Source organism: Apteryx mantelli, chromosome 12, assembly GCF_036417845.1.
Source record: "Apteryx mantelli isolate bAptMan1 chromosome 12, bAptMan1.hap1, whole genome shotgun sequence".
In the NCBI taxonomy this organism is placed as follows: domain Eukaryota; kingdom Metazoa; phylum Chordata; class Aves; order Apterygiformes; family Apterygidae; genus Apteryx; species Apteryx mantelli.
Window position 1 is genome coordinate 7,207,330 of NC_089989.1, and position 70,748 is coordinate 7,278,077.

General features: G+C 43.6%; 2 protein-coding genes and 3 long non-coding RNA genes across 10 annotated transcripts in view; 2 read left to right on the top strand and 3 right to left on the bottom strand.

Annotated features, from left to right (window-relative positions):
* Positions 1 to 3,060: 3,060 nt before the first annotated feature.
* On the bottom strand, positions 3,061 to 25,102 carry BARX1 (BARX homeobox 1). 3 transcript variants are annotated; one of them, XM_067303811.1, is made up of 5 exons: positions 24,974 to 25,102; positions 17,594 to 17,744; positions 4,480 to 4,768; positions 4,225 to 4,309; positions 3,061 to 3,731 (listed from the first exon to the last, which is right to left on the bottom strand). In XM_067303811.1, exons 1-5 carry the CDS (start codon positions 25,073 to 25,075, stop codon positions 3,567 to 3,569), a joined length of 792 nt encoding a protein of 263 aa, XP_067159912.1. In that variant the 5' UTR covers positions 25,076 to 25,102; the 3' UTR covers positions 3,061 to 3,566. The 3 variants fall into 3 exon arrangements, with proteins under 3 accessions (XP_067159912.1, XP_067159914.1, XP_067159913.1); XM_067303813.1 differs by lacking the exon at positions 24,974 to 25,102 and adding an exon at positions 24,614 to 24,733; XM_067303812.1 differs by lacking the exons at positions 17,594 to 17,744; positions 24,974 to 25,102 and adding an exon at positions 6,854 to 7,058.
* Positions 25,007 to 50,038, top strand: PTPDC1 (protein tyrosine phosphatase domain containing 1). 3 transcript variants are annotated; one of them, XM_067303809.1, is made up of 9 exons: positions 25,007 to 25,066; positions 41,571 to 41,742; positions 42,544 to 42,624; positions 42,847 to 42,965; positions 43,736 to 43,873; positions 44,602 to 45,809; positions 46,592 to 46,777; positions 48,382 to 48,492; positions 49,338 to 50,038. In XM_067303809.1, the coding sequence occupies exons 2-9, from the start codon at positions 41,642 to 41,644 to the stop codon at positions 49,452 to 49,454; spliced, it is 2,061 nt and encodes a 686-aa protein (XP_067159910.1). In that variant the 5' UTR covers positions 25,007 to 25,066; positions 41,571 to 41,641; the 3' UTR covers positions 49,455 to 50,038. The 3 variants fall into 3 exon arrangements, with proteins under 3 accessions (XP_067159910.1, XP_067159911.1, XP_013803176.2); XM_013947722.2 differs by lacking the exon at positions 25,007 to 25,066 and adding an exon at positions 40,485 to 41,003; XM_067303810.1 differs by lacking the exon at positions 48,382 to 48,492.
* LOC106488737 (uncharacterized) lies at positions 27,065 to 49,217 on the bottom strand. 2 transcript variants are annotated; one of them, XR_001293277.2, is made up of 7 exons: positions 48,954 to 49,217; positions 42,938 to 43,054; positions 40,937 to 40,991; positions 39,128 to 39,243; positions 38,626 to 38,713; positions 38,063 to 38,183; positions 27,065 to 27,653 (listed from the first exon to the last, which is right to left on the bottom strand). It is a non-coding gene; the product is annotated as an uncharacterized lncRNA (long non-coding RNA). The 2 variants fall into 2 exon arrangements; XR_001293276.1 differs by lacking the exon at positions 27,065 to 27,653 and having other exon boundaries at positions 37,909 to 38,183.
* A 12,293-nt stretch (positions 50,039 to 62,331) lies between the features above and the next one.
* LOC106488728 (uncharacterized) lies at positions 62,332 to 69,716 on the bottom strand. The gene is made up of 4 exons (XR_001293274.2): positions 69,550 to 69,716; positions 68,713 to 68,874; positions 67,860 to 68,000; positions 62,332 to 63,864 (listed from the first exon to the last, which is right to left on the bottom strand). It is a non-coding gene; the product is annotated as an uncharacterized lncRNA (long non-coding RNA).
* Positions 69,717 to 70,110: 394 nt separating this feature from the next.
* Positions 70,111 to 70,748, top strand: part of LOC136993198 (uncharacterized) — a 7,614-nt gene continuing 6,976 nt past the window's right edge. The window contains exons 1-2 of the long non-coding RNA XR_010885431.1: positions 70,111 to 70,155; positions 70,608 to 70,708. This is a non-coding gene — a long non-coding RNA (uncharacterized lncRNA). The remainder of the gene's footprint in view (positions 70,156 to 70,607; positions 70,709 to 70,748) is intronic.

Genomic DNA, 70,748 nt, shown 5'->3' on the forward strand with positions numbered 1-70,748 from the left:
GGTACCTATTTGCTCGTTCGGGTGACTTGGAGCCACCTCAGAGCCCAGCCGCCCGGCTCTGCTGACAGACGGTGATCTTGGACCTCGTTGTTCCCTACGGTAGAAAACCCAGGGTGGCAGATGGCGGGAGTATTGCTGGAAAGCCCGGAGAGATTCACCTGCCGAGCCTCGGCTCTGGTCGCGCCAGCTGCGACGCTGGCGGAACGGGTGACATCTCCGACACCTTCGCGGGCAGCAGCCGTCCCCCGGGCGTCTGCTAGCGAGGCCAGGAGGCCGCCGCTGAAGGCTGCGCGCGCTCGGGGAAGCGCTGTCTGCCGGGCGTGCGGGCGAGCGGAGGGCGGCAGGTGCGGGCTCCCCGGCGGGCTCCCCCCCGCCCAGGTCCCGGGCCCTGCGCGGGCGGCGGGAGCTGCCGCGCCAGCCTGAGGCAGCGGCTGCGAGAGCTAAGCGGGCAAACGCGCCGACGCGCCCCGCTTGGGAGCTCTGCGGCGAGCCCGGCAGCCCCCTGCCCCGGGCAGCGGGCCGCGGAGCGCCGGGCGGGCGGAGCCGCCGCCGCCGCCGCCCCGCCCGGGCGGAGGGGGAACGTACGCCCGAAGCAGGGACGCGAACTGGATAAAACGCTCCTGCTTTTCCCTCTCGCTGTGTAGAGGAACTGTCCTTATAATGCTTTTATGGTGCGTGAAAAATAATAGCTTCTCCAACACTTACTCATATGGTGAAAAGAAAATATAAACATTATATCGTAAGTGCGATAGTAATAACTGAAGTCTAACTATTTCCAAATCTCTGTTTAACATCTTGATGGACCCGGCTTGCCATACTATTGTTAATTTAGGTCAATGCACCACTGAATCCACGTTTTAATTATAAAGGGCTGCAGTTTTAAAGTGCACCGAGATAGATTAGTCCTTAGCCTATAACCTAGCAAGAAACAATGACTATAAGCTGAAACAAAGAAGTGACAAAATCTAAACACCCACGGAGCTCCCTGATGCGCAGAAGAGGGTGGCCGCGAAGAGCGGCGCAGGGCCGCGCCGCGGGACCCGCAGCCGCGAAAGAGCAAACCTCGCACCCTGCCGGGGCTCTGCCCGACCCCTCCACCCCACAGCCCTCTGTGAAACCTCCGCCGTCGTCATCCTGCCAAACCTTAATCCTTATCCGCAGGTTAAACGAAACATTTCAATCTAGCTGTTGTTTGTTTAAATATATATTAGTCGTTTTAGTGTAAGAATACGAGCTTGCTTCCTGTTTACTCAGCAACGGCCATATCCTGTGCTTACAAACACTTCATCGCTCATCCTTGGAGTTTATTTAACCTGGGATACAGCTACGGCTTCATAAACAGGAAGCAACCTCCAGTTATCACCCGAGCGCGTACACGCAGCGGAGCGAGGCGCGCAGGGTGCGCCTTCCCGATAACGTCCTCGGAAGCCACCGCCACCCCGAGCCCAGGCGCCTTGCAGCAACAAATCCGGATTCTTTTAAGTTCTGCGAAACGAGCAGACCGTGCGCAAGTGCGAAAAAATGGGAACAGACGTGCCAGAAATTGAGTGGCATCAATACAAATCCACGTCGGCATCCGCCGACCAGCGGGCCCGGCAACGGGCTCGCAGGGGGGCAGGCCCGGGCTTATGCTTAATTAAAGCCCGTAAATGTTGTCAGCATGACTCCTTTCCCGTCAAAACCTCGCCTTCGTGCCGTTAACAAGCGGCGAGAGCGTTTACCGACAGGCGGCTTCCAGCGCGGGGCCGTTTCTGGTTAGAGCCGCGCCGCGCCGGGACGGGACGGGACGGGTCCGGCCGCCAGCGGCCTTCAGCGCGGCCCTGCCCGGCGCCCTCCTGCAGAGGCCGGGCCCGAGCGGGTGCAGGGCTCCGCCTGGCCCACCTGGCCCGGGCGGACAGCGGCCTCCGCTCCTGCCGGGATGGGACGCACCAGCCCGCCCCTTAGCCCGCAGCGGGACCTCCCTTTAGCGGTGCTAATTACTCCCTTTAATTGGAAGGCCAGTTAGCACCAGGTGCTCAGCCCAGGTCTCCTCCCCTGCCTGCCCCCTTCCCCCCCCCCGGGGGGGGGGTCATCCCGCCGCGCAAGCGAAGCGCTGCGCCGGCCCGTGAGGGGGGTTGCTCGGGCCGGGTCCCCCTACGGCTCCGCGGAGGGGCGCGGGGCAGCGCCGGGCCCCGGCACCGTTGCCACAAATAGCCAGGCTCCCTCCGGTCTTCTTCCTCCCTTCCCTCGCTCTCCGCCTCTCGCCGCTTCCTGCGGTGTTTTTGTTTTTTTGCAGGATGATGATAATTGCATGTCTCTGCAGATGCTCTATAATTTGGTATTTCAATGGAAAAAGTACAGCATGGACTGAAAAAGAGAGAGAGAGAGAAAAAAAAAAGCTACGATTTCTTGCTACGTTGCAGCAATTAACAAAGAGCCGCGGGGAAGCACCGGTCGCGGCGGTGTCCCTGACCCGCCGTCGCGGGCAGGCCGGGCCGGGCCGGGCCAGGCCGCCGGGGCTCTCCCCGGGACGGCGGGGCGCTGCCCCCACGGGCCTTGGTGCCACGCAGGCGGCGACTGACTCCGCGTTACTCCCCGCGACTTCGGCATACGCCCTTTTGCGCACGTCGCGGGCTTGAGGAGGCCGCGTATTGTAAATTATTTGCTTGCCTTTAGGAGTAAAGCCCGCTAGCCGAGCCGCTCGCTTTCCTGTAGTATCGGGGACACGTAGGTAAGCGCTGCCCCAACCGCGATTAAAAAAAAGCACGTTTTAGGATGTGCAGTGCCGAATCTAATTAATTTGTCAGGAATTATGTATTTAAAAAACGCGAAGCTATTTGCTGGGGTAAATTTGGAAAGGAGCAAGCCGAGACTGCGGGCCCTGGTCACGGGCCGGGCTAAGCCTTCAGCAGATAGTGATGGCAACGGCTGCTGTGTCACACACGGAAGAAGTAACCCCGGGAACGTGCCTGGGACAGGGCTGTGCATTATTCTGTTCCCGTAGATCTGCCTACGAACTTGCATTTGAATCCCTAATAGATTAACCTACTTCCGTAAAGAAAAACATTAAAAAGCATTACATTACCTAGAGTAATAGTTCATAAAATACTTTATTGAAATAAAGTAAATATCTTCGCATTAATAAAACTGATCATAAAATGCAGTTTTCGAATAACTAGGGGCACCACAGGGTTTTAGAGAGCGAGCAGGTGTGAAAGTTGGGATCCAGTGTCCTCCTGGCCCGTCCGGGCCGTCGCACAACACCGGCGTCCGTGGCGGAGCGCTCCGCCGGCGCGGAGAGGAGCGGCCGGGCGCGGGGGACGGGGCCGACCGAGCCGTTCAGTTCGGCGGAAACCAAACACAGGGACAGTCCACAACCCGTCCAGTCACCGTCCGCTTGCCCTCGGGCGCTCCTCACGGGGCAGGACGGGGCCGGGCCCGGCGGCCGCCTCCCGCCCGCATCGCGGCGGCGGTGACCCACGCCGGGGAGACCGCGCGGGCGGCCCGGCGGGACCGGCTACCGCGGCGTGGGGGCGGCCGCTCCTCGGCGGCGCCGCTGGCGGGGCGGCCGGGCGGACCGGGGCCGGTCACTCCTCCTGGCTGACCTCACAGGGCGAGCCGAGGCTCTCGGGCGGCTTCTCGGCGTCCCGGGCTCGCTCCTGCTCCGACAGCTGCTCGCTGCTGGGGATGGAGTTCTTCTTGGGGCGGCCCTTGGGCTTGGTGGGGGACTCCAGGCCGCCCCCTTGCAACACCTGCGGGGCCAGGAGGAGGGCAGAGGGAAGCAAACCCGGGTAAAACCGCGCTCCCCGGCCGGGAGCCCGCCGCGCCTTGCGCCCCGCAGCCGGAGAAACCTCTATCTCTGCGTTCCCCACTATTTCAGCAGCGAGCCTGGGACGCAGCCAAGGAAAACGGCTCACAGCTGGCTTGCATCAGGACCTGGCTCGCATTTGCTGCTTTGGCCGGCTCCTCTCTACCTGTGCGGATCGCCCCTGCGCACCTGCGGGGCGCGGGATGCAGCGGAGCAGGGCGGCCGCGCCGCGGGAGGGCATTGCCGTGTCTCCCCATCGCTGCTGCATCTGCAGGCCTGGGGCCTTCGCTTTGTTAAAAAACCAACCAAGGGCAACATGCAGAAGCGGAGAGCCTGCGAGAGAGGGACCGGCATTTCGGCGGAGACGCGGCTGACCCCCCGGCACGGGCCGCGCCCGCGGGACCCGGCGCGGCGAGGGGCGGCCACACGCAACTTACTATTTTCTTCCATTTCATCCGCCTGTTCTGGTACCAGGTTTTCACCTGGAGCTGGCTGAGCCCCAGCGATTCGGCCAGGTCTATTCTGCGGGCGAGAGAGAGGCGGTGAGGCCGCTGCCTGCCCGCCCGCCCGCCGCGGAGCTGAGCCCCTCCGCTCCCGGGCCGCAGCTTTGGGCCTTTCGCAGCACAAATGTGCCTCCCCGGCCCCCTGCCCCAGCGCGCCCCGGCCCCGCGGGGGCAGCGCCCCTCGCCTACCTGTCGGGCGTGGAGAGGTACTTCTGCTTCTCGAAGCGCTTCTCCAGCCCCATGAGCTGCAGCTCGGTGAAGACGGTGCGGCTGCGGCGCCCCTTCTTGGCCTTGCCGCCCGGCTCGGCGGCGCCCGGCTCCAGCTTGCCGCGGAGGTGCAGCTCCAGCGGGAGGTGCGGCGGGGCCGCGCCGCCCGGCAGCGCCGAGCCGGCGGCCAGCAGCGCCGAGCCCAGCCCCGAGCAGCCCAGGGGCGCCAGCGGGAACTTGAACACGGCCGCCGGCTCCGCCTTCAGCACGGCTGTGGGAGAGAGGCGCCGTCAGAGCCCGCCGGCGCCCGGTGCCGCGGTGAGGGGCGGCCCCGCGCGGGGCGCAGCGCTCGGGGCCCGGGGCGAGGCCAGCCGGGCGGGGGGGGGGGGTTTCACCCGAATTCGGCTCTGAAAGGAGCCCCGGGGGCCTTCGCCCTCCTGGCCCGACGGCGGAGCGGCGGGGCGAAGCCCGGCGGGGGTCGGGGCGCCCCGGTACCGCCGGCTGCACCGCGCAGCTCCGCCGGCCCAAGCGCCACGTTTCAAGGGTCACGTTTTGCGCCAAAACCAGCGGTTGGTAATTACGGAATGATTTGGGATTTACAAGTGGAAATCTTTTAAAATATTTAAAAAACGGTCTCCTGTAATGTCACCTAATAAACGTCGGGACTCTTGGCCGCAGAAGCAGTAAGCGATATACCGGAGCGATACTCCGCGTGCGGGTGGAGGCCGCGGCGCTGCCGCGCAGGCAGCCGGGGCCCGAGTCCGCCGCGGGTTTCTCCCCGCCGGGCACCGCTACATTTGCAACGGTTTCGATTCCCGTCCGTGAAGCGCAGCCCCACGAATTTTCTCTTAAAACGTCTCGGGGAACAAGACGGGCAGCGTCCCTAAATGCCGTTCAGGAACAGGGCCATCCCTAACAATATTATTTAGGCTTCCCGAGACCGCTCTGGAGCCGCGGCCCGCTCCCCAGGCGCCCCACGGCCACGCGTGTGCGGCCCGCGCAGCCTCCGGCTCTGCTCGGAAATACAGAAAAATTCACCCAGCGCACGGCGGCTCGGGCCGGCCAGCGGCGAGGGGACAGGAGCGCTTGCTGGTGCGATGTCAGTTTAAACGGAATTAGTTACGTCCGAGCCTGCCTCTTACCGCTAGGAAAACAGGGGAACAACCCGGATTTTGTAAGGATTTTTTAAGAAGTGTCTGCGGGTTCCTTCTTCTCGGCCTAAGCAGAAATTGCGTTGTTGAAGCAAATACACATATCGCTCCCTTACAGGAACCTAATCCTCCTTCCACTGAACTCGGCGGGAGCTGTGCCATAAAGCGCTATAAACATCATTTTATTTGGTCCAATATTTTAAATAGTTCTGTCAGTCTTTAAAATTACTCTTTCCATATTCATTTCCAGATATTCTAATATATGTTGCTGCCATGCTATGGGGCTTGATCCTTTTTTATTTCTCTTTTAAATGAGAAATAAAAAATTGGGATCTCTCTATTTCGTTAATTTCTACGGATAAAGAACGACGATTCTGCAGATTAAAATGGCTTTGGAAACGAAAACTTTTACAATCACACATTAAATACTTGCGTTTAAATAACTGTTTCTGTAATATACTGCAGTTGTTCTAGATGCTGTATCAGACTGGAAATAGCGTGCTCTCTTTTTAAATAAATACATCTTTAGATATGTAATGTATGTGCGTCGGGCCCCCAGCTAAATCCATGTATGCGAAGTATACTGTTGTTTATTGCAGTCATATTTATGACTGCATAGGATGCAGTAATTTATACCCTACCCGAAAAAAACCACAAAACCTACCAACAAAAGCCTTCCCATGAAATTCACTGGGAGTTTCTGCAAACGGCACCGGAGCCCTAAAGCGGCTCTCTTAACTGTAAGCCCACTGAACTGAAAACGGTTTAAGTTTAAAGCCTCCGGTGCCACGGCGAAGAGGCTGCGGAGACGCTTCGTGCTAGCGAACCGCCGCAAGCTCTTTCAGGGCAAAATCCACGAGAGCCGCCGCGGCGGGACCCGGCGCTCGAGGAAACGCGGGGGAAAAGCCGGGGCCGAGCAGCTCCGCGAGGAAGCGCCGCGGCTCCCGCGCCCGCTGCGGGCCGGCTCCCTCCTGCGCGCCCGCGGGGAAGCCCCGGCGCGGCACGGCGCTGCGCGGCCTCCCGCGGCGGCGGCGGCGGCGGAGCCCCTCGGGCCTCGCGCTGCGGCGGGGACGAAGTCGGGGGGACGGCGGCGCCGGGCGCAGCCCCGGCGGGGGCCAGGGGGAGAGGCCTCGGCGGCCCCCGGCAGGGTCCCCGGCAGGGTCCCCGGCAGGGTCCCGTCGGTGCCCGCGGGCGGCGGGACGTACCTAGGTGGCTGTGGTAGGGCCGGGCCGAGAGCAGCGCCTGCACCCCGAACTTGAGGAGCTCCCCGGCCGGCGCGGCGCCCTTGGCGTCCGGGTGGTCCGTGAGGATCTCCTCGATCATGAAGCTGCGGTAGCGGTGCGAGCGGTGGTCGGGGAAGGCTTCGGCCGGGAAGTAGTGCGCGGCGCCCAGGTCCAGCGGGTGCTGCATCCTCGCCGCCGGGCCGGGCCGGGCCGGGCCGGGCCGGACCGGGGGCAGCGCGGCCGCGGGGGCAGCGCGGCCGCGGGGGCTCGGCGCCGCCGCGCCGCCCTAGCGCAGCCCCCCGGCCGGCGCCCCCGGCAGCCGGGCAGCGGGGCGCCCCGCCGCGGCTCTGCCCATCGCCCCGCCGCCCCCCCCCCACACGCCGCCCCCGCGGGCCGGGCTCGGCGCGGCCCCCCCGGCGCGGCCCCCGCGGGCTCAGCACCGCCGCGGGGACGCAGCCCGGCCGGGCCGGTCACCACTGCAGCACGCGAGGCGCCTCAGCGGGAGGCTTCTCCGCCCCGGCACGGCGGGCAGCAGCCTATTATAGCGCCGACCCCGCCGGGCTGTCAGCGCCGGGGGGAGGGCGCGGGAGGGGCCGGGCCGGGCCGAGGAAGGAAGGGGCCGGCGCGGGCCGGTACCTGGAAGCGAAGGGTTACGGCGGAGCATTTGATCCCGAGCCCCACAGAGCCGCTCAGCCCTTCCGCGAGCCGCCGGGAAGGAGGCACCCGAAGAAGCGCGCCCGGCCCGGCCCGGCCCGGCCCGGCCCGGCCCGGCGAGGCCGCGGGCTGCTCCTGCCCGGCGGCACCTGCCGCCCGCGCCCTCGGGGCAGCCCCGACCCCGGCCCCGCGCCACCGCCCCGGGGGCGCGTCCTGCCCGGCCCCGGCCCCGGCCCCGGCCCCGGCCTCGGCCCCGGCCCCGGCCCCGGCTCCGGCTCCGGCAGCGCGGGCGGGGGCGGCCGCGGCGCTCCGGGCCGCCCCAGCGAGGCCTCACGTCGGGGCCGCTGCGCTGCGCTCCGGGCCGGGCCGGCGCCCGCAGCCCCCGCGCCTTGGCCACATCTCTGCGAACGACCCAAAGGAGGTGGCGGGGAAAGGGCACAGAGCACAGGGCAGGCCGTTTTCCCTCGCTTTCGTAGTCTGCTTGCGAACGTCTTGCCCCGCACAACGAGATTCGTTTAATTCCCATTTAGCCTCTGTCACGCAAGGCGGCAGATCACTACCGAGCGATTTATACGTGTCACTAGTACTTCGTGCAGGACCAGTGTGCGACAGAGCCCCAACACCCACGAAGTCCCGGGGGAAAATTCAGCCTATAAGGGAAGAGAGGGGGGCTAACGCCAACGCCGCCGGGGGTGCCCGGGGTGCCCCGGCCCCGAGGGGCCGCGCCGGGAGCGTGCCCAGAAACGCGGGCCGGCGTTTTCCCGGAGCGGGACCCACGTTTCGTTGTCTGAGGAAACGTGTGTTTCGGGGCGATGCTATTTCCAGGGAAAAATAATAATCCAGACGAAGCAAACGCGGCTGAGCGGCCGCGGCCGCCGGCGCGGGGGGGATCCCGCCGGCGGCGGGTCGGGGTCGGGCTCGTCCCCCGGAGCGGGGGAAGCCGAGCTCCTTGTTTTGGTTTTCGCCGAAAACAAGCGGTTTCAGCGCGATTTCAGCGCGCCTTCGCGGCCGCTGCAGCGGCGGCTGCCGCGGGCGCCCGCACCGCCCCGCACCGCCCCGCGCCCGCGGAGCCGCCGGCGCCGCCCGGCCAAGCTGCCCGCTCTCTTCGGGTTTGGTTTACACCCTTCCGCCCTGTCGTCCCACCATACCACCGAACCGCTTCACTCCACCAGAACCAGGTGTTTCTTGCGTTAACTTGCGCCCTCCACTTCCACCGCCCGTCTGGGCTCGCCCGTCCGCGGGCTCGCAGGGAGCGGGGCTGCCCGGTCCCCGGCTCCTCCGCGGCTCCTCCGCGGCTCCTCCGCTCAACCCCGAGGCCCCCGGCGCCGAAGCACCCGCGGGGCCGCAAAGCCCCTCCGCGGCCGGGGCAGGTGGCGCGGCCCGGCCCCGCCGGTTCCCCCCATTTTGCCCATCTTCTCTATTCACGTCACAAGCCGTTTTCAGGCCAAGGCGCTGATTTCTAAGAGCCATGGCAAAAAGAGGCCTTTGGTGCTACGGTAATAAATAACAAGACGAATAATTATGAGTAAACTGAGAAGAATTTGGCCCGCGTTCAGGCTCGCAGACAAAGCCACATAAGATTGTTTAAGCGACCTCACCTCCAAGAATAGCATGCTCATAAACAAGTAGTACACATAAAATAAATTGCCAGCTTCCCCCCTCCACACACACCTCGATTTCTTTTATTTAAAATAAAACAAAACTCATGAACACTGTAAATACTTCTCACCACTGCTCTTATCTCCGAGCAGGTTTGGTTCAGTACAGTATAGATCTGGTATCATTTTCCAGGATACAGAATTACCTTTGAAGATGTAGAGCTTTATATACCTTTAGAAATATCTCCCGAGGCCGTTTACGTGAGGGGGATTGAAAAAGACCGCTCCGGCAGCGAGCCACACGCCGAGGAGCACCAGCGAGGGGGCTCGGGGAGCCCAAGGATCACGCCACGAGCCTCCTCCCTGGGTCAGGCCTGCAGCCTGGCAGCTCCGAAAAACACGAACGCTTGGGAAAGATGCTCCTACGGTATGCTGCTGCTGCTGCTGCTGCTGCTGCTGCACGGGACGAGCGCGACGCACTCAAAGTCAATAGTTCAAAATAGTTGTGAAGCAAATTCTGCAGCTAAAAGCACAGCAGCCAAGATTTTGTGAATTGTCTCTTACAATGACTGAATCTGTCTAAATTCCAGTGCTCTTGCAGAGCACCTAAATCCATGCTCTTATTTTGCGTCGTCCTCCTGGCCCTAAGACTGGCAAATACAACCCTGTGCAACTCACACAAGTGCTCCTTCCTGATCAACATCATTGCAGAGTGGAAACGTGGCAAAAAATATGTGGGTTTAGGGAGGAACAGGATGAGGAAAGTGCAGGCCCAAAATTTTATATATTTTTTTTTTCTGGAATCTAATAGAAGGGAATCACCTTTTTCTGCAAAATTCTCTGCATTTAAGAAATACTTATTTTGCTTAAACTAGGCAAAGAGTTTATATAACTTTTAGAAATATAGACTATTTCTAAATAGGTATCTAATTTTTAATAATTTTATACAAATATATATAATTAGCTTCAGAAAATATCAATACCTCTATCGCATTCAGGGGCCCTTCTAATCTTTACTTTCTATAAAAGTGGAAAACATTTTTAAAGGCTTCCTTTGCTTACTTTTACACTTCAAATGTCTTGATATATGTCTCTCTTTTGGCTGGGGAACTCAGAAAAGGATGAGAGCTAAAACAGCGAAACTATTGCTATTAAGAAGGAAACAAGTTCATCCAGCAATTTAAAATTCTTCAGTGTGGTAGGAGTGCTTTTACTTCACTGATTAATTAGCATTTTGGTGGAAGAAGATGTTTTTCTGAATTTTCCACATACCAGCCCCTTCAATTAAGTTCTCGTAGTAGCCTTGTTCCTTTAACAACAGTGAGAAGGAAAATAATAAAATCAAAACTCTTTGCACTTCCTCAAAAAGGAGTGACCGAAGACCCCCACGTCTGCAAGCCTGGCTGAGACGGTCAGAAATCAAAGCCGTAAAGGCTGCCGCACAGTTAAGCAGGGTTCGGGTCACCTTGCAGACTCGGAAGCCCTCGTAATGCTATTTGCGAGCGCCGACACAGCCACGAGCAGTGCAGCCCAAGTCCCAGCTGTGCCGGGAGCGAGCAGATCCTCAGCGGCAGCGCGGCAGCCGGTGGCTGAAACCTCCGCCGCTGCCTTGCGGAGGCCCCGCAGCCGCGCGCGGTGCCGCGGGACGCCCGGGACATCCCACGGCGCTCCAGCGAGGCGCCCGGGTCACCAGCCACTTCTTCCAGCGCAGCGCACGCCACCGCGGAGCTACGTGTAGGTGCATTAGTGAGAGGCGGTTTTCCTGCGTCAGTGCGCTTGGTGCATGCGCAAGCCCAAACGCTCGTCCCCTCTCCAGCGTTATTTTCCAGGCTCACAAAAGGAAGTGCTCTCCCTGGGGCCGTTCCCGTGTGTCTCTCGCAAAGGCCAAGTCGCGGTGTCGCCCGCGGGCAGCCCCGCAGCTGTGGCCCGCCGCGCTGGGGTGGCCGGCTGGCCGGCCGCCGGGGTCCCCGCTGCCCCGTGGCCAGCTGCAGGTAATTGGGGGTGATGTGCACCATCCCCACGGCCCGTGCCCTTCCCACGGCCGCAGGCTAGCTGCAGGGAGAAATTAGTCACGATAATCTCCAACTTGCTCACTTCTCATGGCACTTAATATTCAGGAAATCCACAAAGTGGTATGAACGGAGTGGAAAATGTGACATCACACGCTAATTGTAAAGGAGCATTAGGGCTGAGGGAATAGCTCAGGCCTGAGTAATACATTATGTTTAACAGCCGAGTAAAGTTTCATCAGCATTTAAACAAGTATCCCCCTAAAAATGATTTTCTGCAAACACCTGGCCTCATCAGACAGCTTGACTATTTAATTATCTTAGAAAGTCACGCTTCGGCCATGAAATCAGGTTTGTGCGAGGGCTGCACGAAGCGGCGCTCGGGCCCCTTCCCCTCCCTGCCCGGCGGTACCTCAGCAGCCCCCTGCGCTGAGCGGACGCCAACAGCTCGCACAGCCTACGCGTCCCCCGTTTCTTCCAGAATGTTACGAGCCTAAAGGAACTGGCCTGAAAACAGCAAGTGTCTGAGTGTCCTTGAGCTTATACTCAAGAGAACAGCCCACAAAGCCAAAGCTCCCGGCACGTGCCCCAGCACGGGGTACAACACACGTCCGAGCGGCACGGTTCACCTTTGCAACGTGCAGCAAGGCGCAGGTGCTCATCACGCCTCCATCTGACCGGAATAGCTGTGTGCTTGCTAAGAACAACGGCTTTGGTTGCCTCTTCCTTGGCATCCCTTTATTTTGCAGAACACCAAAAGCGATGAACGATGATGAAGCAGCACACTGCAAAAGACGGTCTCTGTTCTTTTTTTTTTGGTTTCTAGTTCCTCGACAAGGGAAACAGTGCTCGGAAACACAAATTAGTGGCTAAACACAAATGCAATTAGCATTTCAGGCTGGACAGTTTTTCCTGCTGTAGCCTCTTCTCTACGAGGTAACTTCTAGCACAAGCTTGTAAGGAGATAGGAGGTTCAGAGGCCTTTGCCAACGCTCAGCACATCGACAAAAGCACCACGGCTGCAGCCACTGGAAACGGTGTTGGAGCCCACAGATGAACGCAACCACACGGTCCCTAGTTTTTGGCGTATACAACCATCTTTGGTCTCTCTCCAGAGCTGCTACCAAAAACCCCAGTGGAGCAACCTACACTGCTTTTCGGGAGTCTCCTGCAAGACCCTTCCTGGCGGTGGCCTCGTGCTGGAGTGATGCTGCGGGCTGCGCAGGCGCAGGCGTCGGGGGCGACGCGGCTCGGGGTGGGTCTGGCGTGTGCAGCTCTCCGTCTCGCACACAAGCACACCTAGCTTTTAACTGGTAGGGGTACGCACCAAATTGGTGTTGGATGCATGGGTTCAACACGGGAAGGTTACAGGCGAAGTCCTCGAATCCTCATCGGCCGGGTCAACCAACAGGCCCTGCCTGCACCAGCGGTCTGCATCAGTTCTTCAGTGCAGGCTCAGAGAGGCGGCGATGTGCTTTTACCCATACCAAAACAGCCCGGCAGGACTGCCGCAGCCAGAGTTACGGATGCAGAGCTGAGCACACGCAGCTGCAACCTACACACGGGGTTTGCAAACCACAATTGGGATACACATAAAATGGTATGTTAAAAAAATGGGTGCATTAGTTCAGTAAATAAATATACTAAACCTTAAACTGCAGCCATGACTGTACTAACCATTTCTAGCCGCTAAAGTAGTTTCATACAGAAAACAATGAATTTGTCCTTACCGCTCTTGAATTAGATTAAATCAAGAAACAAGTACATCTGTTGCAAAATTAAAGATGCCTTTAATGATATCACATTAGCCCCTGTGCTGTAAACACTTAAATGTGTGCTTAGGTTTTCACTGTGTACACAGTTGACTGACTGGAATAGAACTGTTTATAGTTCATAAAATTAAGTTAATGACTACATCTGTGCCGGGCTGGGGCCTTCAGTTTTAAAAAGTGAGTGAAGAAACAGAATAAACCCCTACATTCCTCAATTTTACAGTTAGCCTCCAGTCAGGTTTGGTTTCTAGTTCTCAAGTACTACATCAGATCTGGATGGTTTGGGTTTATAGATCAGCAGGGAGACGTTTAAGTCATTTAACACAATAATGGCTAATTGAAACATTTTATTTTAAAAATAACAAGATGTTTTATACATATTAAAATTATATTAAAGCTGACTTCCCAGTCTCTCATAAGCACCGCTGCAGCTAGTTAAAAAACCCTAAGTTAGAGAGCCAGTTGCACAAAACAGCTTTCTTTAAATGCCAAACAGTATAAAACAATTAAATGATATAAGGCTCCTTTCTATTAGCTTATTTGTTAAACAAGCTTTGATACGTGTGTGTATCTTATTTGAAATATGGCTACAAATACCTTAAGATGCCCCTGTAATGGAGATTAAGGACAGAGTCTCTCCCCATTCCCAGGGAAATTAATGGCACTGGCCTAAGAGCAGGGTTTGCAGCACGGGGTTCACCAAGTGTTAAAGAAAATCACACCAATCAAAAATACTTAAGAAAAAGGTGCCAAAAACGAACAACCAGGTGTCTGAGCTCTCCTAAATGGCTTCTATTTTTAGACGTTTCCCTTTCCCGTGCAGACGGCCGCAGATATCCCACCTGACAGGCCAACTGATCTGCTGGGCTTGAAAACTGCCATAACGGAAACATTAACCTGCCGCGTGCTGCCTCGAAAGCAGGCGGATGCTACCCACAGTGAGCAGCTTTCCTGACAGAAGGTAACTAATATATATACGGGATATATATGTGTGTGTGTGTGTGTATTAACATATGGGTTCCCAGAGAAGGGACGCAGAAGCAGAGTGTGATTCACCACCTCAGTCCAGAACAGTTTTTTGGAACAAAATCGTGCCACGCGGATTGGGATTTCTGTACGCTGTTTACATTCCTAAGGGTCTTTATCCGTTTTAATCTCTATAGCTTGGCTGAGATCCAACAGATCCTGAAAAACGTAACTTTTGTTTTAGGAGTCTTGGCCATAAATCAGTAGATGTGGTTAAAATATTTATACGTACGCAGCACGGCGTGACCTCTACCCGTGCGCACACGGGTACCTGCACGGGCCACACGCAGGAGGCGCAGGCCGAGGGAAGGGGCTTCCCCCCCCGCCACACACCCACGGGCGAAACTAAACCTCGGCCGTGCCACCGCTTCCAGAGGAGCGGGACTCGGGTTTAAGGGGACCTGCTGGTTTTCAGGAGACGCGGCAGGAAGGCGGCAGGGGTGTTCCTTCACAAACGGGGACGGTGGCGTGTTTTCACCCCTTTTCCTACCGCAGGGGCCCCCAGTGTCCGCCAGCGCACGCGGCCCAGCCAAAAGGAGCGCGGATGCTGCAGCCAAGCGCGTGAGGAGCCCGCGCGTCCTGTGCGACCAGGCCGAACCGCGCACCCTGCCTCGGCGCCGGCTGCCGCGGCGCGGACGGGGCGGGATTCTCCCCGGGCCGCCGGCGCCTCGCGCGGCCGCAGCCTGGGCCACGGCTAACGGCAAACCCGGCTCGTGCCAAAGTCGCTGGCAGGAGCTTCGCTGTCAAATCCAGGGGAAACGAGAACTGGTTTTTGCGTTGCCTGCGCTGCGTTCTCGTATTAAATAGGGCAAATCTCTGTTTACTATCGCCAGGACAGAATTTTAAAGCCATATATGGATGCGACTGTTTAAAACATTTGAACAGTTTTGCTTCCTGTATGTATATTATGGCACTTCCAAATGTCCGGACTGTGATGCGGAGTTTAAGGAGGAACCTGAGTGCCGTCCATCGGTCCTGCCACGGTGACTGAGCAACATCCATTGGTCCTGCTGCGGTGACTGAGCGCCGTCCGTTGGTCCCACCATGGTACCTGAGTGCTGTCCGTTGGTCCCACCATGGTGACTGAGCACCGTCCATCGGTCCCACCATGGTACTCAAGAGCCACCCACCGGTCCCGCTGCGGTGACTGAGCGTCGTCTGTCAGCCCTGCTGTGATACCCGGCTCCGTCCGTGGTGGTCCCGCTGTGGTGCCCAGGCTCTGTCCGTCGGTCCCACCATGCTGCCCGGCTCCGTCCGTCGGTCCCGCTGTGATGCCAGGCTCCGTCTGTCAGTACTACCACGGTACCCGGCTCCGTCCGTCTGTCCTGCCACAGTGCCCGGCTCCGTCCATCGGTCCCGCCGTTGTACCTGGCCCCGTCTGTCGGTCCCGCTGTGGTGCCCAGGCTCTGTCCGTCGGTCCCGCCGTTGTACCGGGCTCCGTCCGCCGGTCCCGCCGCTGCCGCCCCGCCGCGGGGCCTCGCCGGCCGCTTTGCGTAAGGGCCGCGCAGCGCCGCGGCGCCCCGTGACGCCACCGGGGGGGCGGCGCCCTCTGGCGGCCGCGGCGCGGGCCAGCCGGCGGCACGTCACACCGCGCACATGACGTCACGGCGCGGCGGCGCGCGGGAGGGGCAGGGCGGCGCGGCGCGGGCAGCGCGAGGCGGCGGGGGCGCTTAGCCCTTCGGCCCCGCCGTTCGGCACCGGGGCACGGCCGCATCTCCCCCGCGCCACCTTACACCCTGCCTCTGCCGCCTCTTCCTTGCCGGCCCCGCGCTCCGCTCACGGGCCAGGCCTCGGGGAAGCTCACACTAGTAGCGTCACGTCGTGCCCTTTCCAGAGGGTTTATTTTCTGTTTCACCTGCCAAGACAAGCAGGTTAGGTCCTCCCGACTCCTGCTGAAGTCTCCTGCCCCAGAAGACTCTGAATTCTCTGAACAACAGGCATTCCCAGCGACACCGTATACTTAACTGAGGCCGCCCTTGCTTTGGAGCTCCTATGCGAACCTCGTTTTTCCTAAATCCACACCCTACATCCCCGCTATGCTGTTTGCCGGCGGTTTCTTTGATGAGAAGGGAGGAAGGCAGTCAGCCACTGCTGGGGTTGCACCCAGCAAGTTTAAAAGCCCTCCCGTGCCGTCCTGCGAGCGAGCGCTGCCTCTCGCACAGACCCGCCACAACGTTCGCTCCCTGCACGGATCGCTCGTCTGCCCGCAGCCGGCATGCCCGCGGCAGGGCACAGCTCGGCCATGGCATCTCCCACCCGCCTGTCGCGGACCTGCTGCTCTGAGCAGGTTTCCCTTCCCGCACACGCTAAGCTGCTGAGCGAAAGCCCGAGCAAATGGACTACGTGCTGTAGAGCCGAATGATCCTACAGCCACTTCCCGATCAGTTTAACTGAGCCCAAACGTCTTCGGTCGTCTTTCAGCATGCTTCCTGTTGACGCTCTTCTGAAGAGTCAGGCTCGCAGCTCAAGAGGCAAACTGTGGATTAGCTTTTCTCTCTGGAGGACTTCTTGGATGACCGGCTTTTGAGTTTTAAATGATAGCAATCCTCTAACAACTTATGGAAGAACCTTTGAATTTGAGGTTTTTATAAACACCAACCTTTTTATCCTCAGTGTTTGTTGTTTAAGGAAATCCCTTCTAGTTCTTATGCATGTATAACATCTAAAACAATTGAATTGATACCATATGAGGATAGAGGGGTGAAAAATCATATCCATAGCCAAAATAGTTCAGAAAAACTGTAAAGCCCGGGTTTAAGATTGCCTATCGTGACTTTGTATTTTGTTTAGACATTGGTGTTAATGCTTCACATGGATTATGTGTATTACAGATTACAAGAGTATGTGCTGTGTGTTGTATAATTTATGAACTATTAAACTTAATTCTTATGTTTTGGAGTTGTGAGTTATGACTGAACAGAACCTAAACTACCAGCAAATAGAGGATTTTTTGGTTTTTTTCCTGGATTAAAGTAAAACTGCTGTGTGTGTAGGGAAAACCCCAAGCCAAAAGCTTGCATACTGACCCTCAGCAAATTGATAGGTCAAGCTGTATAAATTTAGAGATCTTTAATGTTCAACACATGTTTAATCTATGTTGGTGGAGTTGTGAAACAGGGATCATCTGACTGGTCTCATACTGTCCTCGAGAGGAAGACCATGGGAAAGGAGGAAGGCAGTGGGGAAACACCTCTCTTTCCCCTGACCTAGAGGGATGCCAGAGGAATCACTAATATTTGTATGGCACCGAGCAATGCGGGCACGTAATTTCATAAATTCCACAGGCATCCTAGCGGCACTGGCTGTAAGTCTGCACTGCTGTCGAAAACGGAGCTGCAGCTTCTTGGGTTCGTTTTGTACTACCTAGCTCAATTAGACAGCAATATATTTGTGGTGGCACGAAGCTCAGCACAGGCCTGTGTTTAACACTGACCCTGCTTCCCTGCTGGACTTACAGCGCACACTGACCTCCATGCGGCCACAGTTAATGACGGGTACTGCTGCTGCACCTGAGCTGGCAAGTCCAAGGCTAGCTTTGCTGTGTCTACGTAAGCTGCAGCCAGTGTGTGAGCAAACCCGGCCAAGGCAGCTGGGAGGAGGATAACGAAATAGCTATGAAAGTCATGAGGTGAGGAAAGAAAAGCTCTATTAACAAAGACTAACCTGCTAAAGCTAATTTCCCTTGGCTCCCTCTGCAGTGAATGGAGACAGAGATTCCTGTGCCGTGCAGCCTGTAACTCGGATAAGCTGTCCTCTGTGAATACTGTGCCATCTTTCTCCCTTCATGGTGGCTCCCTTTTGTGATAAGCAGGTCCTAGTCAGAGATGCAATGGTACAATTATGTTTAGAAACTCAGAATTTTACTTGCAGGTAGTACTTAGCTGAAGATTAATATTAATCAAGTAAATAAGGCTGGTCCCTTCATCTCAGTTCTCGTGCGTAAATACTGTGTGATGAGACACTGTAGCAGACAAACTCTTTGAGAAGGAAACATCATAAACTATTTTAGTTTATGGTTAGTATAATCAGACCCTTTCTGTCAGCCCCTGCTTTGCAACAGAAAGTGTCAGCTATAGCTGAGTGAGGGTCCCCACCGAAGATGCTCAAATGAACTGGCAAACAACATCGTTTTACTTGGGCGCTCAAGAATGAGTGATATTTCTCACTCCCACGCCTTGAGTTTACACAGCAGAATTTAAACAAACAGAACTTTACAGGGAAGGAAGAAGGAACCAAAATAAAGAATAAAACTGAAGAGCCTGAACAGCTAACAGAAGGTGAGACTACTGCCCTCGGGGTGTGCTGGCGATGCCTGTGAACACAGTCCTCTCCTCCAGCTGCAAGCAGCTGCTGAGGTAGCCAGCCACTACCTTCCCTTCCCTTTGCTTGTATCTCACTCAGTTTCTTGTCAGGGCTCAGAAAAAATCCAAGCATTGGCCAGATCAGTCTCTTATTCCTAATGGATATTCAGCATCTGGGGCTCTATCCAGCTGCTGAATCACCATAACGCCTTTTGCAAATTACACTTTTCAATAAATTATATTTTACTTTGACACATTTTATTGTTTACAAGGTTTACTTGGGACATGAAACAAAAGTTAATTACATCAACTGATACGTCAAGAAAATGGATTGATTTGATATCCCCTCCAGATGGGCTTCCTTTGCGTGGCAGTATGCATACCACATCTTAAAGAAGGGAGACAGAATACGTTAGGAAGGCACATTTGAGCCATCAGACTGACACTTCTTTATGACAGTGTATTTATTTTTTATCATGTGCTTTGACACAAGTCTCATAAAGTGTTATGCTCCTTCTGTAGGGTCAAAGTCTTGTGACCTTACGTGATTTTAGAGAGAAGGAACATAATTTTAGAGGGCATGTTTATTATTTCTGTAAACAGTCTGTTTTCTAAGCCAAGAGAACAGTTTTTCTGTACGTACTTAGATGACAGCTCAACTTCACTGGCTCACTTTCCTGAGTAAGTCTTGCCTGCCAAATGTTTTTGATCACAGTCTGGCAAACAAAACAATATTAATAGTATAGCTGAGCAAATAATCTCCAGAAAACTGCTGATTTTTTAAACCTCTTTCTACTGCTTGCATAATATCTCTGATCAAATGAAATTTCCTTGAATTTAATTATAATTCTAAAGCATTTTATTTTTTATTACTGAAGACAAAACAATTAAACTCCACGGAATACTCAAAATAAGTTGCCAGCAATCTGGTTAGCTGTGACAACCCAGGTACATCACATTATGCTGGTTAAGTCCCCCAAGAAATGAGTGTCCATACCCTTCCAGCATGAATGCACATGCTTGTGAATTTAAACTCTGAACATGCAGCTTCCGAATCTGTTTTTACTGGCACAGGTTTTCATGGAAGGGAGACAAGACCATGGCCAAAGCAAACTTATTTTAAAATCTAACTGAATAGCTCGCTTCTGCAATATATACAGATTTCTGACAAATGCACTGAAGTGACTTGTTTTCCCTTCAAATGGTGCAGATGTATCTGGAATATGCCTCTCTGAATCTGCTGCAACCATGCATGCTCTGCTGCGTGGTCATGGCACAAGGTCTGTGCCAAGGCTTCCTTCTATGAAGGCCCATAAAAACTGTTGCAGCACCCTGCAGAAACTGTGAGCTTGAAGCAAACCGATTCCTTCTGTAAAGGGTTTTGGTCTTTTTGAGTGGCACAGCTGGTAAAATCCCTCAGTGTTATCCCAGTATTATGTCAAGGAAGGCAGAATGATGGCATGCACATTTGACCGTTTTTGTTGGAGTCCTCCGGAAGCCACGGCAGCTGAACATAGGATAAACCCTAAGACAGAATGAGGGGACTGAAGGCACTAAGCTAGTTAGTGCCATTTTTTACTCTTGTTCTTGCACGGAGAACACTTTAAGAGGGATGAAGAATCTGGCTCACTACCGTCATTCGGGAACATTCAATTTCCTCCAGTAGGGATGGGTTTGTTCAGGGACTTGCATGGCACTTGATAAAAACCCCTAACTAAACTCCTTAATCAAAACACCTGGCAGCTGTAGCTGGAATAACCTGCTTCTAAGACAATTTGGAATACATCTGCCTAGCAATATTTACCTATCTACTCGAGAGCTGTCTCCTTCCCTCTGGACATACAGCTTGAGGCATAATAATAAATTCCTAAGAATACCTGAAATTCTCTTTGTCAAAGTCTAATTAATCTTGAGATCTGTTTGGGTTTTGTTCAGTGCCTTAAAGTTCATAAAACACAAGACTCTATTTCCCCAGCTCAGTCTTCCTGATTTACAATTTTTTTCTCCTTCCTACAGCAATCATCCTTCAGGTTGCTCAGTTTTGGCAATGAAAGATTCATGCTGACTCACAGCCTGACTCTGCTCCTTGGTCATTCCAGATGTTTTGTTGTTAAAACGCAGTTCTTAGTTCTTGTTCCTTCTTTCCTAACAAAGATTTTTTCACTGTTTCAGTCCCTCCTCTTTCAGCATTTCCCTTCAGAAGCAGACAATCTACTGTGCCAAGATGTTCTTGCTTTACTGGAAGATTTTAGTTAATCATTATTTCTAATCTGACAGATAGCTAATACCCATTCCGGTAGCAAATGACTGCTCTAATGCACACGGGGATCTTTAGCAGCAGTTGATTTTAAGGAACTGATATAATTTCATAAAGCCATGATTGTGAAATTTCACCAAGAATCACAGGGGGTAGATCAGAAGCACCAATCCAGCTGAATGCAGAAGTCACTGAAAATCCCCTCCAGCTGAAGGCATATGATGCAAATAAAAACTGTAGACTCATAAGCTTTGACATCAGAAAAATTACCACTAGAATTACCACCAGAATGAACTACATTTCACTTAAGATGTTTCTTTCTGACTAATGCTCAAGGCAGACGGGTAAGAATGTATGGTTTAAATTAGCTTCTGCAAACTTACAGCTGCTATGTTATCCTACTAAAATTTTTTTCCTCCATTGTGGTTCATATTAATTTGCTGCCTTAGGGTTGCATGTGAATTCAAGCACTACAGGCTTTTTAAAATGAAAAATACATATGCATTTTTTTTTAGAAAGTAAAAGGGTTACATATAAGATGAATATAGCAAGCAGATGACTGAAATAAATGCAGTAGCTTACACTTTTACCTACTGCAACATCATTTCTTTAACATCTTTCTGAGAGGAGAACACACACTGTACATAGAAGGGAGATGAGGGTCTCAAAGTTCCTATATTCTGTATCCTGACCTAGCAAAGATTTTACTATAGTCAAAGCTGTAGACTTTGGCTATCAAACTTCTTAATCATTATTTTAAAGTAAAGTCACACAAAATCCAAGACACTCAGACCTTTCCCCGTTAGTTTTCCTGTCCTGTTGTAAAATGGTGGTATTATTAGTTACCTGCTGTAGTACAGTTATTATTTAAAAAATTCCCTTAATGAAAAGTTTTGGTAAGTGAAACTACAGAAATATCTACACCTTTGTGACAACAAATTTACTTTGAACAATTTCTCACTTGACTTATTAATCATGATTGTAAAGGCCAAAGTACAGTTTTAAGGTGTTGAAGCTAAGAAGTGTAAAGCATATAAAAAAGTAATAAATGAGAAGAAGGAAATTCAATACACAGTTCCATAAAAAAGTAAATTAAAAAAAAAAAAGCTGTGAGGATGATAAACCTCTACAGAATAGGAAAGGGACTGGTAACATGACAGAGAAACAGCTGCATCTTTTTAAAAGGAACTGTAAGAAAATTCACATGAAAACAAGTGCAAGGACACAAAATTGGCCTGATAGAAAATAGAATTATATCTATAGTATTCGTCCTGCCTTCAAACGAGACCCCAGTTGAGGGAGGGAGCTTCCATCCACATAGTGTTGAATGTCAAAGGAAGAGAGGGATGAGGCAAAATGTCTTGGAAAACCTTTGACAGCAGGCATCACTTGTCTTTTCCAGGAAAAGGTGGAAAGCTAAAGATGAATGAGTTCTAGCAAGATACTCAGACACTACATAGAAGCTCAAACGGCTCCACTGAATCTGCATACAGACTTGCCCATACTTGGGATCCACGCTCCAAACTAATGACAGCTACAATATCACGTTCCACTGAGGACATTTCTAACCTCAAAAGCAGCAGCTCGAGTTATTTTTTCTTGCTATTGGCATTGTTTCATTACATCTGCTGATTATCCCTCCTATTCCTTTGTTCCCTTCCCATTACGCTGATGTTCGTTTCAAACAAGGCAGATATTGTACAATGTGTGATGTGCCTGCATAAACAGTGCAAATGAAAGGCTTGCAGTGAAAAATTAAGTCATCTTTGTAAGGGCTGTGTTTATGCTGGGAAAGAACACTGCTATCCCCAGTGAGCAAATGGAAAGTAAGAAAATGAAAACAGGAATAAAGAATTTAAATCCAGTACTCGTGCAAGAAAGATAAGGAGTGTTAACAATTCAGATGTAGAAATGAACACAAAAGGTTAAAGGTGAACGTTCAATATTCTTTATAATGCTTTACTCACTCCACAGATTAACCAAATGCAGTTATTCATCAGCTAGCTACTAGCTTTGAGTTGCAAAGCGCTCAGAATGCCTTGCTGAAAAGCATGCTCGATGTTGAAAAAACATGTGACCCAAATGCAAAAAAATCACAAAATTGAGTAAGTGGGATTTCTAAGCTATGTACAAACTACTGAGATGAAGTGCAGGAACCCTAAAATACAAGCTCTCTTGCCCCCACAACAATCTGAAGGATAAAAGGAATATAACAGAAGACAGAATTTTGATAAAGAAAGAGGTGTTTTATATAGCTGGAAAAAAACAGATGCACCATGTTAATTTGCCACAAGGTGGCATGTGCTGATCTAAAATGAGTTCCAATCAGGTAAGGTTTTTAAGATCTAAATAGCAAAACTCAGACCTGGAGTAAGTAGGTTCAGCTTCAGCAGAGTTATGCCATTTGCATCACGTTAGAACTTGGCCCTACAGTAGTGGAGGATCTCAGTATGCATCCAGGAATATCACCAAACTTGAATTCACACTTTTTCCTGGAAAAGTTTCCTTTCTTCTGTTGTCCCTTATTGTCTATAGATTGCTCTGACTAAATAAAAATAACCTTTTCCTGGCTGTATCTGAAGGCCTGTTTCTCATTCTCACTTTGGTTCATTTCCTGCTCAATAACATAGCTTTCAAAATCTGACATTTCTGAGTAGTCCTGCAACATGGTTTTCCTCGTGGCACAGTCCTGCGGGGGCACCTCATGGGTCTGCATGCTGAAAAGAGCGGTGAAGGCAGCAGGCCTGCCCTCTGCCACTGCCCTTTGCTGGGCACCCTGCTCGGGCCCACTGTGCGGGCACAAGGGTTCGTGCAGCTGCACAGTGAGCTGGATCGAGGACATGATATGGTTTTCCCTTATTTCAGACACAAAGAAGCAAAGCCAGAACGTTTATTTTAAAAAAACGTGGCATGCGTCTGTGGTTATATCTTTACAACAAAACAAAGTAAGCTTTATGCTTTCTTTTATGAATTTTATGAACTTTATGAATTCTTTTCTGAAGCATTCAGGAGGTTTGTTTATTGAAGTAATTATGTAATGATAAACACAAATTTTAGGAACAGATATCACATGGCACACTCATAGCCGTACTCCGCATTCCAGCCCTGAGCCAGCAAAACTCTAAACACATGAATATTATAATTGACGGCAAAGGCACAAATCACACTCAGCAGCACTGAACGCTAAATATATGTCCTGTAGTTAAATTAATAAATGAAACTTGTAAATGTCACCAGCTGTTTCTGTCAAGCAGACCTTAGAAAAACAGCCCTCAGGTTTTTTACTTAGAAAAAGATAGAGGTAAGAGCTACATAGCCATTTTTTTTGCTTGTTTAGAGATGACAGTTATTTTAGGAAAGGCTGTATGCTAATGGTGTGAAAAAACAAGGTAAGTTTACAACGCTGTAGTACTAACGTGACATATGTGCTCTAAGGAGCAAGCCCTGCGGTTGTTATACACACACTTCCTTCACTTAGTAGAAGGAAAATGAACAACAGAGATTTCTTCAGTACTTCCACTAAGTCCTTACATCTGTTGCTTTATCTTTAAAGGGCCTAATTTACAAAAACATAAACACTGCTGTTGTTTATGTAACTTACATGATGTAACATAGACACTAATTCTATTAGCTAACACTACAATTATTTTAATACTGGCTAATGAGATACACAATACTATCAAAAATTTATCTTAAAAATATCTTGAAAAGCACAGCTTAACTTTGCAAATGGCTTATAAGGACAGTCCATCCTAAAATATCCTCATTATATACAGATGTTTCAGCCTAACACACTCATGTGCTGTAAGGGTTAACTGCTCTTATTATTCCTTTAACCAGGAATCACATATCAGTTCTAGTATTAAAATAAACCATTATATACATAATCTACTCCTATATCCAAGATCCAAATACCTTCGTGCCTGTTACGGATGCTAAAAAGACTTGTAACTAAGCCTTGCAAAGCCCTAATTGATGTCTCTTTGGCATCCCTTCACCACTAATTCCAGGAGCCTTAATATGAATAAAGTACATCACAATATAATCAACAGAACAGCTGGTTGAAATAGAGGTCTTTCAGCATGTTAATGTGGAAAACATTCATCAGCTGCAGGTCTAATTTACCTGAATGGAAAGAAACCATCTGTGAGAAATTTCCAGTGAAGCCCCTAATGTGCAAGCGCTAGTAAAAGTCAGTGGTTCCCGATGATGGTGAAGATGCTAAGTGAAGTGACGTCAGCAGCACCTGTTCACTATGGCCTCTCTCAGCGTTTCTAAGCGCACGGCAGCTACAAAACGCCAATGCCGCCGCTGGCGCCCCTCACCCGCGGGCGGGGGGCTGGGGCCAGCAGGAGCTCCGCACCGCACCGCGCCTCGCCTCCCCTCCCCGCAGCGCGCTTTCCCATCGCCCCTGCTGCGGCCCCGCTACGAGCAGCGCCCCGCGGCCACGGCACGCACCACCGCTCACGAGCCCGGTAACGCCACCTTGCTCGGTGGACGACGCACACCCTGCATTTCCCATCTGATCTGGTTTAAAGGCAGCATTTGACATGTTTCTCCTCCCGAAACGCATCTGAGGTAAGACATGAAGCGTCTCCGCGCTGGCAGGAGACCACCGGGGCAGCAGCCTCACGGCGCGGCTGCCCGCGGCCCAACGGCCCCCGCCGGCGGCGCATGCGCGCGCGCACCCCTCCCCTCCCCCCCTTCGCGCGCGCGCGGAGCGCAGGCGGCGGCGCAGGCGGCGGGAGCCAGGTGGGTGCGGCGCCCCCCGGGCCCTGCCCGCGGCCGCGGCGGGGCGCGCAGCGGGGCCGCCCCTCCCCCCCGGGCCCGCCCCCGTCGCCATGGCAGCGCGCCACGCCCGGGCCCCTGCGGCCTCCGCGCGGGAGGCCGCTGCGCCGCGTTTCCCGAAGGGGGGACGGGGGGGGGGGGTGCAGCGGGTAACGGCCGCCGCGCGGGGCCGCGGCTGCCGGCGGAGGAGGGGAGCCCGGCTTCGTGGTTACCCGGCAGGCCGCAGCCGTGCTGGGAGCGGGCTGCCCTCTGGGCGACAACACCGCCCCCTCCTACGGGACCTCTCTGCTACCTCTGGCCCTCCCTCGCGGGATCAAACTCCTAGAAAAAGCAGCTCCGATTGCCCCCTTTAGAGTTGAAAAGGCACCTAAGCACGTTTCACCTTTATCAGGACGGTAATTTTTAGATGCAGCTATTCCTGGTTTGCCAGCAGGCTGTAACTACACTCTTCAGTAACCTAAAATATTACCTAACATATTAGTAATCTAGCATTAAGTATTTTCCCTTTGCACGGCTCCCTTGATTCTCTGTTCTTAGAAAGAATTGTGCTTTCAGGAGGCCTGTGCCTCAGCTAGTAAAACTGAGCACCACATCTGTGCAGTAATTAATCCCAAAAGGATATGCACAAAATAAACCTAAGTCTTTGCAATTACGTATTGCTTGAAAGCATTTTTTCCAGTCCCTTTTTTTTCATCACTAGTTTATGTAAAGCATACATAGAGCCCCATGTGTCAGACAACAAAGAAAAAAGTAAGGAGACAGTCTGCAGGGCCAGATACTGCAAGTGTGTCACCTCCCAGCTATAATTAGCAGTGTAATCTCCCGTTATGTGGTTGTTGGGGTGGCGGTATCCATCGGAAGTGTTTATTCCATGTGCTTGAGTAAATATTTTACTTTATTGTGAAACCAGTGACCATTTTGAGTATTTTTTTTAATAGTAAAATTACAAGTGAGAGGAGTCATGAGTAGGAATTGTGAAATTTGACATGGCTGAAACTTTACTTATTGGGAAGCAATGCTTATACAAATACTATGACAAAATTAAATGGATTAGATGTGCTCAGGTGAGGTACAAGATTGCTTTATAGATGGCAACATATTTCCACTTTTCTGAATGAAGAGTATAGTTTGCGGTTTTAATTTAATTTTTAATGCTAAAAGTTTTTAATGCCAGTATATACCATTCAGAGTTTAAGATTTTTTTTAAAGATACACTCAATTCAGATCCAATTTTTATCTAATTTTTTTTAAAACACCTACAGCTGATAACAGTTGCTACAACAGGGAGTTCTTTTTTTCTAGTCAGTGTGCTCACCAACACAGGTGAACTTCGAGGTAATTTAAGCAATGTATATGGAAAGCATTAAATTAAAACATTGGTAAGGGACTTTAGGAATAACGTGTAGAGCATAAAGCCATTTAATTATTTTAAAATAAATGATTAAATGGAATCATGGGGTTACTTTAATATTATCATGAGAGTTTTTACAGTAGCAGCCAGACAGAATCTTGCCATAGCTCAAGAGATGCTTGCTGTACACAGGTATTAGCTCTGGAAACTACAGCTGACCCTGAGGCTAGGGAAGGTAATGTTCTCAGTCGCTTCTCGGTTGGCCCAGCAGCAGTTCACAGAGCCCCGGGACGGGGCTGCTTTGCTGGGCCGGGCCGCGCCGCGCTGCAGAGAGGAGGCCGAGCTGACTGCCGGCCTCAAGGCGCTCAGCCCCTTCACCTGTACGCGGCAAAAGCTGTCAGTCCTTAAAGCAGCTACATTTCCAAACAAAACCACTCTCTTTCCTGTTGTCCGCATGTGCTTTTAAAGAGCGACTGCCTTGTTAGAAGCATTAAATCGAAGGCATGGGGCGTCCTGCCCTCCGAGGCACAGGTGCTGCCTGCCGCAGCCTCAGCCTCGGCCACCAGGCCTGCGCACCCCTAATCTTCCTCATTTCTCACAAAGCAACAGTGATTCCCTGCCCTTCTCCAACAGTTTCCTAGCCATACCTTATTTCTTTGTGAAAACAACTTTCAGGCTTAAGTACACTTGCAACAAAAAGCAAATGATTTCCAACCCTGTATTCTGTGGTTATCTTTGCAACAACATGGAGAAGCTTCTTGACCTGTTTACTCTTGATTTTAAGTAGCTTGTTATTGTCATAAATTAGAAAAATACTTTAAAAACATACCTATTTCCTCAGTTTTCTCTCCACTCTGGAGCATTTCCTGGGCTTAATCCTATCTTGGGAGCAAGAGGGAGATACTCAACCTGAAGGAGCAGCTACCTGCAGCTCTTGATTTCTGGCCACCTTATTAACTTCCTTTGACCTCTTTGGTTCTTCACTCAAACAGTCCCCTGTGTTACGGAGCTCAGCCATTTTGTTCCCTGGCAAAAGGCAAATAATAAAATACATAAAAGGACTGGGTTACCTTAGATCCACTTTCCTTTCCTAGCATTTCCTCTTTACCTAGTCTGCCACTTTTTGAAGAACTAAGTTTTATTGTGCATAAACTACACATTTGTTCTACATATGCCTAGGAGGTCCGATGCTTCCTAGAAATTATACATGTATTAAACAGTTAATTTGCAAAGTTCATCACAAATTGGATTAATATATGGTAGCTCTTCAGAAGCTACAATATTTATGAAAGAAGGATTTCTTCTTAATTTCTTCATTTTCAAAAACCTGACATTTGCCGGATACTTCAAAGGCAGTGCTTCTAGCACAAACCAGACCATTACTGGATAAGGGGTTTGCAGCACATGGACACCACTGTGTCATATAGTCAGAAAATGAGGTATCTGACAAAGTAGAGCTAACTGGGGTTGCTACAGCCTTACAACACCTCTCCTTTTCTTTTTAAATCTAAATTTAGTTGTGAATTTTCTTTCATTTCTAGGTCTGTGGCTAAAAAGTGATGTTCTAGGCTATTTTTCTGGGCTTGCAGCCACTTGCAGTGCAAGTCTAAGTCCATTGAACAGCTTGTAATACTTGATACAATTCTTCAGTTTTAGAACTGTCTTTTGAATTGAAATCTTTGTAATTATGCTCCCTCTTCCTACAATTTTACTACATTTCTATTTTATCCTTTACTGACAGTTTTAACTAGCAGTGGAACAAACACAAAAAGAGGGAATATAGGAAGTACAGATGACAAAAGAGCAGGGGGATCATAGGTAGGCTGTTGCTCTGGGATCTTATTAGGCATCTAAAACCAGCACACATTTATCTCACAATTGTAACAGTTACATATAACATAACTAGTTAGGTAGTTAACTATGTATATATTATGTTATATGCATAACTATAATATAGTTAAATAACTGTCAGCATAGTCTAGGACTGGGAACCAAAGATGGTCTTTAACCCTGCTTTTATGATTGATTTGCTGTGTGATACTGCATTATACTTAAGGGACAGGAATGTCAAAAATTTAATCCAAAAGCAAAATTTGTAAAAAGTCTTTAATAAAACTTCATACAGTTTTAAAATTACACAAAACTACAACATTGCCTGCAGTGTTTTAATGTAAGCATTAGAGACCCGAATATAGAGCAACATTAATAGATTTTTTATTATCCAAGCTATCAGAAGTGCAGAAAGCAAAAGGTGAAGATGGAAATGTTCAAAGCTAGCTAGGAATCTAAATATATAGTTTGTACTAAATTAGCATTATCCTTAAAGTAAATTAGGTTTTAGTAAAGTTTAAGTTGTAGTATAATTTCATGTTCCAATTCTGTCTATGCAGCAATGGAAACAGTGCAGTCTTATCAATGGTCAAACATTTTAATTGCATCCAGCTCATTATGAGACATAGTTTTCTACCTGCCTAATTTGATAATTAGTACCTAAGGCAATGGGACAGGTGGATTTGCTAAGTCCAGTGTAAGGTAGCCATGAGATAGCCCATACAGTTCTAGGGAGATAAGCTGCCAGAAGCCTAGTGATCCTGTTCTACTTGCCTAAAAAACTTGTTAACATCTTTGAATGGCAATGATAGTTCAAAAGAATTTTCCAGAGGACTTGTGATTCTTCATTTTGTTTCAGTAGGAAAATGCCAAGCCTAAAGATATAAAGATTATTAGTTTAGTCACTGGCATCCCGCCTACTCTGTGTATTCTTTCTTTGAAAATGGCAGATTATTTTAACCTAATGGTTAACTCCCCCAAAAAGTCATACTCAGTTAGCACAAAACCTTGTCTTGATGAAAGTACGATGACATACCCTGTTTGAACAAACACGGTTGGCACAGCTTCCTGGAACTAGCTAAACTTGGCAGATCACTAGAAAAAATAAGTTCTGTAGCTGACTAAACTGCCATTAATACTGAAGAGTACCAATCTAGAAACAGATAATAAGGGGCAACCCACCAAATATCTAATATCTACAAATAGATATAGCAAAACAGGAGGCTCTTGCACCACGTTTTGAAACCATCAAAAAATTAAACACCCTCTGGAATCAAATAGGTTCCTAGTGTTATATTATCCATATGAAAGTAATCACTAAGTATGTCACTGACTGCCTTTCAAATGTACCCATTTAGAAATTACCAAAATATACGAAGAATTAAGATTCTTAAGACTTCAATTAAGATGTGTGTGTATGCACAATTCTGCTTACAGCCTAGCGTTTAACGGGACTCCTTGAGGGAGTGAAGCTGTTCACCAGTTCTTGTCACATACAGACCCTTAAGGGCCGGTTTTTCAGAGGTTCTGAGCACTGCTGATCCACCAGCAGTCAGGGGAAACTGGGGGTGATTGGCACGTTTAGAGCTGAAGCTTATACCAACATATTAAAGAAAGAAGTGCAACATAATATTTCAAGCTGCACAATCTGTTCAGGTTTTAAATAACAAAAGGGAAAAAAAATATTCAGAATTTTGAAAACTTAAATCATTTTGTAGTTGGAATAATATATATTCTTAATATTAGTTGTTGTTTAAATGGCAGAACTTAATTTTGCAGTATTGCAAGTCCTAAGCTTCTAACCTTAAAGTTCAAAATAATGAACCTGATTTCAGTCATATTTTTAACAATATATATTTGCATTACAGGTTACAGAACCAGGAATATGTAGCTACTTACATACACCTTAGTTAAAACGTTTGTTCCTCAACAAGTTATTCTGCAGCTTATATTTGCAGCTACAGAACTCCTTCAGTCCTAAAGGTGAATTTTAATATGCATGTTCTATAAGAAACACTGCAGCAGAGAAAAATGAAATTACATGCCCTCTATTACCTGCCTGTTGTAAATAACAGGGTTACAAGTATAACACAGCTGAGAGGGCAATTATTAAGGCATCTCACAAAGTTTTTTCAGTCTATTCAAACCCTCCTTTATCAGCAAAGACTCACTATCCAAAGCAATAGCCATAGTTTGTCATACAATTAAAAATATTTACAGGCTTTTTTTTAACTTTTCCATTGTATGCTTCTATTAATACATTTTCAACTATAAGATAATCACTTGGAAAAATAAATATAAAAATGTTATAGCTCTGGCACACAGTTCACCTTGGGTGCACACAGTACTCATGTAGGGTGGTGAACGTGTTTGAAAATTAAACATGTATTGAACATAGAAATTCCTGGTTTCTTCATGAGACACAGTCTCTCAGGGAAGGAAACTATTTATTTTCTCTCTTTGTAATTAAAGCACAAAACTGTGTGAGTAGACTTTTTAAAAAAAATAATAGAGCTCACTTGAAAACAGCTTATTTTTCCCAGAAAGACTTTTTGTGTGTGGATTTTATCTCACTTTACATTCACCCATGACCAACTACTAGCTTTGTAAGAAGATATATTTACCATGGCACGTGGCAAACAATGGATGTAAACTAAAACAGCTACTTGTAGAAGAGTGAATTTGAGAATAACCATGATTCGAAGGTACCTTAATATGTTTTTCAGAATTGTGCACAAATCTTTTGAAGCCCAGTTTTTATATAATATTTTTTTTGCCCAAATGTCCATACACGCATGTATATGATGTATACTGTTTACTAAAATGACTGGCATGCAGTTTAGTTCATGCACAGGATTTTTTTGTCCCTGCAAGATTATTAAGAAGCTAGACATGTAATTTTAAGGACTACTTTTGTAAATTTGTCTCTGTTCTCAGTAAATTAATTTTTGTATAAAGGAGTACTTGGATTCGTCTTCAATCTGAATTTTATTAGCAGTACACAGCACAAACAGTGCAATCTGACTATAAAATTGTTTCTGAAAACTAACCAAACAATTTAGTCCTGCTACATGCTCCATCTCTCTGCTGGCCAAATTAAGGCAGGTGTTTAGCTGAGACAGTGTTTTTGGAATTAATGAGGTTGTTGGCATCAGCCTTGAGAGAGTTGTCTCCTGTAGCTCCTTGCTTGTTTAAATAAGACACCTATCCCATCCATAGAAGCTTATACAAATATTTGTTATTTTGTTTCTAAATAATTGGGAGGAATTTTTAATGGTGAGCTTTTACTTGATTACATCCACTACATTTAGAGATATTTATTTTTGGTATTTTGAGATATTACTTTTAATCCAGTTAATTTATACTACATGTAAATACTTTAGTGATATTCTATGCTATATTGGGTGAGAAATGAAATGTTTTGTTCAGGATGTAACCACAGATATGAACAACAAAATATTTATCCATGATTTTCTTTTCATGGTGTTTCAAAATTAATTTATTAGCATAACCCTGTTTAATATAACTTCACAAAATTATTTCTGTAATTATGTGCTTAGTTGTCTGACACAACTAGACATGCATATATATTTACCTGTGGTTGATAATAGGAAAATGAGGTGAACAGAAAGAAGAGATGGAGGATTCAGCTATTAAAACATTAGATTGGTTTGGCCTGTTTGCCTCAATCCCTTTAAAATCTAGACAGCTATAGAAAGCAGTTTATGGGATGATTATCTGCATAGTCTATATGGCATTCCACATACAGTCTCAGGTTAAAGAAAAGATAGTTACTGGCTCCTCCCAGATTACCATCATGAATCCAATTAACTTCAGGAAATACTGTGGCAACATCCTTCAGCTTCTCTTCTGTAAATGTGAATTTTCCTTGAACGTACTTCTTGTGGTTGATACTGCAATAATGAAGGGGTCAGCAATCACTCATTCTTTTTGCTGGGCAACAGCTAAGGGGTTAAATTGAAATTATTGAAAATCTCTATTAAAATGCATGTAAATTTACTCACTATGGTTTTGACTATTTGATATTTTAAAATAATTCCTCTGAATTGCAGAAGTTCCATTTTAAAACTTTTCCACTTCTGAATGCTATTAAAATTCATTACTGACAATATCTCACTCTTCTGCATGTAGTCAGTCTCACAAATCAGATAGACTATCTTAGTAAACATGATATCCATGATCAAGAATATCTGAGTCATCAGTTTTGTTTGTAGAACAGTTAATATATTCATTTTTACACCATCATCTCCTTTATAATTCTCAATAGTAATTACTGGTTGCCAGCCTGTTCAAGGTAGTTTAAAATAACTTCTGTTAACTCTTGTGCTAACACTACCACAGAAAGCTGATGTGACTTAAACAGTATGAATCAAGACAACTGGTAGACCTGTCCATCAGTTTAGGTTGCAATTTCTTACTATTTATGTCAAAAATCTATTAATAGCAAATACTGCATCACGAGGCCAACACCTACATAATCTTCTAATGAATTATATTCTTTTGTCTCTTTGGAATGTGTAAGCAGCTACAGTCCTACGTAAATATCACGCTTAATGATAAAATGACATTCACCTTTTACTAAAACAGATGGTGAATATTTTTTCCTGAAGAGGAAAAAACACGTATAGAAATAACAAATTAGTTCTGGTTGTGTTCCCAGTGAAATCACTGGAGTTTTACAACAGCTGTAGGATTGCCCCTCTGTGTAAATTACATATAACTAAACTATCTGTATTTAAATTATAACCTTATCCTCCCTCTGTTCTAAATCTGTGTTATTTTCTTTTTCCAATTGTTTGGTGTTAGCTCATAGGTAGTAAACATTTCAAGTTTCAAATGAGCCTAGAGAATTGAGCTGTGTGCCTATTGAAATATGTTTGCTCAATGCTAAATACTGCCTTAGAGTCTTTTGCTAATTGTACCTTAAATATTTGTGAAATACCTTATATCAGTGAGTCTTTTTCCTGTAATATACATTAAAACACTGTTCTGTTTCATTATTCATATTAATCAAGTTTAAGGAAAAATAGTTAGCTACCATTTTTAGAAAACTTTAGAAATAAGTGTTTTTTTTATTTTTGGCAATGTTAAAATTAGATAGTCTATTGTAGTTTGAAATATGATTTCACCTACCAGTGCTTCCTGTAGAAGTGACAAACTACCTCTTAGCATATTTTTTTGTCAAAAACTTTCATTATCTGCCTATCTTAAGAGATTTAAAACCTGAATTTAGAGAGCAAGTTATAATTTAATAACCATTTTTGCATATTGTATATTTTTATATTTTAATAACCTTTTTAAAATAACCATGGCCTTTTACCATTTCATTAAATACAAACAATCCTCCTTACGCTACCATATTTTTGCTTAGTTTTAGTTATCTAACTAAACAAATTTAAATTTAACAGCAACAATTTAAAAGAATTAAACAAAACATCTTAATTACTGCAGTTGCCAGAAGTTTGCCTTTTGGCAATGAAACATTGTCCCATATGATTTTCTGTTTAGATAAATATCCTGTTGACTTCTGTGGGACTACCCACAAAAGCAAAGTTTCTCATAAAGATAAGTACCTGCAGAATCAGGCCATGGACTAAATTTTAATGTACTGATACTTGGAGCTAGCTGAGTGGTTGGTTCTAAGCTAACTTGGCCCCTACCTACATCTGCAGTCAACTATGTTCCTTTAAAAATTTGGCCACTGGGCAGTTACTTATATGTGAATGCAACAGGGAAGAGAACAAATGACTTTAAAAAGCAAGAAAATAGTAAAACAAACCCCATATTTTACGTGACAGGTGTAAAGCAGTCATTAGCATTTGCCTATATTGTATGAATATACATGAGCTTTAATATAGCTTTTCTTATACATTGATATTTTAAAATGGACTGCTTATCAAAGTTTTTTCATATTAATACATGAAATTAATCTTTTCAAATGTGTAATCTGTCTCGTATTCTAAATTACCCAAATGCACACAGATCTGGAGAAATGGGACCTCACTATGAGTAAGCAGTTCCTCAGAAATGCGGTGAGAAGCTTTCCGAGGGGATTCCTGCTCGTGCTGGCAGCTGAACTGGCACAACTGGAATCATCCCAGTCTAGAACACAAGCTCTACTGTCTGTTTTGAAAATGTGTTCTGAAGTAAAAGATAATAGTTACATATATTAAATAACCATATTAATTGCTACAGTCACGTGGGACCAACATCTTGTTATTGCATCACTTTTTGGCTGTATAATTCTTTTTCTGGCTGCTAAAATCTATGATTTTATTCCTTGCTCTCATTTCATTCTGGAGCAAAGATCCTGCCCAGTGACTGGAAGCCAGGAAGACTTTCCAGATCCTGAGATACTGAAAAGGCATCTTCCTTTTTGCAAGGCAGGGTGATGCCTAAGCCAGTTCTGGGGTGTGGAGTAGTTTCTCCTGTGGCCCTTCCTTCTACCAGACTGTAGAGGAAAGGCACTACCAGCACCTAATCCTACCCCACTGCTAGTCCGCTCGGTCCATGCTGCAGCCTGACCATGTGAACCAGTAGCAGAGTCCTCCTCTATGCTCCTTCTGGGTAAACCTGCACCGCAGTTAGTTGCAGAACCTGTTTCACTGTGGACCACTGATACCCCAGTTGGCCTACTTGCTACATGGCATTTTACTACTCGACCTGTATCTCTGCAAAGAGAAGCGCTTTTATTCCAGAGGAAATCATGACATGGACAAGAGGCTACTTTGCTCCTGAAAAGCAAGTGGATGCACAAACTGAATCTGACCCATGACAGCACAGTGTGACTACTGCAAAAAAGCCACCTCTCTGCATGGATGAAGCAGTGAGTAGGATCTGACAACTACTCATCTGTTATCAAACGCAACATGTGAATCAGTGGTGCAACTAATGGGCAACAAAACTAGCATATCCTTTCTGCCAGGAATTGGTTTGCTCAAACGGGAAAAAAAGCCTCAAAAATACATACAGAGGGACAATAAAATGAATCCAAAAAACACACTGTGTGTGTGTGCGGGGAAATAAACGTCTTGAAATATCCCCTTTGTGCTTGATACCACGATTTCAAGAGACCCTTTTTTCCTTGGGCAATGTGATACTGCTATTTACTTCAATCAGCCAATAACACAGATGCTATTTTTACTGTGTTAGTTACACTACCTGTGTTGTTTATGCAGGCTTACTGACATTGCTTCCTGTGAAAAAAATACAGAGATGGAACATCACCTAAGACACTGTTCCATTTTTTTTTTAATGGTGAAACCAAGATTAAAAGACCAGCTTCTTTGCTGTCATGGCAATAGAAATGCATGTCACACAGATAACATAGTGGATCTGATGAAGGTGATATGACTGCCGCAAGGTATGTGACTCAGTCCCCTCGGAGAGCTAATACAGAACATGACCTAGAATAATATTCCAGGATTCTTGATTTTTTGGTAGCATCTGAGAGTATCAAGTGTTACTGTGATGAACAAAATGCAGAGGAGGATCTTTTAATAACTAAAAATATATGGTACATGGAAGAAATAGGAGAGAGTTGTTTCTTTTACTCAAGCACTAGTTTTAATTTTAATACTATTTTGATCTGTATAGAAATGTAATACTCCTCTCCAATAAAATCAATGCTGAAAGTACTTCCTGTCCCAAATTAGAGTATCTTACTTCTGGGTGAGGGAGTGCAATATTAGTGCTTGGTCACAATCTTTTTTTTTTTTTTTTTTTTTCAGAAGTAAATACAAGGAAACATTGCTTATGTTGTGGAATTCAAAATACCTGTCAGGCAGGAAATTTAAAGAACTGAAAGGCACGCAGACAAAATATTTAAGTCAGTTTGAACTGTACTGGTTGTATAGAAAAGGAAGTGTGGATTTGGTGTATCTTCTGAAATAAATTTGAGGAGAGCCTAATTAATTAAAAAGCAAATAAATACATTGCTTGCCTCTGCCATTTAGAACAATCTTGCTTGTATTTTATAATACTACAGGTACATTATCTTCTGCATTAATCTGCATCTCTTCCCTTTTTGGTTAAGAGATCTTGTCAACCTGAATTCTGGTTAATAAAAAACAAAAAAAGGGAAAATAGTTTTGGATAACAGAAACACTCTGACATTTTGTCTCATTTTTTTATACCACTTTTATATGGGCAGTTCAAATAAATAGGCATACAGAATATCTGTTAAATAAATAAACAAAATGACAAAACATGTTTGATTTACTCACTTTCAGTTATCCTAGTTTTATCAGTAAGTTATAACAACAGCAGGCAATACTGTTGCAGGAGTCAACATTTTTGAATGAAGACTTTCTAGAATACAGTATTCATTCTTACAATGTGTCCTCTAATGTACATCTGGAGAAATTTGCATTTCCCACTACTTCCCACTATTTTAGATGTAGAAGAGACTGGAATTTTAAGTTATCCAAACCAAATTTATATTCTTTATTCAGTATTCCAAGAAGTGCATCATACTTCATACTCTTAAACTTTGTTAAAAAAAAATTTGATAGTTTGTAAAGTCAAATACTGCTATGTTAGAAATGCCAGATTTATAACTTGACTTGAAGCTTTAATTCTGGCACATTGTAGGGAAATATCCTGGACAGAGACTTTTCAGGGTATAGCTGTTTTGCCCATGCGTGTGCGTGTGCGTGTGTGTGTGTGTTGCTGCCTATTTGTTAAGCAATTGACTTTAAAAGTGCAGAGCTGGGTGGTCAAATAGCTGAGCAGAAAACATTCCAGATACTCTTTAATCTTCATTAAGATTAATCTTAATTAGTATTCTTAATAATATACCTATTTACATTAGAAATGCATTTCTTGGCATCACTGAAGTTTCAAAAGGCCCCTTGCTTTCACCAACAATAACACTGGCTGCTATTCTCATTGCTTTGAGGCCACTCTATACTGATACAGCAGTGTTAAAGGGTCATTTATGTGTATGTGTGTTCTGTTCCTACCATAAAGCATCTTGGAAAGGACAGAGCTAAGGGTTTTTGATGTAAAGGGGAATGAAGTCCACTCGCACTCTTGGAAGAATAATCTCAATTTATTCAAGTATGTGGTCAGATAATGTAATATCTGAATACATGAAATTCTATTTGAATCTATTTAAAAATTATTTTAAAAAACAAGCAGAATTATAGATAAAAAGTGGATATTGAACAACAAGCAGTTAAAACCTCTTTTTAACACAGTTTAGGATTGTTATACCACCTCATCCCCATAAACATTATTTAAGCAAATCTCCTGTCCTTTAAAACACTGTTTATGCTGCTGAATCCTAATATTATTTTCACAGAATTTGGGAGCTGATTTTTTTCTATGTAGAAAAGTTTTACTAGTTATGGATATAGTGTAGACATTTTGGTTTGGTATGAAAATGCTTTTTTTTATATATATATAATTGCAACTATTTTTCTGTTAAGGTAAGATAAACCAAATATTGGGTAAGAATTTCCACACAAGATCCATATAAATGGTTTATTTAAACATCACTGTGACTGATTAATATGTTCACCCTTACTGCTTTCGTTTAGCTTTTTTTTTGTCAGATATAAGCTCTTCAGGGCAGGGCTTACCTTGTGTTAGAAATCATATTAAAACATGAGAAGAACTGTTCTCTGTTTAGACAAGGTCTTGTGTTCAGATTTCTCATTACAGGAGGATCTTCATATATGTGCTTTCAAACTTGTCAACATACTAAAAACAAGGAGTGAAGGAAGAAGAACAGAGAAGGCATATAACTTGGCCATGGTCTGCTTGGAAATCATAAACTAAAACTATAAATGGTCTGATCTAGAAACAGTGCTGCCTTAATGATATTGTTAGTGTCATCAAAACTGCCCTTTGCAGGATTTCAGTTCAAGATTTCTCGTCATATGTTTACCTTGAAGAATTTGAGAAAATCAAGGTGACCTTACCTTAAATACTTTGAGTGACTCCTGTTCATATAAAGCACAAATTATAAAGTCCATGCTCAGCTAAGCTCTAGAGCTAGAAATAGACAATCTGCTAAACTTCTATTGTGCTGGACAGACTGCCAACCTGTTTTATGATGACTGTACAGCAAAAAAAAAATACAGTCCATGTCTGACTGCCCAAAGAGCTTTGGACAGTTCTACAGTCAGTGACAGGCACTCACCTTATTTTGCATTTTTGAACTTCTGCTGTAGATTTACAGTAAACATATTACTGTTTCAACAGGTACTGCAATGGCTGCAGGAGTTTTGCTGCAAAATGAACAACCATATTCTTCATTGCTAGAAGGCAGTGTATATGTTGCAAATATGAATTCAGGTATCATTTTCTCTAATATGATATTCATAGAAAGTGCTTAGAAAAATTGTGAAAAAAATTTTCTATAGATAATTAAAAATAGATATATTATTCCCAAATTATAAGCACAAAATGTCTATAACATAAAAATGAATTGCATTACTTATTCATCACCACAATGTGTTATCACATTGAGCTTTTCTGTAGCTTTCATATTCTCAGATATAACCTCTTAAGCAAAAGAACTATGCCATTTTCACGTTCAGAAACTGCCTAGCTCTCTGAAGCTACAAACAAACCTTCAACAACAACAACAACAAAAATCAAAGAAAATATTTAAACTCTTATGGGACATAATTATGACTTACTATTTTGGGTGAGTACTTGCAAATCCTGCTAGATTCAATGGGAAAATAATGGTGTGCAGCATTTTATCTTGCTCATTTCTGTCTCCACCAGCATTTGGTATATACTGAAGAAAATTCTGGGAAGAGAAAGAGAAAGAAATAAATCTAAGAAAGCAATATAATTAATTAAAAACATTTTTCATGGTCACAGGATATAGGAAGCTCTTGAAACAGCCTTTTTCATCTTCCTTTCTCTTCCACCCAACCCCTAAAATAAAAGCCCATTTAAATATTCCCTCAGCTCTTGATATCATCATTAGTGTAGAATTAGAATAGTCAGAATTTTGAGACAACAGCTAACAGAATCTGCTTTAATATTTCCTTGATGTTTCAGGCCTAGTATCTACAGAAGACCTTACTATGTCTTCTTAATAGCAGGGATGCAGTATTCAAAATTCAGTCACTTAATTCCTGTTCAGTACCTAGAATAAACAGTAGATTTTTGCCTGATGATTTTTTTATCAGAAGAGAGCTTTCTATTACAATGCAAATTCCTCTTAAGAGGACTGCTTTCGTAGTCCAAAAAGAAATGTCAAACGCAGACTCAGAATAGTATAAATGTTTAAGAAAATGCAACAGGATTAATTTGCTTATTGAACAAAGTTATAGTTTTTTTCTTTTCCCCCATCTCAGAATCTTTAACACACAGTCTAATGTACAAACAAGGGATGTTTTAACATAGATGTTCTAGATGTTCATAGGTGTTTCTAGATGTTTAATTTTTTTAACATTGCTATAGTCTGTTCTCCATATAATTGCCAGCATGAGAATTTTGTGCTTTTGAGAACATTGCAATCTTTCCGGACAGCTCATTCTCCTTCTTAGCACACTGGAAGCAAAGTGGGAGGAAAATTGCCACCTAATATCTACCTTCAAAAGCTTAAAGCACTCAACTGATACATCTTCTCCTCCCCATAATCTGCTTTATCTCAGTCTGTAGGGCTAATGGCTTTGGCTAATAAAAAAGCTGCACCCTGAAAAAAATAAGCCTTTTGTTTTGAATAACAAATTGTGTTTTGTTAGAAGATATGAATGGTCCAGAGTGAACAGTCTACAATTCATCATGTACTGAACCATTTCAGTAGGAACACACTAATCCCAATCATTACAGAGCTAATGATGCATTTTGGAACAACTAAGTGGAGGGAGAGAGGTGGTTGTGGAATGTTAAACCAAAAGGTGGGGGAGTATAATGTTCCCACTTACGGATTTCTCAGAAAGCAGTGTCCAACTACATTTTGATTGTTCTTTTGAATATAGTATTTTGTGTCTTAGCAAATTCTGAATGTGTGTTATTTACATACTCACATTGTTTATAGAAAATGTTTTGGTTGTTCCCAGTCCATTTTCAAAATTATCTACTTGAAATGCAACTATTTTCATCAGCAGTGGAACAGTTTGTCCCAAACAGAATCAATTCATATAGCATTTAGCTGCCACCAGGATAGCTGGCATCAGTGGTTCATTGTGTGTTTCTATGGAGACAGCGCAGCCTATCCTGAAGAGCTGCCAGATCATACGGAAGGATGCACAGCTCTGTGCAACTTCAGCACTGAGCAACTTGGATTTTGTATCAGAGCATCTTCGGCAGCCCTGCTGAACTGTAGCTGCCGTTGGGGAGTCATGCAGGGCTCACCCCGGAGGCGGTCAGCAGCCAGTATTTTTAGCAACTTTTTCCAGGGTCGGAGGCATTCCTCCTCTGATCCCCTTCTTCGCGTAATCCAGAGGCGCCGGAGCTCAGCTGTAGAGGTACTGTCATCATCAACTCACCGGGTTATGGTGGCCATATCATCTCTGAGCCCTGAGGAGCTGAATGCAACTTTTCCTGAAAAAAAAAGTAAAGTACTTTTCATTAAGACTGTAGGCAGTTCTGTTTTTCCTGTGTGTGTTAAATTCTTATACTTTTGTTCTGTCAATTCTATTTTACATATATGCATAAAATATGGATTTTTAAAATGCTTTTTGCTGTATTTTATATTAAATTGTGTTCACTGATTTTTTTATTCAGGGTTTAATATATGCTTTTCACACTAACAGCTCAGTTATAGAGAACAGATAAAATAAAAGCCAGTGGTGTATGTATGAAGGTGTGCTAAGTATTTTTGTTTTCAGATAGATGATCATGACATTTGTTTTATTGCAAAGGATATCACACACCTGTACATTCATCAGAAGAAAGCAAAGTTACTGTGAGAAAAAACAACTTCTGCAGTAATTCAAACAAATATTTTTTTCCCTAAGAGTCCTTACTTTAAGTCTGTATTGAAAAATGAATCTTAAATATATATTCCATATATATTTATGCTGTTTGTAACTTCTTCAATGTAGGATTAAACTGGTAACTTTTAAGGTGGAGATGAATTTGTAAGCTTCCATACTAAATCTGTTTTTGCCTGTGTTCTAGGAAGTTCAAGGCGGCCAACAGCAAAATACACTAAAGTAGGTGAGCGCCTTCGCCATGTCATTCCTGGTCATATGCAGTGTTCAATGGCATGCGGCGGGCGTGCTTGCAAGTATGAAAATCCAGCTCGATGGAGTGACCAAGAGCAAGCCATCAAAGGGCTCTACTCTTCTTGGTAATATGCAGCATTTACTTTCACTACATGTAACTGCATCCATTATATTTATTAAAAGAGAGAATTCAATTAAAATAAGCTTCTACTTACTGCTTTTTAACTCAAATATTGCTAAGTTAAGTATAAAACAGAATGACAGGTTGATTCAGAATTACCACTTAGCAGTAAACTATAATGGCCATTGTACATAGTCCTGTAAAGTCAACAAAAGACTTCTATTTACTTCAATGAGTTTGGTTCAGATCCAAAAGAAGAAATACCTATAATGAATTAAAAAAAAAAAATCTGATTTATAGATAATTCTTCCTAAGACTTAAAATACAAATGAATTAAAATGTGTTCATAACAGAACTCAAAAGTGAAAACATTACTGAAGGTGAAATAATATAACATATGTATTCAATGAAAGCATATTCATAATTAGTAGTATTCATATGAAATGCATCTTTAAATTATTACTGATTTCTTGGTAACAGTGGGCTATTCAGAAGCATACAAATCTTAAAGGGCCAAACATAGATCAGAGTCCAGATTTCAGAGGAGTCTTCTAATATGTTAATCAGCTTGGCATTTGAACCAGTATTTCCAGTAATGGTCTTTTGATATGTAATATCTGTATCAGCTGAACAGGATTTATCACTAACACTATATATGATAGTAGAATTTTTTGAAAATAAAGTTTCTACTTAATCAGCAAGGTGTTTCTGTCTTTCTTGAAAATGAAATGGTGTTCTTATTTTGGTAGACTCATACCCAAGAAATATGATAATGACATTATTATCTACCTTTTTAATTTCTCAGGATAACAGAAAACATACTGGCTACAGCTCGACCCTCAACAGAATTAATCGAAAAGTACAACATTATTGAACAATTTGAAAGGTAAAAAATTTAGTCTTTATTTATTGTAGGTATTACTCATGTAATTCCTGATCCATTTTCTCTTTCAACATAGATTTGGATTGTTGATAAAGATCCTTTCATTTTAACAATAGACAGGTAAAATTTTATTCTCCTCTAAGAATAAATGTGTGTTTCAGAAAATAAGGAAAAATGAGATTTTGTCTGCATTTAATACTTTGACTCATCTGTTCCTTGCTTAAGATGCGGTATAAAAACCATAATTAACCTTCAGCGTCCTGGGGAGCATGCAAGCTGTGGGAATCCACTGGAACAAGAAAGTGGTTTCACCTACCTTCCTGAAGCTTTCATGGAGGCTGGAAGTAAGTTAGCTCCTGCTGCTGTTCCTCATTAATTATTGATTTTGGCACTTGGAGATATTTTGACTTGAATTCTTGTGTGTTAAAAGAAGCTATACAAGAAATGTTGCACAAAAAAGGTTATAAAAATGAAACTTGGCAAATATAATCAAGAGTGAATAACACATTATCCAAGATCGTGTTTTTTCAGGGTTAATATTCAGGTGTTTGGAATAAAGAAAGGATGACAGCTGGTTAAAGCTTTTTTTCATCTTAGTTCCTAAATATGTAAAACATTAATTGTATTTCAAATTCTGGTACAATGCATATTTTCTTATCTAGACTATAAAATGGTCATTCCTTTGATTTTAGAATATTTGTATTGACAACGTTTTTGTATTTTCATATTACAGTGAGATGAGAAGAATTGCCTCTCTATAAGAAACAGCTTTTAACTGAAGAAGTGCTTTTATTTCTTAAAAAAAAGTAAAAATTATGCTCTACCTACATATAGCTCAGTGATTTTAGTATGAATCACTCAGTTTTGTTATACCATTTACATTCCAGCTGAACTTTAGTTTGACAAGTCTTTACTAGTTTCATGTTTTTATCAAATGTTCATAGCAAGAGTACTTTGAAATGTGAAAATAATCTCTTTCAAACGTTATGTAGTCAGATTATTCTAAGATCCTTTATGCTGTTTTAGTACTACCATTGGTCATCTCTCCTCTGCATACAGTATTGAAAATTTCATATTCTATACAACTGAAAATAATTCTCTCTTTTTATTTTAGTTTATTTTTATAATTTTGGATGGAAGGATTACGGAGTGGCATCTCTCACTACTATACTCGATATGGTAAAAGTCATGGCTTTTGCCTTACAGGAAGGGAGGGTAGCTGTTCATTGTCATGCAGGACTTGGTCGGACAGGTATGTGTCCTCTACTCCAAAAATCAACAGAACTGTATTTTTAAAGATGCAAAAGCGTCTCTGGTAGTATATTATTATTCATTTGTTTAAATTCTGTATCATTGCAAGATGTGCACCTATAAAGTGGTTAAAAAGCTAAACAAATTTATATGTGAAAATAATCTGTCACAGGCAGGAAGAGATCAGTTTTAGTAGATAAAAACCAACAGCCCATAAGGTTAGAAAATCTTTGAATCTATATAATAATTCTCTGTTTTATTCAAATGGGACAGCTTCCTTTTAATGGGAAAAACTCACTTAGTACACTTTCATTTTTGAACATATTTATTACATGTTTACCCTTACAAACCTACCACCGATTGTTAGATCAAGTAGATTTTTATGGAGCAGCTGAAATTTAATATACTTCTGGCCCTTTCAAGACTCGTTGCCCGAGTCTTTCCTGTAGAAGCCAGCATTGCTCCTGATTTCGTGTTGGTGTTCAAAAATGCTGCAAATGCTACAGATACTGTGGTAAGAAATTAGCTCTCGTTAAAAGTGTAGTGAGAATGGCTTTACTATCTTGCAGTCCAACAAATGCAACTGTACTTACTTAACAACAGCATCACATAACAAAGGGCGTAAAACTTATATCTTTGCCTATATTCACTTTTATCCTGTACATCTTTACTGAATATTCATTTTAATCTGATAGTTCTTCAGCTAATATTTGTCTTTATATTTTCCAGGTGTTCTAATAGCTTGCTATTTAGTTTTTGCAACAAGAATGACTGCTGATCAAGCAATTCTTTTTGTTAGAGCAAAAAGGCCTAATTCTATTCAGACTAGAGGGCAGTTGTTATGCATCAGAGAATTCACTCAGTTTTTAATTCCTCTGAGAAATGTATTTGCTTGCTGTGAGCCCAAGGCACACACAGTGACACTATCTCAGTACCTGACCCGTCAGAGACATCTGCTCCATGGTTATGAGAGCAGGCATCTCAAACACGTGCCAAAACTTATTCATCTAGTTTGCAAACTGTTGCTAGACTTGGCTGAAAACAGACAAGTGGTAGAGGCAGAATTGTTAGATATACCAGATCTCTCAGCTGAAATTGAAGAGACTGTTTCTCAGTTGGTCTCTACACAGCTAGATAAAGAGCTAGGAAGACAGGACAGTGATACATCTGACTTGTTCTCCCAAACCCACTCAGCTACTTTTGAGACCCAGGATGCTCTTTTCTCCCTGGCACATGCATATGATCCTCTGTGGAAAAGAAGGAATGCTGAATGCCTTCAGCCACTCGCTCATGTGAAAAGGCGTCTAAGCTACAGTGAGTCAGATTTAAGGACAACTGCGTTTCTCTTAGAACAAGGAGAAACTGCATGGACAGTACCTACTCAGATATTACTGCACCACAAACTTCAGCAGAACAGCAGCGAGGAGTGTTCTGCTGCAGGTGGACAAAAGCCTCAGCTGGATTTAAACAAAGAAGTCTTAGTGCGTAATACATGTACATTCTGGAGTCAACGTAAATTTAATTTGGATGGACGAAAAGATGGAACCTCACTTTATCACAGAAGGAAATCTACCAAAGAAGTACAACGCAGCAGAACCTTTTCTTCAGGTCTGGCATCTATCCACAATTCCAGGGAACCTGGAACACCAAGGCATAATTTTGCCAAAGAGACTGGTCATAGAACAGAATGTGAGACTGATATGTATAAGAAAAGAGTCTATGCCTCTCAGGACTCTGATTCTTCTTCTTCTAAAACAAACTTTTCTATGGGATATGAAAGCCAGACTAGCAAAGATCTGTCAGAGGCAATTCCACACATTGTTTTGCAATCAGAATTAAGTTTGGAAGCCCGAAGAGTTTTGGCAGCTAAAGCACTTGCAAATATAAATGAATTTCTGGGAGAGGATGAAGTGAAGCAGAAGGTAGAAATGTGGCAGGTAATTTTTAACTTGATTTAATGTTAAGTGTTCTGCATATTTCACCTAGGTTAATCCCTGGAATGGCAAAAATGCCACCAGTAGGTAGTGAAAGGAATCTTGGAGACCTTTGAAATGACACACAGGGACATGGATTTATGTTCTGATTAAGTAAATGATTGTATTTTTCAGTTATGGGCTGGTTCCGTCAAAAGTAAGCAAAATGAACACACACATTTTGGTCCCTAACAGGAGGTCAGAACATTGTTCCTGGTCATGTTCATTCACTTTACTAACTAAAGAAAATTGATGCTATTATCTGTGGTTTTAACTTGGCTGTTGCTAACATAAAAGTACTATAGATTTTTAAGTTAGAACTATGTTGTTTTACAGCTTTTAAAAGCTTTTAAGTTTTTAATTAGCTGCTTTCTCATAGCTAATCAGAGGATTCTGTGTGTAGAAGTAAAAGAATTTAGTAGAAACATAACCGCTTATCCTCAAAACCAAATCCTCCTAGAAACATTTGCTTTGAAGTAGGAATCCAAAGCTGTTTTATGTATTCTAGTAGATAATTAGGAGGGTTTGAGCTGTATTATTTATGTCATCCTTCTGTTTTAAAGAATCACTTGTATTACTGCTGATTAATGTTGATGCTTTGGAAAAAAATAGAAATATATATATTTTTTATAACTGCTAAGTTTTCTTTTTATGTTGGAGCATAAGCAGCCAAGTGCTGCTACAATCAAAGAGAATGTTAGCAAAAGTAAATAGATGATGCATTTATTTTATTTATTTATTTTTAGAAAGAACTGAATTCTCGAGATGGAGCTTGGGATAAAATCTGTACTGAGAGAGACCCTTTTATCCTCTGCAGCTTGATGTGGTCCTGGATAGAGCAACTGAAAGAACCTGTTGTATCCAAAGATGATATTGACATGTTGGCAAAAAATTGCACAGAATCACAAGAAGCACTTAACTTACTGAAAAAGGTAAGTATTATATATGTCAAATCATTATTTTACTGCCAAATATATTTTGTTAAAGTATGTTAAACTATTTACTTATGGCCTTTAGGCAAGGAAATTGCATTTTAAAAGGCAGTTTCAATCTTTAAAAATCAAAATGATGATTATTTTGGTAAGAGTTGTAATCAATGCCAAGATGATGAATATTATAAGAAAAATCTCAGATACTCTCTTTGAACTCTATTCAGTGGAAGCTCAACTTCAGCATCTTTACCTGCAAATTCTGCAGTTTGAGATTCAGAGTCAAAGGCAAGAAATTTTCTTCATTGAACTCTATGTATGGTTTTTGTTAATGTCAAATCTGGCAGCTGTGCTTAATAGTTGTCATATTTGCTGTGCACACATCTTAATCCATCAGCTTTGGCAGAGGTGGGACAAGGAATAGGAAGAATTTGCCAGTTCAAGGAATCAGAAGCCAGGCCAAATTCCATTACATAAGTCAGAACTCTGGCCATGTGTTTTCAGAAATCTCTATGGAAAACAGGTCCTTCTGATCCAAAACCATTAAACTGTGTTTTCTCCAAAGGGCTAGATGCAGGATTAAAAAAAAAAAAAAAAAAAAAGTCTTTTCTATATCTTTTAATTACACAAGTTCACTTCCTAATTCTTTGGGCATTCTTTGCTTCTGAAGTATGGAGAAAATAGGGCCCCTTTTAACAGCCTCCTGAAGTCCCAATAATACAGCTTCTAATCAACAGGTGGTCAGAACTTTCTGTGCACTCACCATTTTCATGACATTCAGAATTCCCAATTTCATCTCAAAATGGCATGTTGCTTCCTGAAGACACAACATTCTTCCACCCTTTCATGGTTTTATCTTTACATTTTTGTCAAGTACTTGACAACTGTTATAAATGTATGGGAAAGGAATTAATTTTTTTTATTATTTTAAAATAATTACTGATTTTATCTCACATTATCTTATCCTATATTCTTTAGCTTATCTTCCCAGAAGTCCCTGAACTAGTAATTTGTTCTTTTAACTAATTTAACTTTACTGTTAAGTGACCTGCCAGTGAGGAGACCTGTCTCCCATGGAAAAGGGATGGGGACTAGCAACCAGAAAAATACTGTCGTCCATTTATGTATCCTTTCTAGCACTGCCCAGGTGTCTTTGTGCAAGCTTCCTTTAATGGTGAAGGAGACCTGCTAGGAGAGAAGGAGATGCTGATCATCCTACCTTAGCTGGGGATAAAAGCCTTTAACATGCATAGTGTTCTGGGCTGATGAAGTCTAATCTCACCTTTACGGTGCAACTTCACATGAGTGCTACTGTGTCATTGGGAAGCCTTGAAAGTCGAGCCTCCAGGTGAATGCCCGGCCTCCTAGAAATTTCCAGAGCAGTTTGTGGGGTGCTCTACAAGAGAAGACTTTCTCCCATCATGACTGAAAAAATTATGTAGAGGCTCTTAAGGCTTCTGAAAATTCCCTCCCCAACTCCTACACCTGAAGGTTTCAATACAAGAAGGCACAGTCTGATATTTAAACAGCTATTAACAAAAATTGCAAGTTAAATGTTTGATTGAAAAGATTTCTTCTAATGAGCTGCTGTTCCATTTACCCACCAGGAACAGTGTCAAACTATCCTTTGTATTTTACATTGTGTGGTGAACTTGCAAATGCTACCAGCTGATGTGGAGGAGGCCTTACTTGCTCGTGCTATTAAAGCTTTCACTAAGGCAAGTAACCACTTGTCTATGATTTTGTATTTATTTGTTATAAATTGTGAAGGGTAGAGCAATATTCTGTGTTAAAAATTACAGCAGTGCCTTCACAGTTAATGTGCTGATGCTTATTTACTTTGGAGTTTATATTTTACAGTAATCAGCCTACATAAAAGATTGGAAATATTCCCAACAAAATTCAGTTCTGTCACTAGAGCCTCGGACAATACATCTTAATCCTTTAGTATCATTTGTCTATATCTAGATTACTTCCAATTCATGGACTATTTCAAATTGGGGAAAAGATCATATTTAAATGGGGAGAATAATTAGCCATTGGAGAAGCTTACCAAAGGCTTTGGTAGATTTTCTACTATTTGGAGTCTTTCCATCAAATTAAATCATTTTCTGAAATTATGCTGTAATTTAGTTATTTTTGGGACCTGTAATACAGAATATGTATAAATAACCAGTACCTCTGCTTTTGGAGTCGTTTAGTAAAGATGACAGGTTAAGTTCTGAGCAGCTCAGCTCAGAGCTGCTTTCTTCTCAGATACAGCAGGGGAAATTATTTGGAAAACAAAATAAAGTTCATCATATTGCTTCATAAACTCTTGTAAATCTACAGATTTGCAACCTGTTAAAACAATCACAACATTTCTCCTTTTACTAGTTTATTTTACTGTCTAGTTAGCATAAAGTTGAAAATAAACATTAAGTACTCCATAATAAAATGCATACTTTCTTTGGTACATTTGAAAACTAAAAATTAAAATTTTTTAAAATGTTCATCATCTACTTTGTATTTTGCTATATGACATCTATTTAATAACTGAACTTTAATTTTTTCCTTTTATTAGACAAGCTTTGATTCTGAAAATGGACCATATGTTTACAATACCCTGAAAAAAGTATTTAAACAAACACTGGAAGAAAAAAGAAAAAAGCTCAAAGAAGGAACAGAAAATCCTTCTTGATTTCTACACAGCTATACTGAAGAATTAGATGGGTCTACCAAATTATATTCATTCTCCAGCTACTGTATTTTGTGCTATTTGGCATGCTTTACCTAACTTTATCTAATAATAGTTATTAACAAACATTTTATTTTTTTAAAGGGAGTCTTAGTGACAATTGTTTTATCTACACAGTTCTAAAGAACAGCTCCTGTGTGACTGTACTGTAGCATTTGGTTTCAACTACTATGCTTTTATATTGTGAGCTGTTCTCTTCTTTTTAAATGTATTTATTGATTTAGAAACCTCTGTTATTGGCATGCTACGTTATTTTCAAGTTACATGATTGCCATACATTCAGTGCCATGGTACACAATGGATTGAGTTTGTATTTATGTATTAACATTAAGTATGTTTACATTAAAGTTATTTGATTTTACTTTGCAGAAAATAAATATTGACTGTAAACTCCTTTTCCTTTTAGAAATTTTAAAATAAAACTAAGTGTAATAATGAAAGAATTGCGAGATTTACTATTAACAGCAGATAATAATTATTTCCCATAGATATTTTAACCATGGTCACTGATGTGTTTCTAAAAGATGCTGCAGTAGAGAAATAAACAAAATAAATTAAATTAGCAAAGTCTTAATTTAGAAATTTTGGCAAAAAATGCTTTTAACATGTTGTTTTTAATGAAAAAATGGTTGTGTCATCTTAAATGCTTTGAATAAGAGAAAAATTTTACCTTATTAGCTAAAGTCTTATAGATCTTATTTTAAGTGAAAAAATATTTAATTATCAAACCTTAACAAGGGTATTATTCTTTCCTCAATTACATTGAGCAAAAACTTATTTATACAAGTGTAATAGAATAATACTCAAAAATAATTAATGAAAATCTTATTATCTGCAATAGACTTTTCAGAGATATTTTCATCTAATGAGACAAACAGCTGGGATATCATCATAACTGCAATTTTTGATTATGGGCTTCAGATGCAGACTAGTATGCCAGTTTTCAGGATAAACCATTTATCCAGTTTGATATATTTAAGTAGTTAAACAAAAATCTGTCCCTTCCCAAATTTTTTTGTTCTGCAGTATAAATGACTAATATTCAGAATTAAAAATAGACCAGTTTAATATGTATATAACTTAGACATGCTTCAACTGTTAGATGATTATATATCAAATTAAGAGCCAAACAAGTACTTCAGTAGAATCAGCCTAAAATAAGCACACTTGAAGGTAAATTATTGCATATGCATTGCACGTGAAAGCAGTCTTGTAAAGAGTGAAGGCAACATAACATGCAGTATAACTTTAGCCAGCATACCTTAGCAGAGACTTGGGAATTAAGATACATTTGCAGGTGTCTTAGTTTCATAAGGAATTATTTCAGTCTACTACAGTTAACTCAGAATAGCATGTGCTAGCTAAGAGTTTAGAAACCAGTTCAGAATCATTTAAATTGCATTAATTAACAAGGGCTTTGACATACCATTAAACCTAGCTAGAATAATCTTTCTGTAGTTAATGCCAGGTGTTGGTATTTGAAAAATTACCCACAGGCTGTCCACGTAGAGGTAGGTTGTAGAACTGGCATACTGTAGAACTTTTTTATTTAGTAATTTTTTTTTTTAATCCACTGACCAATGTGGCTGCAATTACCTCCAAACTAGCCACCACTTCTGACTGAACACATAATGAGAAACAAACAAAAACAGCCCATCTAAATGAATAATCAAACCCACAAACGAGCAGCAGGCTATTAATTCATTTCCCACCTGGGGGGTATAAATGCTTAATCAGCAAATTTTTACCACATCACTTCCTTGTGCACTAAACCTGAATCACAACTTTGTGCAACAGCCTTGCAGCTGTAGGGTTATCTGTGGGCAGATATCTCACTACGCTCATCAGGAGTAGTGCCTGGTCATGCTAAGACTACCTAATCTCGCTGCAGCAAACTGGCCATGATTTAGTGACATGATGGGACAGGAGGACCCAAGCTAGTATTTACTGAGTTCTCTGGTCCTCTAGAAGATCCCTCTCCCATTAGAGGGTCACATCAGTATCAGCCGTAGCTATGAAGCCTCCCACCACAGCTGCTGCAATAAAACATATAACCTTTACTGAGCCTTACTACAAAGTCTCATAGGAAGCATGGAATCTGAAAACCCAAACCAAGCCATACAAGAGAAATTCCTCTGCTGCTGCAGCATTGCCCTCCATAGCACTAGGACTCTTCCCCCTTGATCTTCTCCTGCCTCGAGTCCACCAGACAGGTCACACCTAACTTGTAGTAAGTTATGGTGACTATCAAAATGTCACTAGAAGAACCCTGAGTAGAAAAACATGCAAATAATGCCCTTTGTGGGCCTCCTACTCCCCTGTTCATCAGCAGTCATGAAGATTGCCTTTGGCACTAGATTCACAGTTTCCAACTTTTGCTAGACACTGGGCAAGATACTTAGCTGCTAAAAGCTGTGTGTAATATTATATTGTTATCCCTCTTCCCCAGTTTAGACAGTAGCAATACTGGCTTCCTCTGATCCCAAGCAATGGCAAATGCCTCCTGCTTCTGCAATATCTGCTGTCATGCTCTGCCACCCCATATGCTAATGCAGCAGGCAAATCTACTAGGCACCTATATCTGGTATGTTGTATTTTATTGAAGCTGCATGAGATTCACGTGCTGCAGCAACAGTCCAAAGAGCAAACTCTTACCTTCAGCAACTTGGGACAGAGAAGCTGGATTTTGTCCCCCAACCAGGCCTACATGGGTTCTGGGGTGGGTTTTCATGTAATTCCAAGGGTACTTGAGAGAATTTTCGTTCGGGCAGGGGGATAAGGGAAAAGGAAGGAGATTTTTTAGATCCATCCAGCTACTGTCAGTGCCTGAGAGACTGTCCCTTAAGTACGGCCAAGGAAAGACAAGTGCATGCAGCTTCAGTGAGCCCTATGCTGTTCCACCTTTCAATCCAGGGCTATCTGTAGGGAAATTCCCTACAGATAGCTACCTCTCTACCCTACAGAAAGGTACCTACAGATACCTTTACCTCTTCCCCTTCTCTGATCTCAAGCCTCCTGGCTCTCCAAGTACCAAGAATGCCTTGTGAGGCATGGCTCAAAGCGATGCTGCACAGGTCCTGCACAGATTGAAGTAAGGGAGGAGAGGTGAGGGATATAGGAATTTGAATCCGTAAGAGGAGACTGAGAGAACCTGAATAAGCTTCCACAGCAACCTCTCCTGGCTGTGTTGTGATTGCAAGTACAAACTCTGCTGTCTCCACAGACCAATGGACAAGATGAAGAGGACAGCCTTGAAGATGCCAGCTTTCTAATACATGGTCATGGCAAGGTGCTAGTGGCAGATACAGGGAGGCCAATCAAATTGGTGCATGGAAGTGCCAAGCACAGGGACATGGCAAAAAATGAAGCCTGGGGATAAGGAAGATATATAACTGGACAAGATCATGCTAATTATTATGGTATGTGGTGCACAAAGGGGATTCCAATCGACTCAGGGCGCTGGGAGCATTGACTGAAAAGGGTGAATTGATCTGAACATGAAATATGTCGTTAGAATAGGTCAAATGGTTTTGGCCCCTGAAAGCATGTTGCAAAGAAAGATGTAATTGGTCTGAGTGGTTATGGTAGACTACAGCAGGAGTTACATTGATTTTAGTGCCTGAGTGTTTGAAAATCCCACTGCTACCATAAATTCAATCAAAATTAAGGACTTGCCCGGTTATGCGCACTCATCCTGATCTCCTGGCAATAAGTTTGCTGACTCTTAGGACTGCTTTCTCCACAGGCTTTGTTCAAGTCCTGGTCTGCTGGGGAGTTTTTGCTCTGTTCTCCAGCCCTCCAGAGGGGAAATGGAAATACCCTGAAAAACAGCAAGGCAGCTGTCAATGAGGAATGGAGCGACTCCTGCAAGCAAGCAATCCCTGGAAAGTCATCATGAGGTCCTGAACAGACACTGGCATTCTTTTAACTACACATTGGCAACCTGGAACACACAAAAGTTTTATTTTTAACCATGGATTTTCCATATGGAGACAGCACTCGTTACTTTGGATAAGATGTGAATTTCAAGAAGAATTTTTGCTTACACGTGTTCAGATGCAACAGTTTGCTCCTGTGAAAAATACAGAGGGACTTTTCCTTCATTTTGACTCTTGAATGCTAGTTAAGGACCTACTTTCAAACAAATTTCTCTTGCCACTTCTTTTACTTGGTTCCACTTGTTTCTCATGAACAGAGTGCTGCTCTAAGGCACTTGAATTTTTCTCTCTTCCACCCACACTGAGTAGTGCAGGAGTGAAGAACTGAGATTTTCCTGCAACTCTTGGATCAAAATCTATTTATTTCCAGCCTGGGTCTGTCAATATGTCATTTGTGCACAGTTGCCTCTTGTGATAAAGAATAATCTGGTTTAATTCTCCTGCATTATTCTAGATATATTTGAGGTGTAAGTAATTCACACAAATCTAGTTACTTTATAAACCCCCTTCAAGAAGGCCAATTCTCTGATGACCAATGGCTTTATGGTGCAATTTTTTTCATTCTTGTACTTTAGGGTTGCTGGCTGATCAGTAAAAGCCCATCTAGAAAGAATGAAGTAAGATTTATTGCTGTTCCAACTTCTCCCTCTCCTGCAATGCTACACAGTCAGAGCAAAATGAAAACAATAGACAATGAAAAAGAGCAGCTCCCAACGGAATATGATGCACAGCACAGTCTTACTAAGGACATAACTCCTAGTAGAGGTTAAAATGAGTAATTCACTTTGTTCCAGCGACACGCTGTAAGAGACTGAGTGGCACTCCCTGGCCTACACTGTGTTTCTATTTTTCACAGGTGAAAGTGCAGTCAATTTATTTTGGAGTTATGTCATATGGTGGAGTAGCAGATTAGTAAAAAACAAAAAAAATTGATAGGATGTGTTTTCAAGAAAATAAACTAGCAAGAGATGTTTCCCATGTTTGCCAAATGAAAAGTTGCTCCCCAGACAGGAGGCTGGAGAGTTGATGTCCTGCAGGACAGATTTCAAGATGTTTGTTTCCAGTTTGATGAATATTCCCTTTAAGCAAATGTGGAATTTAAGAAAGCAAACTAAGATCCCTACTTCAGGCTTCATATTCTTCAGTGAATACCTGTAAAGGGTCATTCTCTCAGTCAAAATGAGATATTAAAATATCAAAGTATCAGAAAAAGAACCTAACATTTTAAAGGAGGACACTGGGTATGGGAAGCTGACAGAGTAGGTAGGAGATAGGTCCCAACAGTAGGGAATGGGCTAAGAGGGAATTTTGTGAAACAGATATTTCATTACCCATGAACCAGTAAAACAAAAATAAGCCTGAGCCCTTCTCAGTTGCTACATCTACCAGTGATGAAATTCACCCCGACAGTAGTTTTGCATCTAAGAAAGTAGAAGGAAAGATGCAATATTACAGATGTCTTTTTCTGTGCAGCTGTGACTTAGAAATGTGAGAAAATATATCGCCACAAACCTCTGTGGAGCTGCCTCACTGCCAGATAGGACACCCTGCGCTGGAAATATGAAACCATGGAAGCAGCAGCAAATGCTACCTGTTAAAAACCTGCAGTGAATCTAAGATAGTCTGTGATGGCAGGTGGGAAAGTGCTGAACACTGTAATGTGTCAGCACTTCATGCTATCAAAATGCAGAACTAGGGAGCCACTAACATCCCAGGTCCAGCTAAATTACAGCAGAGTATTACTGAGAACAGGAATGAATGTCCATAGCCCTTTCACAAATACCACAAGTTCAGTTTGTGGAACTTCCCTGTTGTCACCTTGGCCAAGTTCCCACCCACTCCTGTTTTTCCTAGATCTTCACTACAAGATCACAGAAGATCCTCTAAACTACCACAGCAGAATTAGTGGGAGCTTCAGATTAAAGAGTTGTTCTTCATGACAGTGCTGAAAGGTCCCCAGTCGGTTGCTGAATCTTGTCACCTGGGCACAGCCAGCACTGTCACTCCTCTGAGGTCCCCAAGAGAAAAGCTATGCACCTGCACACATACAAATGTGTTTCATGTGCTCTCCTGCAAAGCACATAGGAAAACAGATCAACTCCTGGGTTTAACTCCTGCCTCTGCCTTCATGTGAAGGAGGAACTTTCCCTTCACCAGAATTTCATCACCAGGCTCACCCCTGGTGACAGCAGGGAAGGAGAACAGACAAGATTCACATACAAGAGAGCTCTCTTCCCTATGACCTCTTCTGCCCTCCAAGGTTGGGATGCTGCAGTCCTACTGATGCTTCAGTCTCATTAGCAACTGCATAAAAGCTTTTGCTTCAGCTCATACAGCTGTCACTGGCAGAGCATCTACAGTTGTGGGATTTTCAGACAGAGCTATGGCCTGTTTGGACCACTGACCCTTCTGGCAGGAAGAGACCAACCCTCTTCCCATTGTCTTCTAGAAGAAAATAAACTGGGACTGAGCTATTGCAAATACTGCTAGGAATAGATCTCTTCACGGGAGACAACAAAACCACCTGCTTGTTTCTTTTCTCTTACCTTAGCAAGCTTACAGCTTCTATGCTCCCTCTGCTGGTTAGGCACACATGCCACCTGCAGTACACTGCTAAACTACAGTCTGCAGTTTCCAATGCAGCCTAAGGCTCTGGACTAATCCTTTTAAGCGTCTACACCTATTTAGCTGTTTTACGACTACATTTTTATTAGCAATTTCAAGTTGAATCAAATTATCTGTATACACAAAAAACTTGAGAAATGCGATACCTGTATCTGATTTGCAGGAGGATCCATTCAGCTTCAGAAAGTCAGGTTTAGAAAACGCAGGTGGACAAGGTTCACTTGCCCTTTAGTCTGGCTCAAAATGGCACTCAGTCTTAAAAAGGGGGAGAAAAAAGAGAGAGAGACAGACAGAGACAGAGGGAAGAACACCACTGGAGTAATCTCGAATATCCTGACTTGATCTACGGTAGTGGGCACTGCACTGATATGAGCAGATTTCTCAGCAAAATAATCATTAGGCCACTTTCCTCCCCGCTCCAATAAAATCAGCATTGTTTCGTAAGAAGATATTTGAAAATTTACCAGGAGAACAGAAATCTTGCATATCTCCATATCCTCAGATTATCTAAATCAAATAAAACCACTCCTTTGACTGCAGGCCACCATATCAATTTATTTGACATACCCTGCACACCACAAAACCAAATAAAATAGAGTACTACCCAAAAGGTCTTAAAGCATCTAGTATGTATCTCAATAAACATTTTGTCACAGCATGTAAAGCTAAGATTTTTTAACAGGGCTTTATTTACTTATTTGCCACAAAAATTACCTTTTATACTTTTAGACACCCATTAAGGAGGATTATGACCTATGTTACTCAAGAGCTGTTTTGTACAGTTGTACTGAAATGTTAACATCATGTCTGAGATTTGACTCACACTGGAGGTTGCTACCATTTGTCATACAAGGCAGCACCAGCCAGGCCTTCCCCTTGCCGTACTGACACCAAGGGCATGTGTTCAGCGTCGTGCTTTGGCCAGTATTTACATAATGAAGGACTTCATACAAATGCTGCGATGATCAAGAGTTAGCTCCATAAATGGGCAGAACATGTATCTGTGCCTGCCTGATTTACCAAGTGATTTGACCCTTGTACCCTCATAAGAGTTAGCCAATGTCAGATAATTAAAAAGTTGGATACTTGACTTCAGTAAGATTAAACAAAAATTGGTGGATATCCTTATAATACAATTTATACTACCAGTTTAACTGATAATTGTAATCATATTTGCATGCAGGTAGCAACTGGCTTCCAATGACTGAAATGGTAAAGACAAGGAAAAAAAACACATTTTGAAACAGATTAATTGCTCCCTTTCAAGAAAGATAATGTATTAAATAAGAAACAGCAAATATATCACTTTTAATTTCTATGAGCAATATTATCTGCACTTAGGAACTGAACGATATTCATTATCAATGCATCTTTTCACTGACTTCAGACAGCTTTTGATCAAAGTACTTGGATTACAATATATGTCCAAATATCTCAAATGTTACAACAGTTAAAGTAATAAGAAAAAAACGCTTGCTGGCAGCTTATCACATTTACTCTGAAGATGAATAAACTGAGTCCAGTCGGTATGAAATGCAAGCACAATGACCACAGAAAGTCAATGGCCAAAATGTGAATGGAACCAAAGTGTCCTGTCCCATGGCCTGAGTAGCCAGAATACCTCCCTGAATGCTGGCTGCATTGCAGCCCAGCTACTCATCAAGAGAAGTGTCTCTTCTACGGAGAGGAAACAAACACACTCTGAATCAAGATACTAATTCAGAGCACAGAAAATTCAAAGGAAATGTTCCACACAATCAAACAAAACAAAAAAAGCATTCAGTGCTGGCAGTAACGCTGGCTGACTGCAATAAATGTTGAAAATAACACTGCACTTCCCACATAAGGTTTCCACGCACTCCTATTGATACTTCCCTTCATATGCCTATTTTTACACCTGCACATCCCACCTCAGTTACAGAGCACACCTCCTCAGCACATCCTATGCTAGTCTGCATACTACAAGTCACAGGACACAAAGATTATGAAAAAAGGAGAAAGACTAAAGGTGACAACAGCAACAGGCTGCTGTTGGAACAAGAGGGATTATAAATTATTTTCCAAATGTACCAGTGACTAGAAATCTCTGACTACGCTACAATCAGATGAAAGATTCAAGCAGACATTCTGTCTTTGTTTCCTAGCGTTGCGCTTTCTATTTATTCCTCTTGCCTTCTCTGGGAAAGCTCTTGAATCAAAAAGATGGAGGAAAAATAACTCTCATTAATTATTGGACTAAGGCTTTCTAGCTGCACACCTAATTTCTAACTCACATAGTTTTATTAAACCTAAGAATGTCTATGAATGTCTGAGACGTGAATGCCAAATCTTGAATCTAACACAGTAGGAATGCCCAAAGTAAGCGGTGTACAGAACCAATCGTTTACCTGAAGCCAGTCCAAGTTGTGGTCAAGTCTGCAGACAGCTGTGGTTGGGCTAGCGATAATAAAAGGTAAAACATAACTGGTATGATGGCCACGTATTAATATCCCAATAGGGCACTGTCTGATCACCCTACCCCCTAAGTGTTTATGCTTATACAAGTTACTTTTTATCATTAATTTATTTACACTAATTTCCTACCTACTGTAGAACACATGAAATATTTCTGTAACAAATGTATATCCTTCTGCTTTAGAACTTTTAAATAAGCATTTGTCTAGGTTATAGGAATTTAACAGAAGGTGAAAAATGTCTTATAGCACTTCTGTATCTTTGTCTGAAAGCAGTGAGACAAAAACTACTGTCTTGATAAATATGCAAGTCTTACTAATAGCAAGAGGTCAGCTGGAGTCTTTCAACAGTGGACACAGAAGCCTTTAATATATTTCAGTATTTGGCAGTAAACCTCCAGAACACTGTTATTTGAATGTTCCTTATACAGATGCTATGTTAGCTTTCAATGTCATGAATTATGCCACTCTCTAAAAACTGCTTTTTAAAGAAGTTAATGGTAACAAAAGGAATATTACTAAAAAGATGTAGGCTGACTTTTTGAAGAGGCTCTCAGCACAAACTAATGAAAATGTAAATTGAAATAAGTGAACAATGAAAAATTATAGGTAATAAAATAATTTACCACCATAAGGAACTTTTAATTGACATGCAAACCCATTCTAATTACAGCAATAGACACTGGACTGTTTCAACACCTATGAGTGTTAAAACACCCAAAAAAGTGCTTAAATCAAGACCCAGGTGTTCCAACAGAAGTAAGAACTTTCCGATGTAATACAGTGATTTTGTACACGTGCTCAGTGTGATCAGAGATGCAAGAGATTCAGTCAGACTGTCCGCATCTCAGAGAAGGGATCTGTTGATGCCGCTGCCATGGAGATGTTATTAAAGGGACTAGAGACGCGTTCCAGAGCTCTGGTGCTCATGACTGCTGGCAAAGAAGGACTATTCCTGATAGTGGTCAGAAAAGGGTCTTCCTCATGTGGTGAAACAGCATGATGGAAGCTTTAAGAGAGGTGCTCTCGTGCCCCGTGTGTTTAGACCTGTTCACCCCACCAGTCCTGGTCCTGTCCTGCACACACAACTTCTGTAAGCAATGCTTGGAAAAGATCCTGATCCACCAAAACTGTAGACATGTCAATGGGCATTTCCACTGCCCTCTATGCAGAAAGGTAAGTAGGAATGATTCCATATTCTTTGTAGCTAGAAGCTGGGCAGATGTGACATTTTGTAGTTAGGAAACATGTTTTAATCTGAAGTGTCAGGTCTGCCCCAACCTTCCACTGGAGGACCACAGTTCTTGCAGGAAATACCATGCCACAGCATATTTACAAAGAACACAACAAGTTGTTTGCAATTGCACCTATCCTTTTTAAGAACAGCGTGGGATCCACATTACCGCTCTCAGAATGCACAGAAACCTGGCCTCACAGTTCTTAAACTCCTACATGAGGAAAGATGTGCAAATGCTCTATACTATCTTGTTTAAATTAAATATTTCCTTGAATTCTGACTAAACAATGTATTTGCTTACCTTTTTTTCCCCCAATTCTACAGGATGTATGCTTATCACATATGCGAATTAGCAGATTCTCATGACTTAATTTGAAACATACTTGTTTTAATATCCATATTTTATAGACTTCACTGAGTACAAAATCCACCATGAAGGCCTTTCTTAGGGATAGATTCTGCAACCATTAACACAGTGTTATAAATCTTCTCATAGTCTTTTTGGAGACAAAAACCGAATTCAGTAAGAATTGAAAACATCCATATTCCTCACCCTACCATGCAAGTAAATCTACTGCTTTCAGCAGAAGGTTCAAGAATGGATTCTCATAAAGCCTTTAGGATTTGCCTCTGAATATGAAAGTTCAAAAAAATACACTTTTTACCTGTTAACAGAAACTATTGAGATTGTCTCTACTTAATTTGCTGAATTCTGTACTTCGGAATAAACAATGCAGTTCCTACTGGTTTAGGGCAAGCTCTTCATACTCAAAGGTAAAGTATGAGCAACTGATACTCATGAGCCTTAAAGTTACAAAACATACTTTTGAATGAAACCACTCTCTAGATCAGCCAGCTGCAATATTTCACCTCAATTTTAATTACACCAATGTAAATACCAACTAACTAAAAATGATGCTTTTTTCTACATTATACTGAACTGTCAGAAAAACAAAGCATTCCTGTATTCCTCAAACTATTTTGCTATTTTTCTCATTTATAGGTCATTTACCTAAGGGGCAGAGGAATAGTTGGATTGCTAAGAAATAGTCTGGTTGAAAGTATACTAGAGAAGTTTAAAGATGAGCTTGAAAAAATCCACGCTCAGGAGAAAACACAGTTGTCCCAGATGTGTGAAGAACATGGGGAAAACATGAATTTGGTATGTATTTTCATTTATCCTTTTTCCTTTTAGTAATTTACACACTCTCTCTCCTGTAAGCATTAAGTACATACTGAGCACAAAATTTATATATTGGAAATTCTAGTGAAAGATCAATACTTATTAGCATCCTTATATATAACAAGTCCTTATAACAATAAATTATACAAAATTAAACTACATCAATTTATTCCAAAATTATTAAAAAAAAAAGAGCAAATAACTGAGTTGGAAGAATTTCTTACCCAGGTTAATTTTATCCATCCCACTAATAGGGAATTTTCTGCAGCCACTAGCAGGCAGCTTTATGAACTTCAAAAAAGCTGTAAACTTTCATAAAAGTCAGGTTCAGCCTTTTAGACAGAATACCTACAAAACTAAAACTATTCCTAAAATTCATGACCAAGTGGTATAAGATAAGCATCTTGTGCTTTGCCTTTTTTAAGTACCATGCTAAAATGATTAAAAAGGGCCAGGGTTCTCTTCTCTTATTCATACTGAATACTCCATTTCCAAGTAATCTACAGACTTTTATGAGGCTAGCTGCAAAAGCCACACACGCGCCTCTACAGTAGCCCCACTGAAATCAATCCTTTGAGAGGTTCAAGTTCTCCTTCTGAAGTTGAGGAGCTGGAGCAGTCTGCTGCCATTGCCGCAGGAAGCAGAGGCCGTCACTCGCACGCAGCGCTTACCAGAGAAAGTGACATCATAAATAATCATAACTAGTTTAGCTAAAAGACACAGGAAACCTTGATCCACTCTAGGAACTGGAAGACCCAGTAACACAATGGTCATTAATCATCACTTGTTAGACGCATTCTGGACATATATTGTCCATTTATCTTTGAAAACCACATCTCATCTTTGAACCCTTCTCTGACTCCCCATTTCACTGCACTTAGCTCAAGCTTCTCACTCACACACTCTCAATCTTTTACAAAACTACATACACCTTGTTGTCTACTCTTCCATCTTACCGTGACACTCCACTATGTCCTCCTGTTCCACCACTAGAGCCACTCTTAAACAGCTCTTCATCAGTTTTCACACAATTTTTTCTGTGCCGTTATCATTCAGGCATGAAATGCCCTTCCTAAACTAATCCACAAATTAGAGTTCTGTTTTCCCCATAAAACATCTTGGTTTGTGTGTGTTAGTGCATATGTGCGTGATGATACTGTCCAGCATGGAAACAACACTGCAAATATAGGAAAAAATATGTATTTATCCTTCCTATAGATACGACTTACCTCCTTCATTTATAAGTCTGCTGTGTAAGGACTGTATCTTCATCTGCAGTCATGCATCAGTTTCCTGATGCACATATCTCTGATCATCAGTGGGGTTTCTAGCACTATATATCACCAGGATGCAAAATACATAATACGTACAAGGGTGCTGAAGGACGCAATAATATGGTTTATTGAATGCAAAACTTTCCTATACCACCTGATACCAAAACTCACATAACACGAAGGAAGAGAGTACACTTTTTTGGTCAGGAACCAACAGGCATGTGGTTTGGCAAAATTCATATTATCCAAGTTCTACTACGCATGTCAATAGAACAAACATAGTGTAATAGCAATCTTTCTTTGGAAGACAAACACTTCAGCTTCACCAGCAATACTCAGTTTTGGCAGTTCTTACAGTATCTAACAGCAGACAGAACAATGAGCTACTTGGCTGACATTCCTTATATACGGATACTAACTCCCCTTGCATATTCTTTTTCCTCTCAGATGTGCCTGACCGATGATGAGCCAATATGTGCAATCTGTAAACTCTTTGGAAAACACAAGCATCACAATGTTGCAAAAGTATCAGAAGCTTACAATACCAGAAAAAATTCATTTATAAAAAATTTGCACTTAGTGCATAAGAAATCTGAAGATGCCAGGAAGGTATAGTATAAGCGACTCATTTGAGATTATACAACAAAATTACATGAATGTTTGATAGAAGATTAGAGCTGCATTTTGATTCTGATACTAGATTGTCAATTTGTAGATTTTCAAAAGAGGGTTAGGTTATACATGATAGAATGGCTTATCAGAAAGAGAATAAGAAAACCACCCAATCCTGACTTAGATTGTATTATAGCCCTGGCCAAACCATGTGCTCTTTGTCTTTTGTTCACCTAGATATAACCTACAATATTTGCAAAATTAATTAATGTTCATTAAGCAGATGATGAAACATGCTAAGGTATATTGCTGAACCTGGGCTTGCAAACTAATTGCTCTTCTCTGCAGAGGAGGTACATGCAATCCACCAACCCAAATACCTGTACTAACATATGTACAGAGTACCAATATTCCTGTAAAATACCAGGCAGCCAATGTCTTTACTACCTACCTAAGTAGGCTTACGAGGAGGCACTGAACAGCTGGAGGAAAAAGCTGGCACCTCACCACCCTTGTACCTTCATCCAAAGGTATCCTGCATGTGAACAGTTCCCAAGTCTCCAAGTAATCAGATTATTCTTTGAGAAGAGCATCTCCAGTCTCTGTTAGCATGGGCTCAGGAGCGTATCCCAACAGTTACAAATTACTCTTGTCAAATGTAGTATCTAGTTTATAGCCATAGCTGCTACATCAAATCACAGTAAAGGACCTAGCCACTGAGGAACAGAGATGGAAACAGGGACGTTCAGCTGTCTGGTACACACTTTCTTCAAGCCTGACATGCAGACAGGATCCAGAGACGGGCGTGTCCCAGGCAGCACAGATATGCTCTGCTCTGCTCCCACCTTGCTCATTGGCAGTATATCCCATTTTCCCCAAAGTGTTGCTGTCTGCCATATGACTTCACTGATGCACTAACCTTGGCAAAGGTGCAGCTGAGCTTCGTTCCCAACTCCCTTCATGAAAGGGCTACCGAAATACCACCAGGCTTTTCATTTGCATGACAGGATGGGCAAATAGGCTGTGTCTACCTGGAAAAACACACGCAAAACCAAACAATTTACACAGCTTTTCTCAGTGAACTGACTGCATGGTCCCCTCCTCTGCTCACCTCAGTGCTACCTCGCAAAGGAGGCTTGAGCACAGCACACATTTTTCTTCTCCTAGAAGTCTTCAGAGCTTCCTAAAGAAAACAAATCACATTCCCAAGAAAAGACACTTTAAGAGATCAATTTTTGAAAAGTGGCCTGCAGTTCAATTCACTTTCTAACTTGTAGCCAAATGTATTTACAATTACTTACATTTTAATTTGGTTTTGAGCACTAATGGCTCTGTACTTTTGAAGCTTTTCAATTTTGGGAGCTTGTACTGTATACCTAGGTACCATGTTTTGTTGAAAGTTAAGTATCTCATGCACTTAATTATTCTGAACACTGCTCACAGACATTACGATGCAATACCTAACTTTCAATCAATTTCACACAGGGAACTGAAAAGCTGATTAATGAACTAACAGCTGCTGCTACAGACACCAAAATAATGATTGACACAGTTGGAACCAGCTTGCTGAAAGGGATACGGTACAGAATGGCAGAACTGCAATCAAAGTTACACAATGACTATTCTACAAAACTGGAGAAAATGCAAGTACTCTCAAACGAAACCGAAGCTCCTGGACAGCTTTATCAGCAAATGAAAACTCTCCTGGAACAGCACTTAAATTCTGTACAATTTCTACAAGAGGATAAAAAACTCAGGGAAAAGATAGAAAAAACGATAGAAGGAAAAGCCTCATATCAGGACCCACCAAAGTATAAAATTTCAGTGAGACAGTATTTTGAAGAGCTGATCAAAGGAATTAATATCAAGGATTATCTCTCTAACACATGTGAGGAGATGTTTGCAAGTATCACTGACCTACACGAGACATGTAGCTCAGAATGTCCTGCCTTTGTTTTTTCAGGTCAGAGTCCCGATCAGTTCTTCTGCAAACAAGTACTGCGATTATTTGAAAAGTCAAATGACACAAACCAAGATCATTTTGAAAATACAGCCCCAACCGCATTGCAGCACTAATGCAAGCACTAGCATTGAAAATTTAGTTTTTAGATGTTTGTTGAAAGGACAATTAAAGCACTATCTCCTGAAGTTTAGCTTGAATTTCCCAGTCATATGTGCTGCCTATACAGTCCATAAAACAACTAAAAAACACCTTAAAAAGTAAATAGAATGAGATGTATTTAACATACATGCCTTGCTGCGTACTTTATTGCACCATCACAAATCAATAATTGTTTGGAAGGCAGCAGTAAAAGAGCAGCCTAAGTCAGAGTAATACACAGCATCTAAAGAGGGCAGTTTTAGAGGAACTTGGGGCAAAATGAGACTGTGTGCAGTGTGCACTGTCAACTGAGCTTCTTTCGTATGACTCTGACTGCTGCAAGTGCTTCAGATTTCTTCACTATAAGAAACGTAATTCACATCCTAAGTGCTAAATCTGAGCCTTAAACCATGTCCAAACATAGCTAACTCCAAATAAACTTACCTACAGAGGTAAATGAATAACTTCTGTAAGGAAATTACAAAATAATGAAAATCTGTTTCAAAATCATAAACGCTAGGCAACAACACCTCTTACATTTGATAATCTTCCTGATGTTCTTTTTCCAGTGTTGGAGCACAGAATAGTCAACAATACATTGATATGAATGCATCTTTTAAATTTTTGACAGGTACAGAGCCTATTTACCATTTTTTTCTTTACAGGATTTCTCTAAATTTTTTAACTGATTAATACAATAACATGTTTGCTTCTCAGAGCAATGTCTGCTCATTCTCTGCACATTTTAACTTTGGGAAAAAAAAAACATTATGGAGCTTATCACTTTGGTTTTCCTTTGGCTACTGAGTTTTATTCACAAGCAGACATTCATTCACCAAAAATGCCATTTGAGTACTTCTTCACATTTCAGGATTTTATACAAGTAATTTCTATGATTCAATCTCTTCTCTTACTTTGGCACTTCATTATCTTAAATGAGAGGATAAGAGGCAATCAGAACTACCATTCTGGAAACCAGCCAAAGGACAACATCAAATAGTAGTCATGAGAAGAGACCTATAGGATCCTGGGGGACTATTATGATATAGGAGACTTTCCTTACAAAATATCATTTCGAATCAGGCCCAGGGCTGGTATGTGATCAAAGCCCTGACTGTGAAGGTTATGGGATCAGGCCCTTGCTGCCACACTTGGTACGAAGCCTCCTCATGTGAATGCAGACACTGCTTATGAGGATAACAGAAGAGATCGGGTCCAAAGCTGTTATTCCCTACAGCTCCTTCGTATTCTATGTGAAGGTGGGCTGACAGGTCTATCAGCGGAATGCAAAAGTCAGTTCTAAAAGAAATGGATACAGCATCTCTGACTTGCTATGCATAAAACTGACCCAAAACTTGCTCTCTTAACAGGTCTCAAGACGATTTTGAGTTCACATGCACCAAAAGTTTGGTGCATGCAAACTCAAAGGTGCTGCCATAACACGCTGTGAAGATGCCTTTTAATTGAAAGGAAAATTGTGTTCAAAAGGTAAGCAGAACTTCAGAAGACTAAAATTACAACTTGTAATCATTTGCTGCTGTGCTCAGGCAATGCTTAGCAAGTCAACTGCTCAGCACTGCTTTGCTGTCATTTCTAATTTTCTTCTTTTGGTGTAACTGAAGCTCAAGTAAGTTATGCAGAAATTCTCAGCAGCTAGTGGTAACGTACCAGCTCGCATCTGTTTACCAGTTAGGGTCAGAACTCAGACTTTCTGCATTACCGCTTTTTCAAATAAGCTAATTTGATAGATTAATCCTAAAAAAGTGGTTTATATATCTGAACTCTCTTCTTCTGAGCTCATGCCAACCACATTTGTCCACAGTGTTTGCTTTCAACCTTTTCTGCACTATGATCCACTCTTAACTGAGGAAAAGAATTAGGCTCTCCAATTCTTACCTGTCATAAAGAAATAAAGACTAAAGAGAGCAGAACTGTCTGACACTACTTCACAACTTGAAAGGCTCTTCCTAGGAAATTAAATTTCAAGACACATAGTTTCAGTGTCCTTCAATCTGCTTTTAAAATAAATCAGTGCTATTGAATATGGCCCTTTAGTCCAAAACTGTATACATTGCAGTAAAACAGATGGACTGGCCTTTTTTATTATAACACAAGACTTCAGCTAATCAAAAAGCAATAAAACAATTCATTTTCTGAAGAAAAATTGTCAGTTCAGTAATTCTGGTGTCTGATTGGATAGAATGTGGAATTGTTCTCTTCTTTAAGCCAAAAACAATGTCACTTTCCAATTATGGGTATAATGAGCAATGGCCACCAATGAATCAGTGTGCATCTGGCAAAGTGACAGGCCTGGAAGAACACAGTCACTGAATAAGTATTTCCTGCTTTACAAATAAATGTGTCATCTAAAGAATGCCTCATTTTTGAGGAATGCTTGTGTACCTCTACTCATTTATCTAATAGCTGGAATCAATTTTCTTATTATAGCACTTTGCTCCATCAGCATATTCAAATATTGCAACACTCTCTAGTAATACTCACTATAGACACCATAACTTATAAAATGCTAGAAGCGTGAACTCAGAGTTACATATACCTCTTAGAACTTTTCTGAATGTGACTCATGAAAAACAACATACAATAACTACTACTTCTAATAAATTTTATCTCTGTGCCAGTAAGAATTATTACAGTGCCTATGCAAAATACATGGTAAGATGGTATTTCACTGCTGAATGTTTTCTTGGACAGTCTCTTTCCCGGGTGTTCATACCCCATCTTGTGACCTACACTGGAATTGCAGGAGCTACCCTTAGACGCGCCAGGCAGACACCTGACCAAAGTTTCTGTCACTGATACAGACTGTAACTTCTGCATTCACCACAAAATTTGTCAAATTACACCGACAGGTAAAGACTAAAAAGTAATTTAGCAGCTGGCAGTATTTCTGTGACACAGTTTTACCTGTGCAAGGAAGCAAACTAGATTTGGGGTTGCCTTTTGGCTGTTGAGGCACCATTGCTGGATTTGTTCCACATGCAAAATGGCTGCCTGATTCACAAAGGTGTCAGGTCAGACCGTTTCATCTGCTTGTTCCTTGGATCACTGAAAACAAAATATGTTCCCTTCTAGCATTTGTAATAAAAATTCACTGTTCATGAAATAAGACAGAACACCACATGCAAAAGGAATCCAGATTGTAAACTTTTACAAAACTGTTAAGAACTCAAAAAAATTGATTATTTCTAAAATTTTTTCAAAAGAAGAAAACAAAAAACTTATTTACAAAACCTGGCAAGACTTCTCTGTGCATTCAGGTACTTTTTAAGGACAGGTTTGCTCTAACCTAACGACCTAATTACCTTATTAAGAGACACAGAAAAGAGATATATGTTTGAAGTGTTTTTAAACACACAATTTCCCTCCCAGACCTATTACTCCTCAAGAAGGTTCTGATATTGAAAACATACTGAATAAGCTGAAGGACCACTACTCCTACTCTGAAAGACTTCTATGTGCACTACACTCTCTGCATATCACCAAAACATTAAGAAACCCATCAGGAACATAACTAGAAAAGCTACTTTAATTAAATCACCAACACATCAGCATAACACTTTCAAGTCAGATTGCTTCTGAAGTAGAACTGGATAAAATTCAAATACAATTCAATACAAATATAAAATTCAATAGTAGAGAGAAAAGTACACAGACAAACATCGTCAAAAATTCACAATACCCTAGAGTGTTATAAACATACTAAAGGTTATCTCATCCAACTACAAAGACCAGCAATATAAAAATAAGAATCACCTACAAGGGTGGCTGGTAGAAACTCCCGTTTCCAGCAAGGAGAAGTACAAGCTCATTCCTTGGAGACCTCAGCGGGGTGGTAGGGAAGGATGAAGAGGTAGGAAGGTGAGAAAGAGCCAATGAGCAGTGCTTCTGTTGTTGCTTCCCAATTAAACAAGATTATCATCTGTAAGAGAAAGCTATCAGCAAAGCAATTAAAACTCCAGTTCTGTTGCTCATTCAATCATCTTTTTAAATAAACTACAAACCATGATGAAAACAAAAAAGTCAATGCCCTGAAGGTGAAAAGCCACTCTTGTAAATCTGGGAGGCTATCAAGTGTTACTGAAAGAAACTGTATGTACATGTACTGCATTTATCCCAAACTATTATTCTTTACACCCTCAGGATAGCTTGCTAGGAGACACTGTAAGTAATCAGTCAGTCCATTTTTGCTACAACTGATGTTTCCAATTTACCCACTGTAGCACTACTTGTCCATTTGCCATAGTTTGCATAGCCATGGTTGGCAGTGAAGTGTGTATGAAACATCCCTAGTCTCAAACCTTCATCACTAGTCTTTGGGTCTCAGACATCAACCTAGCCAGCTGATGATGTTAGATGAAAGTGAAATGGCAATGGAGTCAAACTCGGCCAGTAAATTACAGAATAGTACTAATGAGAAACAGGTCTAGCTATGGACCTTTTGTTCTACAGAAACCAATAAGCCACCAAAGCCTGCACGACTAGAAATTGATGTCAAAGTAACTAAGGTCTCAAACATGCATAGTCGACGCTAGCCACTCAGCCTGGTTCAGGACCTGCAACCCCTCTGCGAGCACGAAGGGCCATGGCCACAAACCAAGGGATGCTGGAAGAGGCAGGCCAGCGCCCTCACCACCTGGCAGGCACACGCCGTGAGGACAAGCGCCACCGGCTCGACGCTTCGGGCCGCGGAAAGACGAGGGGCACCGAGCAGCTCCGGGGGCCGGGCCGGGCCGCCGCGGGGGGCCAGGGCGCCCGCCCCGCGCGCCGGGCCCCGGCCTGAGGTGCCGGCGGCACAGGAGGGGCCGCGCCGGCGGGGATTGAGGCCGCAGGCACAGGGCAGCGGCGGGAGAAGAAGGCACAGCCACCACCGGGGGGCGCCATTTCAGGGCTCCTTACAGTGAAGCCTAAATAAATGGCGCAGGGGGGCGGGTCCGTTTCCCCCACCATCCAGTGAGGAGAGAGAGTCCCGGGAGGGGGCGGGGATACACGACCGCAAACCAATCAGCGGGAACGCTTCTCCATGAAGGACAGGCGACTCCCCGCCCAGCAGCCCTGGCGGGCGGGACGGGGCGCCGCTTCGCCAATGAGGCGGCCGATGCGGGGCGGGTCGCCCCTTCCCGTGGTGCAGCGCGGCCGGCGGCGGCAGTAGCCGCCGCGACTCCATCCGGGTCCCGCGCTGCTCCGGGTCACCCTGCGGCAGGTAACGGGGCTGCGGCGGGCGCAGCCCCCGGCGGGCGCCGCCATCCTCGGCGCGGGAGGCGGCGCGCCGCAAAGGCGGCCCTGCGGGGCGCGGCCGCCGGGGTCTGCGGACCCGGGGTCTGCGGTGGCGCCAGGGCGCGGAGGGAAAGCGCGGCGGGCGGGGCGGGGCGAGCCGAGCCCCCGGGGGCGGCGGGGCGCTGCCGCCTCCCGCGGGTCCGCCCGGCGCCGCCGGCTGCGGGTCCGGGCGTGTCCCAGCCGGGCGGGCCCGCGGCCTGCGCGGTGAGGACGGGCTCAGGCCGCTGCCCAGGAGGCTGCAGCGGCGAGGCACGGCTGGGCCGCAGGTCGCCGCGCGGCGGAGGCGGCTCCGAGCCATCCTCCCTCCCGCCCCGGTCTTTTTCCCCTTTTTATTGCATTTAGGCCTCCCCCCCCGCCCCTTCCCCCTCTTTTCTCCAGACTAACTTGAAGGCCCGGAAGTGCCGCCCCCGGGCGCTCCTGAGTGGTCGGTTGTCCTCACCGCCCGGCGGGGATAGGCCGCGGATGCCGTCAGCGCCTGGGTACGTCACTTCCGCTATCAAGTGTGTGGGCCGGGGAGAC

What these genes read in the sequence shown, in the direction of transcription:
- BARX1 (XM_067303811.1), bottom strand. Translation starts at nt 25,075, where the DNA reads ATGTCTTACCTCAGATGCGTTTCGGGAGGAGAAACATGTCAAATGCTG. An exon ending in AGGGAAATTAGCTTTAGCAG is followed by an intron (nt 4,769 to 17,593) that starts GTTAGTCTTTGT and finishes TCTCTCCCACAG; the next exon opens with CCGTGCTGAAGGCGGAGCCG. An exon ending in TACCTCTCCACGCCCGACAG is followed by an intron (nt 4,310 to 4,479) that starts GTAGGCGAGGGG and finishes TCTCGCCCGCAG; the next exon opens with AATAGACCTGGCCGAATCGC.
- PTPDC1 (XM_013947722.2), top strand. Translation starts at nt 40,790, where the DNA reads ATGCAGGGCTCACCCCGGAGGCGGTCAGCAGCCAGTATTTTTAGCAAC. An exon ending in AGCTTTCATGGAGGCTGGAA is followed by an intron (nt 42,966 to 43,735) that starts GTAAGTTAGCTC and finishes TTTTTATTTTAG; the next exon opens with TTTATTTTTATAATTTTGGA. An exon ending in CTATTAAAGCTTTCACTAAG is followed by an intron (nt 48,493 to 49,337) that starts GCAAGTAACCAC and finishes TCCTTTTATTAG; the next exon opens with ACAAGCTTTGATTCTGAAAA.